The sequence below is a fragment of the Bidens hawaiensis genome, unplaced genomic scaffold (assembly GCF_021521415.1).
Source record: "Bidens hawaiensis isolate Kalapana, Puna unplaced genomic scaffold, B.hawaiensis_p1.1 tig00029921_1, whole genome shotgun sequence".
Taxonomy (NCBI): Eukaryota; Viridiplantae; Streptophyta; class Magnoliopsida; order Asterales; family Asteraceae; genus Bidens; species Bidens hawaiensis.
In genome coordinates this window covers 70,085-142,173 of record NW_027494978.1, presented here as the reverse complement: position 1 = coordinate 142,173, position 72,089 = coordinate 70,085, and the positions used below count along the sequence as shown (strand labels likewise).

Here is a 72,089-nt window from a genome sequence, read left to right as displayed (position 1 = left end):
GGCCATATGGTTTCTGGTATTCTATTTTGACTCTGGCACAAGTCAAGCATTTGCTCACGTAGGTGGCAATGTCGGCTTTCATATTCGGCCACCAGTAAAGTGCCTTTAAGTCATGATACATTTTATCTGAGCCAGGGTGGATAGAATATCTGGACTTGTGTGCTTCGTCCATCACCAGAGTTCTCAACTCTCCGTATCGTGGAACCCAAATCCGATTCTCAAAATATCGGACCCCGTCCGATTTGGTTTCAAGTTGCTTGTTCATGCCCCGCATGAGTTCCGATGGAAGATTATCATCTTTCAAAGCTTCGAGTTGCGCCTCGCGAATCTAATCGGGTAAGTTGGTATGAATCGTGAGTTGCAATGCTCGCACTCGTCTGGGTTTATCTGTTTCTTTTCTGCTGAGGGCGTCGGCCACTACATTGGCCTTGCCAGGGTGGTACTTGATGTCACAATCATAATCCTTAAGCAGCTCGACCCAACGACGCTGTCGCATGTTCAGTTCCTTCTGATCGTAGATGTGCTGGAGACTCTTGTGGTCTGTGTAAATGGTAAACTTGGTACCGTACAAGTAATGCCTCCATATCTTAAGGGCAAACACCACAGCTCCGAGTTCCAAATCATGGGTCGTGTAGTTCTTCTCGTGAACCCGCAGTTGTCGAGAGGCATAAGCTATAACCTTCTCGAGTTGCATCAGCACACAACCGAGACCTTGTATCGATGCGTCACAGTGTACCTCAAAATTCTCCGTTCCCTCGGGTAGGGCTAGAATAGGGGCGCTACAGAGTTTGGTTTTCAACAGTTGAAAAGCGGATTCTTGCGCGTCACCCCAATTGTACTTAGTACCCTTGTGAGTCAAAGTGGTGAGGGGTTGGGCAATCTTTGAAAATCCTTCAATGAAACGCCGGTAGTAGCCGGCCAGTCCTATGAATGGCCGCACCTCAGTCGGGGTCTTAGGTGCTTCCCAGTTTTTGATGGCCTCTACTTTACCGGGATCGACATGGATACCATTCTCGTTGATCACATGTCCTAAAAAGTGAACCTCGCGAAGCCAAAGTTCGCATTTCGAGAGTTTTGCGTACAGTTGTTCATTCTTCAATAATTCCAGAATTACCCTTAAGTGTTCCTCATGGTCAGCCTTGTCCTTGGAGTAGACCAGGATATCGTCAATAAACACAATCACAAACTTGTCGAGGTACGCCTTGCATACTCGATTCATGAGATCCATAAATACGGCTGGTGCGTTGGTTAATCCAAAAGGCATAACCGAAAACTCGTAGTGACCATACCGTGTTCTGAAAGCCGTCTTTGAAATATCTTCCTCGCGCACTCTTAGTTGATGGTAACCAGATCGCAGATCGATCTTCGAGTAATAACTCGATCCTTGGAGCTGGTCAAACAGATCATCAATTCGAGGTAAAGGATAACGGTTCTTGACCGTCACCTTGTTCAACTCCCGGTAGTCGATGCACATGCGGAAAGTCCCGTCCTTCTTTCGGACAAATAAGACAGGGGCTCCCCGTGGTGATGAGCTAGGTCGGATAAAACCTTTATCCAATAGATCTTGCAACTGAGTGGACAGTTCCTGAAGCTCCGCCGGTGCGAGCCTATACGGAGCTCGTGCTATGGGTGCTGCACCGGGTGTCAACTCGATTTGGAATTCGACTTGACGAATAGGAGGGAGTCCAGGCAAATCCTCCGGGAAAACTTCCGGGAAATCCCGCACAATCGGTATATCTTCAATTCGTTTCTCCTCTGCGGGTTTCTCAACAATATGCGCCAAAATTGCCGGATGACCCTTTCGTAGATACTTCTGCGCCTTCATGAGGGTAATGACGCTGGTGGTCATGCCGCTTCTCTCACCTCGGATCGAAATGATCTCGCCGGAAGGGGTAGTGATGTGGACTATCTTGTCGTGACATATAATCTCCGCTCGGTTCTCGGATAACCAGTCCATGCCCACCACGACATCGAAACTACTAAGCGTAAAAGGAATAAGGTCGATATCAAAAACATGACCTGACAGTTTTAACTTACATCCCGCAAGTACATGAGTCGTTATTATAGTCTTATCGTAAGCTAATTCAACAGGAAACTTAGCATCTAACGGGGTTGGAGTTAGGTCTAAGAGTTGACTAAAGGCTTTCGACACAAAACTCCTATCAGCTCCAGTGTCAAACAATACAGAAGCAAAACAATCGTTCACAAGGAACTTACCAGTCACCACATACGGATCATTGCGGGCTTGACCCGATCCAATAACAAAAGCTCTTCCTTTACCATTGTTTCCACCACCACTGCCACTTCCATTACCTCCATTGTTGTCGTTCTGTTTCAGCTTAGAGCAGTCTTTCTTAAAATGGCCCTCTTGACCACACTCAAAACATCCCTTAGTCGTCATAGGTGGTTTAGGAGCACCCTTTGCCGCAAGGTCTCCTCTACATTCCTTTGCCTGGTGACCCATCTTTCCGCATCTCAGACACTTGACACGGTCACACGGGCCAGCATGATGATAGTTGCACCTGTTGCACTTCAGATATTTCCCAGCATATCCGCTCGAACCCTTCCCGCCACCGTTGTTATTGTTGTTGTGACCCTGATTGTTGAAACCCCGAGTGAGTTCGGGCTTACGGTAGTGTTGTTGCTGTGGGGGGTTCGAGGATGAGGATCTGGTGTTGTCAAACTTTCTCTTTCCATAGCTCAGGTTGTTGTTGCTGCTGTTGTCAGTGCTCGGTTTGTCACGGGCTTTAGTGGTTGAACCCCTAGGTGGTAGCGCACCTTGGGTCACTGCTTGATCCGTTAGTTTGTGAGCTAACCGAATCGCTTGTTGAATCGTGGCTGGTCTGGAAGACGTCACCATGCCCTGGATTTGCGGTGCTTACCCATCAATATACATTTCAATCCTCTTACTCGGCGGGTCTACCATCCGTGGACACATCACCGCCAACTCGTGAGAACGGGTGGTGTAGGCTTCGATTTCTGAACCCACCATCTTCAATGACCAAAACTCGGATTCCAACTTTGCAATCTCCTCCCTAGGACAGTACTCTTCTCGCATCATGTTTTTGAACTCCTCCCAGTTCATCGCGTTAGCCAGTTCCAATCCAAGGATCTGCACGTTTGAATTCCACCATGTGAGGGCAGAATCTTCAAGTGTTCCAGCAGCAAATTTGACCCTACTGGCAGGGGGACAATTACACATCTCAAACGCCGACTCGGCCTTCTCAGCCCAACGCAGGAGCCTATAGCTCCCTCGGTGCCCTTAAACGTACTGGGCTTGCAGTCAAGGTAATTCTTGAAGGTACACGTTCCAATTGGACCTTCAGCTTGGTTCTGTACATGTGCGGCTAGAGCGGCCACCGCGTGGTCATTCAGCAGAGTTTGGAGTTCTGCTGCAGTCAGGTTGATGTTACCACGTCCGTGTCCAGCGTTTCTTCTTGCCATTTCTTAGAATCACAGCATAAAATGTTAAACATGAATTTTTCTTTCATATGAAACACACCATACATGTAATAAAAGATAGGTAAGAAAGAAATAAAAGGAACAAACATCACATCAACCATATATTAATCCAAATAATAATTCATGATTAAAACCATTGTATTCGCTACAAAGTATTTAAAACCAATCCTTAAAATCATAGAAAAATAATAGTTTGGATGGAGACAACCCCTCCATCTAGGTGTTATCATCCTTAGATGTCATCGTCTGAGGACACCTCTGAGTGTGCCTCCTCCTCTGCCGGTTCTTCCTCCGGTTCTTCTTCAGGTTCCTCCTCGGGATCCTCCTCAGGCTCCTCTTCGGGATCTTCTTCGGGTTCCTCTTCAGGCTCTGCTTCAGGTTCTGCCTCAGGCTCTGCCTCAGATTCGGCTGCGTTCTGAGCAATTTGCATTTGTAAGACATCGCAGTGCTCTAAAGCTATCTCGGTTCGGGTCCTTGCTACTTGGAGTTGCTCTTGCAAGTCTATCATCTCGGCTTGCATCTTTCTCATAATCTTCATCTGTTGATCACTAGCCTCTTGCATTTCCTTCATTGCCGCTGTCAGGCGGGAAATTTCCTCTTTAGTTTCGGTTCCATCTTTTAACAGTCCGGATACGTTAGCTCTCGTATAGCGCATGTAACCCACGTCACGCTCCAAACAAGAAACAACAGCTGCGAGCACACGCTCTACAGGTTCAGTTATGGGTGGTAGGGTGTTGGGGTAAGCAGGATGGCTCGGGTGAGGTAGCGGGGGAACTTGTTCACGGTAGACCATACGTCTGATCATATTAGGGTACCAATCCCAGCTAACTTCGTTTTCGTACATGCCTCCGGATAAGCGATACCTCTTCGGTGCGGGAGCTTCGAGTTCCGGAACTACTCGGGGTGGCGATGCGGTAGGTATCTGCGGTTCTTTCCCGTGAGCATGAGTCATCGGATCGGATGATGATGATGGCGGCGTCGACATTCCTACAGGTAAGCCGTGTATGCGCGCGTATGAGTGAAAGGGGTAAAGAGATAAGATAACAAAGACTACACAAATCTATGCAGTGCGTATCATTATAACTAATGGGTCGTCGCGGTTATAGTCTAGTATGCATGCAATTTCTAGTTCGCTATAACCAATGGCTCTGATACCAATCTGTCACACCCTCAAATTCCACCAACGGAGTTTTACCGTCAGAGGGTGTGAACTAACAGGATCGGATTCATTAGTTATAATCAAACCATAAAACAAAGTTTCAAAACCATGAAAACATTTACGAGTATTTAAATGCGGAAGCGTAAAAACCATAAAACAAAATGTTGCGTCACGCGGGACGACTTAAACCCAATGATAACAGTTTTAAATTAGTTTGCATAACAAAAGCGTCTTAAAGCAATGCATGATCCTATACCGCGCGCCCGCCTCGGCTACCTGAGAATAACATACTAAAAGTGTCAACACAGGGTTGGTGAGTTAACAAGTTTATATAAAGTAAAGCGTTTAACGTTTGCGTTCAGCGTTTTGCGTTTAGCGTTTTGCGTTACCAGATAGTGTTATGTCAATTATATATCTATAGGTAGCTAGCCTATAAAACAAGTATTACTAAGTGTTCGACACCGAAGCTGACTGTTTATCATTTGCCTTGCCACCAGGTCTATCCCGACCATGGTATGTGTTTAGCCAAGATTACACCCACTCGACCTCCAGTCGAGTTTAGCGTTGGGTGGGGTTTGTCAAACCTAGTAGTACTACTCAACAATGACTCGCTATTATCCAATATTAAATGGTTCGATGTGAATGAAGGACTTTAGTTATTGCGTTTGCCACTTAGTCTTTACAAGTGATATATAATCTATATTAACAAAATCTTAAATGCGTTTTCGAAGTATGTTATCTCCCCAAGTGAAAAGCATTTGAAAACAGTTTAAAAGGGGTAAGTGAACTCACTGTTTGCGAAGAATTCCCAAAACAAATCACCAAAGGATGCGCGTCACGGAAAAACTCTCTCTAGCATTCTAAAACAACAAAGAGATTTTTCTAAGTGTCGGAACTATTATCGAGTCTCTAGACTCGGCACATAATACCTATGCACACAAGGTGTTTCGTGTTTCGTTTGTGAATCGTGTGTGACTTTAACCAGTACATTCGTGATACAATACATGTGTGAACAATTATTTACGTGTCATGTATGAATAATGTACATCACTAGCAATTACTCCCCGTAAGGGCAATTTGGTCACACATAACAATTAACTAGCAATTATTCCCCGCAAGGGCAATTTGGTCAAAACACGACAACTATTTAGCAAGTATTCCCCGCAGGGGCAAATTGGTCAAAACATAACAATTAACTAGCAATTATCATGTTTCATGCATTTTCACAAAATTCAGCAGCTAGTTTCACCGAGACAGAAATTCTACTTGAAAGATTGTACTATTCCACCGATCATAGCATCTCAATTAATTTACCAAAAATCATCACTAAAGCATGCATGTGTTAGGTTTCCAGAACATATTTTATTTTATTTTTATTCCACATAGATTTCTCATAATGATAAAAACAATACAGCAAGCTCATAACAGTCAAATTCATGCGCAACAGAATGTTATTTGAAATTCCCGTTAAATGAAAAATCCAAAAAATGCAAGACCACTTGGGTTAGGTTCCTAACTCAATAAGTCAACTTCCAGAAGTAGAACCAACCCAATTGGTCTCGTAGTTCATGAGATATAACATTTACAAAACAACCTAACAGAAGGTCTAACAACTCAGCTTTGCACAACGTTTTTGTAAAATCATAAAGGTTAACTTTTACACGTCCAAAAATTTCAAATCTATATTCTTAAGAAACTAGACTCAACCTAGTTTACGGTAGTATCAATAATCTCAATCAATTTTCACATTTACACCCCGATACAGTCAATTGAACATCAACAACACAATCTGTCCAGAAACTGTTTGCAACAAAACTCAACATATTAACCATCTATAGACTATAATCCGTTCATATAACACTCTAGACACTATAATCACTATCCATGCACATCAATTACACCATACATACATGGTTAGGGTTTTATTTGATCTCAAGATCAAGACACAACAATTAACATGTAACAATATCAATTCTAGTTATCAAATCATCATCAATACATCATCAAATCAAGATAAAACATATGAACACATATACATATGAAAATCGGACCTAGGGTTTGTAATTATACCTTCAAAAACACCAATACAAGCAAGAGGAAGGTAGAAGATGGCTAGAAACGGATGTAGGATGCTTCAATTGTGAAAGACCAAGATCAAAACCAAGTGATATGTGTGTGTGTGTGTGCCGATCGCAAGGAGAGCGGGGGGGGGGGGGGGGCTGGCCGTCGACTTATGTGAGGGAAAGAGGGAGGGGAGTTAGGGTTTTATAATATTATTAATAATAATCATGTTACATCTAGGTCCCTCCACTTTCAAATGTTATCTTTTCAGCTTAATTAACTAGTTCTAGCACATTGAGTTAACGTTTATAACAATGTGATAACATATAAGTCTAACACATAATTATCACATAATTATTGTTTTGACGTTTTTCGTTTATTCCTCAATTGTTTGCGTCAACTCGTTTGCGTTTCGGTGCAATTCCCGAAAGACTACACATGTAGTAAGTGTTAAGCGTCATTTAAACCCTAGTTTAAATGTAATGAGGTGTGCGTTATAGATTCAATGATCTTAAGTTTGAATTGACGGAGTTGAGTTAACGGAGTTAACCTGAAATTGACGATTGTCACAGTACCTTTGCGTATGGAATTCCTAGCATATAATGCATTATATTTTCTAGAAATTCTCTTATACAATAAAATCCTATCACCAAACTATTTTTTATTACGAATACACAATTGGGAAATTCCATTTTTGTCCTTGGTCAAACAAAGTCTCAAAAATCAAGTAGTTCTAATTATACATATGAGCAATCCATGGGTGACGAGGCTAGTGATGTTCAACGAAACCGGTTCCTGGAACCGAACCGGTGGACCCGAACCGGACCCGAACCGGTTCCTACCCGATTTTTGTAGGAACCGGACCTTATCTGATTCAACCCGATGATCCGTGACCGGTTCTTGCATTTCTGAGTGTGGGAGGGTAGGAACCGGAACCGAACCGGAACCGGTTCTGGAACCGAACCATCCTGTAACATCCTAAAATTTTAAGGTTGAATAAAGAAAGTTATGTTTAGTGATTTCGCGTTATTGATTATTTAATATCGAGTAAGGAGCGGATCATGGGCTTAGATTAATTGAGATGGGTTAAATGAGAATGGGCCTTAGGTCCATGGGCTTAAGGGATATAAATATCCCCTAAACCCTAAAACATCACTCATTCCATCTTATTCTCTAACACTCCAAAAGACACCCACACCACACACACCGCCGGCGGCCGAGGGAGAGGAACGAGCGTGATCCGAGAGAGAGTGAGCGATTAGTTGTGATTAAACAAGTTAAACGAGATCCAAACAAGCATAGAAAGGTATGATTCTTGATCTTTGAAGTTTAAAGATCCAAGCTTTATAGTGTTTATACGACCGAAAACGGTTGGGGAGCGTAGTGGGTGATGTCGAACCATAACAAGGGTGTTAAAATCGCCAAAAATGCTTGATAGAAACCAAACAGCGGCTGAACTGGGCAACTTCGCCTTCAAAGCGATAACTTCGCCTTCAAAGCGATAACTTCGCCTGAGGCCAAGTTCGCCTAATCGATAACTTCGCCTGAGGCCAAGTTCGCCTAATTGATAACTTCGCTTACGGCCAAGTTCGCCTAATTGATAACTTCGCTTACGGCCAAGTTCGCCTAACTGGTAACTTCGCCTGAGGCCAAGTTCGCCTAATTGATAACTTCGCTTACGGCCAAGTTCGCCTAACTGGTAACTTCGCCTGAGGCCAAGTTCGCCTAATTGATAACTTCGCTTACGGCCAAGTTCGCCTAACTGATAATTTCGCCTAAAGCTAAGTTCGCTTAAGGTTTAACTTCGCTTACGGCCAGCCAGGGGCTCTGCCCCTTGGACCCTGCTAGGGGCTGCCGCCCCTAGACCCCGCTGCCAGGGGCGATGCCCCCGGACCCCCGTTCGTTGTGGGTAGTAATTAAGACTAGAAAGATGATATGAGTAGTGATAGTTAATTGATATGTATACTTGTTATACAGTCAGCCGTGCACAACTGAAGAAAGAGATTACGATTAACGGTGAACGTAACCGTGTTCAGGTGAGTTCTAGCCCCATTTATGTGTCATGCTTTCGGGGCTGTGTGCATACTCGATATGTTTGTTAATACGCTTATCCTAAGAGATAAGTGTATGCCTTATGTGAATGATGTGATATGTATGAATGATTGCTTGATGGTACGTGAACGATCTTCGGATATTGCACGTACTGTCAGGTTGTAACGCTATGTATAAGGTAAGTATGATATGTATGCTTATGTGTATGAACGTAATAAAGTTAATAAAAGAAGGAAATGATGGTTGTATGGTTACGAAAAGGGTACCGAGCCCTAATAATACTCGAGGTATGATGTATGGTTGTATGGTAACGAAGAGGGAATCGAACCCTACTAATATTCGAGAACTAGGGAACCGAACCCTACTAATATTCGAGGAAAGAGGGACCAGACTCTTATAATATCTGTGATGTTAGGGACCAGACCCTTATAATATCTGTGATGTTAGGGACCAGACCCTTATAATATCTGTGATGTTAGGGACCAGACCCTTATAATATCTGTGAGGTTATAGGGCGAAAGGCTCTTTAAAACGTAGGATTATGTATGTAAAGAAAATATGAATGAAAGTATGAAAGTATGAAAGTATGAATGAAAGTATGAATGAAGGTATGAATGAAAGTATGAAAGTATGAATGAAAGTATGAATGAAAGAATATAAGTTTATGTGTATTGTATAGTGTATGATTAACTAGAACTCACTCAGCGTAGCTGACTTTTAGTATGCACGCAGGTGAGTAGGATGTGGCAGCTCGCTTGAGGAGACACGTGGTACTGAATAAGAGGCTGGCATCGAAAGACTCAAGACGTTTAAGTTTAATGTTTCGTTTATTTTGAAAGACAAAATGATGTTTTAAGACAAGACGTGTTTTGTTATGAATGTTTTATGAAAGTTTTTAAATTCCGCGAATGTTTTAATTAACTCTGATATTTAGAACTGCGTTTATGAGTAAATCCAACACGAAAGTAGGGTTACCGGTGACGGGGCTTTACACATCCGGAACCGGTTCCTAACCGGTTCTAGCCGTTGGATCGAATATAGCCGTTGGAAATCGTTTTTTTTGGCCGTTTTTTGACCGTTGGGGTCAAAAATAGCCGTTTTTGGCTCCCCCAAGCACCCCACTACTAGTATAAATAGGTATTTGGTGTCATGGGTTCATCACAACACTCAAAACGCAAACCCGAACGCAAAAAAATACAAAAAAACTCTATTACAACGTTTTGAGTTCTCTAATCTCTTGTTTTCTCTTCTTCTATATTCATATTTGTTGTTATGGCTACCTCACAATCATCGGTTGGTCAAGGTTCCAACGCCGAACCAAGTTTCGTTCGTATTGTACCTCATAATCGTAATCAAGAGATTTGGTGCAATTGGGATTTGGTTGAATTGAGTGACCATTCATTGAAGGCTCGGTGCAAGTTTTGTGGGATTTATTTAAACCCACTTTCGAATTCAAATTTGAAGAAACACATCGAAAAACCGTATTGCAAGGCGTTGAAAAAGAACGTCGATTCGCAACAAACGCAAATGGATAGTGAAGGCGGAATATTTACATACCAAATTGATCGAGTTCAAGATCGTATGGCGAAGTTTGTGATTCAAGAAGCTTTTCCGTTTAGCCACTTCGACAACCCTCGCTTAACCGCCATGATTCGAGATACGCTTCAACCACAATACACTCACGTAAGTCGTCATACTCTTAAACGTTATTGTTTAAAATTGTGGAAGAAGGCCAAAGAGGTACTAATTGCATATTTTGAAAATATAAATACGGGAATAAACTTAACTAGTGATGTTTAGTCGGCTCCACATGGTCTACCCGAATCTTATCTTTGTGTCACCGCTCATTGGGTAGACCCGTCATCGTGGGAAATGATGAAACGCACCATTGCTTTCGAACTCTTTGAGTATCTACATACGGGAGATAATTTGTTTGAAATTTTAGATTATGTTATAAAAACTTATAAACTAGAAAATAAAATATTTTCAATGGCATTTGATAACACGTCGAATAATACATCGGCGGTTGATAAATTAAAATTAAAATATACGCCGATTTGCAATGGTGTATTTTTTCACTCAAGGTGTGTTGCACATATCATTAATTTAATCGTGCAAGACGGACTTGCTTCGGATGAGGTTACATCGGTTATAAACGATTTTAGACTAATGATACATGAAGTTTTTAATAAAAGTAAAAAAAGACAAATGGAATATAGAAAATTTTGTAAAGATACGGGAAGAAAAGCTTTGGGAGCTAATTGGGATGTACCTCATCGATGGAATTCCACTTACATAATGTTTCAAAGTGCTTTGAAACAAAGAGAAACTTTACAAATGTTTCATTCTAGTCTTGCCGAGAATGATTTGGCAATCCCCTTTTCAAATGAGAAATGGGAAATTATCAATGACTTATCGACTTTTCTTGAAGTTTTTAAAACATCAACTACGAAACTATCGGGAACGTATTATTCGACAAGTCTCTTGGTTCTTTCGGAGTTATTTTTAATCGTTAACAATCTTAAAGAATTTGAAAATAAAAGTCCAATGTTTTCAAACGTCATATTACCAATGAAGTTTAAATTAAAAAAATACTTTCTTGAATTGCCACCGGTTTTTACTTGCGCCGCCGCTTTAAACCCAATGTTAAATGTTACGGGGGTTGAATGTGTGATAGACGAAATTTTTTCAGCCTTAGATATGCATGAAGTTGACCCAAACTTTTCAACAGAGGCAAAAAATGATTTTAACTTGAATTTTAAATTTATGTATGACTTTTATTTAAATAAATATGGGTCAAACATACACATGCCTATGCCGGGGGGGTCTTCATCAAGTTCAAGTGCTACTAGAGTACGAGATCCCATGATTAGCCTTATGAACACCGTTCGCAACGTAACGGCTAAAAAACAAAGGGGTAACACCCCTTCAAGCGAACTAGGAAGGTATAGTGCAAATGATTACTCTACCGGTTTATCCGAAGAGGAATATGGCACTTTTGATGTTTTGGCTTGGTGGAAGGTAAAGGAAACCGAGTTTCCGATTCTTGCCACCATGGCCCGTGATTTACTAACCGTCCAAGCTTCTACGGTAGCTTCGGAATCCGCTTTTTCTCTTAGTGGCAGGGTAATATCGGTGAGAAGAACAAGACTAAATTCGGAGTTGGTGGAGATGTGCATTTGCTTAAAGGATCACTTGGACTCAATCGATCGTATTCAACACGTAACCACTCTCGAAAATGAAACACCACTTGATGTTCGAGTGCACGACGAACAAGAAGGCATTTCTACAAGTAATTCCGAGGAAGAAGGCGCCGCTCAATAATTACGACGAACAAGAAGGCTTTTCTAGAAATAATATGTCACAACTTTATATTTATAAGTTTAATGTTTTGTTAGTTTGTTTTTGAAGATTTTAAAACATGTCACAACTTTATATTTATTTTTATGTTAATTGTTTTTTTTATTTTTCATGTTATACAAATACGAATCGTAGTTTAGAATCCAAATCGCAAACGAAAAACGAAAAAAAAAATTTTTTTACACTGTAACCGGTTGGAACCGGTTACGGTACAGGAACCGGTAAGAACCGGTTAGATAGGTTAGGGGTCCGAGGGTGGGAGAACCGGTTCGGTTCCCTAACCGGTTCGAGCCTGGAACCGGTTTAATTGAGGGTTTTGAATATAGGAACCGGTTAGGAACCGGTTCCGGTTCCTAGTCCCAAACCGTTTTGAACATGTCTAGACGAGTCTATTGACGACTTAAAAGTTATTAGCTGGTTTTAAAACTTGACCATAGTGTGGCTGCATATGCTATGCAAGTAATCAATTTCCTTCCGGACACCAGATTAGGGTTCCGCCATGACACAACCAGAGGTAATTTTGGTTGTTCTTTGGTAAATTCACTTAGAACGATGCCGGTAAACCATCCACTTGGCCATTTCTGGCAAAAGGATCAAAAACAAACATTAGTACCATCTCAAACATTGTCATATATAGAATGATAACTAAAGTTGGAGCATCAATTCATCGACACCGTTGAATGCCGAATGTGTTCCAGCCCAAATATCAAAACACTTGGTTGGCATGACTTACTTCCAAATACGGGCGACCAATTGCCCACGAGGATTGACATTAGAATCTTCTTTAAAGACTTTTTTGGTCACAGATAGATCACTAGGTGAAAGATCATCCGAGAATAGTAAATAGTTGCCAAATATGGTTGTGATATTCTCATTAAAGAGAAATATGTAAGCATAACTAATGTAGAAATGATGGGGAACTTGTGTTTATGTTTGACCAAATGAAAAAAAAAACTTTTGTCAAGAAAGTGATCAACAAGGAAGAACACAAACAAATGAGTGAGGATTTAATTTAAGCTGATATGCGGGTTTAAAATATAGGTTAATATCTTTAACTTTAACCAACGGCTATATGTGTTTGAAATTAAAACAAGAATACGTTACTTTATGAACGTTGTATATAAACACAAATAATTACAAGTTTTAAATAAGTTGGTATCTTTACCATTAAATCGGTATGCTTAACATTAACCAACGGCTATATAAGTTTGAAATTCAAACAACAATAAGTTACTTTATGATTAAATAGTTATTTTTTCAAAGAAAAACATTTCAAAGTATGATTGCCCGATGACTATATATTAGAAATATAAACAAAACGAAGTTATTGACCCGTGTACGACACGGTTATAAATATAAAAATCATCAAGTAACTGATATATAATTTCAAACGACAAGAAAATTTTCTAATATATTATTTGAGACGACAACATGATTTATAAGTGCAATTCATATTAATACTGAAAGAAAGTAGTAAAAGACAAAAAGGTTATAAAACATGATGTTACATAGTAGAATATATTACAAACAAAATTCAAAAGTTTTAAACATAATCTTTATAAGCTACTAAATATTTCCTTAGAAACCATATAAGCATTTTAACACCGTGTAACGTCTTCACTCTTAATAAAACTACACATAGTTGACCATGTGTAGAAACCCTACTCCCCTTCAGTGAAATTGTAACATTTCATGTTTTCTCAAGTTATTTGTATTATATGCCCGATCCAGGCTTGTACCCGAATCGTTATTAATAATCTTCGTATTTATTTAATTCGTGTTATTATTCGTTAATAATATTTATAACTATCATGATATGACATAATTTACTATTAAACTTAGTTTTTAACCTAATTCCTAATTCGAGACCACAACAAAAGATCAATGTTGTAAAAGTAGGTTTATAAGGCCGAGTACTCGCTACAAGGTATGGTGCCGATAAAAGTATCTTTAACTCCGCCTAGTTACTAAGAATCGATCGAATGTGGTCAACTTCAGCCAGAATCACATCTAGTAGGTCAACTTGAGCCGATTTTGATTTAAAATTAAACATAATTCATATTTTTATAATAATTTAGTATTTAAATATGCATTTATCTTACTTATATTGATATTCATTTATTTTGTTAACTATTAGCAAACTTATTATATTTAATATATATATATATAGGTTTAAGTTCAAGAGAAAATGATATTATTGCAAGAAATGTGAGAAATGAATATGTACCACTAGTTTTGTTTTAAGTTTTAAATGCTTAAAAATAAATAAAAAAAGATGTAAATACAACAATAAATGCACTCTCTCTCCAATTAATGCAACTAATATAACCATAATAAATATTTCTAATTAATATATCTAACTAATTTAAGTATAATAATTAAAAAGATAAAAACACTACTTTAGTTTTATTTTTTATTTACATATTCTTCATTTTATTCAACATAAATACAATTTATTCATATAATAATATTTCTTTATATTAAAAAAATAATTTTCACTCAATATATTAGCATATATCAACGTATTTAAGTTCAATAAATATACAAAATACACAAAGTTATATAACCTACACTTGTTTTGAGCAATAAAAACGTACAACATACAAAAAGCATATAACTTACATATGTAATTCGACATCAACAATTATATAAACAACACAAAGATACACATACCCTACACATGCGTATGTCATATGTTTTTCATATGTAAGCTATGTGTTTTCTTATTCTTAGAATAAGTGTATGTTATATGTTTTTGTGTAGGTTGTATATTTTTTATTGACATTTAATGCAAACATGTGTAAGATAGTTTTTTGTATTATTCATCACAAACATTCACAATGTAACTACGTGTTGATGGATATTGATATGTTGAGTTTGAAGAAATTGGTTTTGAAAAGAAATAAATGTATGAATAAATTGTATTTGTGTAAGATAAAATTTTCGTGTGTAGGTTATATGTTTTCGTGTGCGTGTGTATTTATTGATGATGAATTTTGTGTGTAGGTTAAATGTTTTTCGTGTGTACGTTATATGTTGTCTTATTCTTAGAACAAGTGTAGATTATACGTTTTTGTGTAGGTTGTATGTGTTTTGTTGATATCTAATGCAAACACATGTAAAATTATTTTTTGGTATTATTCATCGTAATGTAAGTATGTGTTGGTGGATATTAATATATTGAGTTGGAAGAAATTAGTTTTGCATAGAAAGAAATTTTAATGTATGATAAATTATACTTGTGTAGAATAAAAATTCAAGAAACAAAAAGTAAGTTATAAAAATAAATGAGTTCTTAATATTTTCTAATTATAATAATTTAATTAGTTATATTAATTAAATAAATAAGTATTATGGTTTATTAATTATATTAATTGAAGAAAGAAAATTATTAATATTTCTTTATTTAGCTTTAAGCATTTAAAACTTAAAACAAAACTAGTGGTCCATATTAATTTCTTATATTTCTTGCAACAATATCATTTCTCCCTTGAACCATCCCATATATATATATATATAGGGTAAGGATCCTAAGAGAACCCTTTACAAATTGAGAACTTTATGAACCATTTTGGACCACTAAAAACACTTTTAAAAAATATTTAAAAAAATCATAAAACAAAAAATAATAAAAATTTTAAAAAAGTAAAAAAACCAAAAGTGTTATATTTCATTTCGGTTTCATTAAAAAAATAAAAATAAATAAAATAAACGTCGTATTATACACATATGTATAATTTTATTTAATTTTTATTTACGTAATACACACATATGTAGAGTATCATTTATTTTAAATTATACACATGTGTACAAAAAAACATGTAAATGTACATATATGTATATATTATACATATGTGTATATAATTTATATAAACCGAGTTTTTTTTATGAAACCGGGATGATAAAATAAGAATTTTGGTTTTTATTTTTTTGATTTTTGTGTTTTTTTTTATTTTATGATTTTTTTTTTATTTTTTGGGTTTTTTGTGGTCCAAAATGGTTCTCATGGTTCTCAATTTCAAAAAGGTTCTCTTATGATCCTGATCATATATATATATATATATCTAAAAGTTAATTTTCTTTATATTTACCATTTCCGAGTACACCCAACTCCCCAGTCGACCGCCAAGGGTCCGCCTAGCGACTTTTGCAACCTTACAAAAGATTATGAACTAACTTGCGATTCTAGTTCAAATTGCCCTTATCCCCCGTCACTTACGGCCGGAACCCCCCCCCCCCCCCCCGGTTGTAATCACTAATTAACACAATCAAACCATAAAAAAATGATTATCTAGAATAGTTAGTCACATAATAATGCATGTAACTGACAAATTAATTGAATTATTTAGGCCGGAATCATGTAAAAATCATGTCCGTCAACACTGATATATATTAACCTCCTCTCGTTCACCTATAAATACACCATTAAAACACAATTAACCCTCGTTCACCTATAATATTCAAATATATGACACACACACTCTCCACACGATTCTGAAGCTTAACCCTCGTTCAATTGTGTTGCTAACTTCATTTAAGATAAAGTTCGACCCGTGTTCTAAGCCGTCAACCTTAACCCTCGATTTTCTTAAGTTAGGATTATTGCCAATGAAAAAACCAAAGTTACAATTATTAAAATCCAATATTCGAAACCAAATAGATTGAAACAAAATTTAAAAAGTGAGTAAACTGAAATGAAACCAACAACCAAAAATATTATAGCATAAACAAATGAAATACAATAAAAAGGACATAAAACACCGAAAAATAGACCGGCAATAAATCAAAAAATAAACCACTATTTGATATCATTTAAATATGTAAACATTATTTATAACAACAATTAATAAACGATCAAGTTTAAACCACTATTTGATATCATTTATATATAATTTTAGGTATAAGGCTCACTACCCAGCCTGTAGCTGAATAATCTGCCCCAAATCTTCCTTCCAGTATCACACCCGGGTCTTCGTCTGGCAGCGGTCTCACGTTTAGTTTCCCACCTCCGAATTGTCATCCAGCGAACCGCTTTCTAATTTCCTGGTACAACCGTCTAATGCGTGATTCGGCGTTGCGTAATTGTTCTTATGCTGACTTTGGGCGAGTGGAGACAATGATGCATGAGTTCCGAAGGTGTGCGACGTGTGGCGTGATGAACTACTGTTCTTGTGGATCTCAAGCTCGTGATTGGATGATCGGACACCGTATAAAAAAATTCTTTAAAGACTTTGTTGGCCATAGGTAGATCATTTAGAGGTGCAAGTGTATCTGAGACGAGGAAATAGTTGTCAAAAACTGTGAATATTCCCACTAAAGAGAAATATGTAAGCATGTTATGTAGAAATGAAGGAGAACTTGTGTTTATGTTTGACCAAATGATCAAGAAACTTTTGTCAAGAAAGTGAAATAGGGAATCACACAGACAACTGGACAACTGAGTGAGGATTTAAGCTAATTTGCATGTTTAAATAGGTTAATATCTTTAACGCTAACTAACGGCTATGTATGTTTGAAATTCAAACAAGAATACGTTACTTAATGAATGGTATCTTTAGCATTATGTTGTATATAAACATAATTAATTACAAGTTTTAAATAATTTGGTATCTTTAGCATTAAATCATCCAATGGCTATATATGTTTAAAATTCAAACAAGAATGCGTTACAAACAATTATGCGTTACTTTATGAACGTTGTATATAGACATAATTAATTACTTGTTTTAAAAAAGTTGGTATCTTTACCATTAAATCGGCCAACGGCTATATGTTATAAATCAAACAATAATACATAACTCTTTTGAAGACATGATATTCAAAATATGACTGTGTGTAAGTTAACAAACTTAAAGTTAACTAATTGCTATTTGTTTGAATTTCAAACTTGAAAAAGTTACTCTTTCAAAGAAAAATAGTTCAAAATACCTGTACATAAAGTAAAATATATTTCAAAAAGGTTGATATCATTATACCTTAATTGGCCTACGCCTATATGTTAGAACTTCATAATTCAAACAAGAATGTTTTGTTTCAAAGATAAAAAATATAAAATATAGCCGTTCTATATATATATATATACATGAATAGTTACTAGTTTAAGAAAAGAAAATGATACGAGGTAAATAATGAGCTATTACACATGGTCCACTAATACGCTATTAAATAGGGAAATAATCCTCACTTATCATAGTTTGTTTTATACAAGAGCTTATAAAAAAGTTACACACCATAATTGTTCAAGTTCATTCACGAATATCAATAAATTATGCATAAAAAGCAGCCCCGACCCATAGGAAGGACTAGGGAGGGTGACGACCAAAGGGCCAACATTTTTTTTTCCCATAAAAAGTTTATTCGTTCATAATTATGTTTATATGGTTTAGATCAAATCATATGAAGTGTACAAATAACCAAAGTAATTATGTTATCAATAGAGTAATTATTATTCAATAACTTTTAACAAAGAGTAATCATTATTACACTATTATATGATTTACAACATAATTACTCTACTTCAAAACTGTAATTACTTTAGTTATTTATATGTTTAGTAAGCTAATTTTATCTTTATCGAAACTCACCCCTATGCATATAATATTCAACCCCTATTAATTTAATAACATGAAGCTAAACCGTAGACATTCTTCCTTTAAATGAGTTGCCTAGGTTGAAATCCTACATCACTCATTAATTATTTTCTTTTGAACTTTTTTGGTCTTCATATGTTAAGATCCATTTCATGAGCCTAACGTTAATGAATGACTATATGTTTGAACTTCATTAATAAGATCCATTTTATAAAAAGTAAATTATACAAAATGATAAAAAAAAATCCAAATTTGATACCGCAAGGCTCAGATTGGTCCGCTAACGGCAATAATTAGCAAATTTGATATCGCAAGGCTCATATTGGTCTGCTAACGGCTATATGTTTGAAATCAAATTACATTGCATTAAATTTAAACTAATTTGGATAAAGAACCATTGTGTTAGGCTAAACGTTCCCTCCTCTATTTGTCATATCTCATCAATTTCCTTTAAGAATTTTATTTGACATAAAGAACTTAATACCTTTTGATTTAAAAAAGAAATGATAGGATAACTTCACGAGTTGTTTATTCAAATTACATGATTTTAAAGGTTCATTATTTGCTCGCCAAATTTATCAATTGACAAATCAAACTATCAAACTGTTTATCAAAACCCGGACCAACCAAAGAGACTTTTCTTTTAAAAACACACAATGCATAGTATTTTCTTGATCCTGTTTCAGATTTATAAATCTCGATTGAAACCACAAAACAAAGTTGCTCACATTTTTCGATTATTTGCTGTTGATTGTTCATAATATATCCTTTAATATCTATGCCAGCTGCACCAAAAAGCCAATATATAAGTAATAGGTTTGAAAGTTCGATCAAAACCAATAAATGAACCAAATCAACTCATGCTCACTTTCCTATTTGACTAGTGATATGTTTATAAAAAACACACATTTATAAATTAGTTTTTATACAAGTTAACAAAATGTATTTGAAACAACATAAAACTTCAAACCACAAACATACACCACAAGGATTTAAACATTTTCAAAGACCAACAGGCATCGGCTACATGAAAAAACAAGCCTAACCCACACAGATTGACTTTCCTATTAGTTGCCTTCGTATCTACAATCACTCGTTTGCAGTTAGCCCACACCACGATCGAGAACAACACCAATCTAGCTTTGTCTAACAGCATGGAATGCGCCACGTTCCAGCCAACCAAACAGCAGTACTCTTCTAAACGAATAATATGGATTTTTTCAAGTCTTTGCAGCAAGAAACAACAGAAAATATAGACGGTTTGTGCCATCAACTTTCTACTTTTACGGGCGGCAGTTTTGCCCCTTAGAACAACAAACTTCATTTCACGATTAGAATATGTTTCTGAATTATTATTATTCTTCTTCTTCTTCTTCTTCTAGAACCCGACATCGCAAATACCAAGTTGTCGTGTGCAACAGGTTTGTAGGGAACGTTTTTAGAATTTAAGAAAAAGTAATGGCATTTAAGGGATCTCTCTTCTCAAAGGAGACATATTAGAAATTTTCCCTATTATTAATCATCCAATCATATTAACCATCTAATAAATATTATAAATCATTCATAATAAACAATTATTATAATTATTATCCTTCATTTTGTTTTAATATTTTACGAGCATAACTTTAAAGTAGTTGATGGTATTTACCTATTTGAACACTTGTTAGAAAAGTTTTTAAGAAAAAAAAAAGTTTATTTATTTATCTAAAAATTCAAAAAAGAATAACCAACTAATAAATATCCATATTTAAACTTATAATATATATCTAAAAGTATATAATTTTATATCATTATTTAATATGAGAGAGGCGGAAAAAACACAAGTTGAAGAGACCTAAAATGATAACAAGCATCCTCTTTTATCCTCTTTACTTATCGATTATTAAGATTTTCTTTTAATAGGCGTAAAAGTACTCCTCATTTGACACCTTATTCAAACATGTTTTGTCAAAAAATTTGCTACATGGTATTTAATAAACAAATGTTTGTTTGATGAACCAACCATGATCATGAGATACAAAGAGTTGAGGATGATAATGAACAAATGTATGTAACACCAACTGTATCTATGCATTTTCATTCTATACACTCTACAAGTAGGCTTCTTGAGTAAAATCTATTCACGAGGATCTCGTCTCAAGTGATAACCCGTCACCGTTCGATGCTGCAGGCTGTTCTTCTGATGCATTTGTTTCTTCAAGAGATAACATCAAACTTTGAAGCTGCATAACACATGTAAAGGTTGGTTGCATATTAGTAGCAATTTAATAAACATGTGTTCGGGTTGGCCAGTTTAATTAACCAACATAATACAACCCTTAACGGTTTTACAACTTAAAGACTAACGTATTTACAATCCTTCAACCGTTAGACACGTTTTAAAAACTAGGTTAAACAAGCCGTGTTCCAACCCGTCAAAATGACACAGTTGACACCCTTGTTTTTATAATTCTTATTTAATTCATTAATTGTTTATAAAATAAAAATATTATAAAAAAAGTGTTTTGACAACAAGCCCAACCCGGCCCGTTTGGCTGCGCAATAAAAGTACCCTTTCAATTTCAATCCATTAACCCATTATTACCTGAGCTTCAAGTTCTTGTATCTTTTGATCTTTAATCCTTAAAGCCTCTTTCTCCCTACAAAATACCGAAAGTAAATTTAAAGAATGGTGCTTTTCATTATTAACATTTATCTTATTAAAAAATTTAAGCTTTAGTCACTAGGAATGAGCTCAGTACCGGCACCGAAAATCGCTAAGAATGGGTACTAGTACCGAAAATGCTCTGTATGATACAATACCGGTTCGGTATCAGTACCGAAGGCAAAATATCAGCTATATACCGATACTGGACCACACCAAAGTACCAGACCGATCCTGAACCTCAAAAAGTGGGTACCGAAATGGTTTCCCGAAAGTACCCAGTTCGATACCGGTGCCATTTGCTCATCCCTATCAGTTACAGTGAAAATAAAAGTTATTAGTTACCTTTCTTGAGTTTTCACAATGATGCCTTCCCATATCTCCTTGTTTCTCAAAAGATTTTCATTAATCTGAAAGTTTAAAAACCAAAAAAAGAATTATAGTTATAAGAAAACGTACTTTCATCGGGATTGAATTTCATAAACTAAAAAAATTGGGAGATTTAACGCTTACTTCATCAAGAAACTTCTTCTCTTTAAGACCTTTATCCAGCTTGGCTTGCATCTTTTGCAATTTTGTATTCTTCTTTAAAGAATCGTTTACAGCGTCTGAAATATCCCTCTCGTTTTGTTCTTCAAACTCATGGAGTATAGATTCATAATACTGCCAAAAAAAAAATCGTTAGGAGTTGCTAAACAATAAAAATGAAATAATTAATTACGAGGGATAGCAATCATGCCAGGTCAGCGAGTTGGCAGATTGAAACTTTGAACCCTAACATGACTCTTATAATTATTCAAGTCATAAACCTAACCCGGAAATACTTAAAACCGTGTAACCCGACCCATTTAACCCATTTATCTAAATGATTCAAAGTTTCAAACGGGTCGGTGAGTTGTAAGCTGGTTGACGGGTTGTACATGAGGGTAGCCTGGTAGGCAGTTTGTTAAAAAGGGGTTAAGTGGGTTGATTGTGATCTGTTTAACTAAACAGGTTGACGGGTCAACCTATTTAATCAAACAAGTCTAACTGAACACAACCAGTTTATTAAACGGCTTAAATGTGACAACACAAAGAAAATGATAAAACTATAACAGAAAGTGCCAACCACTAACAATATGAAATAATAAAACTGTAACAGAAAGTGCCAAACTTTAGTAAAACGAAATGCTACTTTGTTCCTTGAAAATTAAACAGCGAACTTACTATCTTTTGATTTTCAAGTTGAGTTGTGAGGAGCTCATTATACTCACTGACAATCTGCAAGAGAAACAAGGTTCATGATTTTTACCACTAAATTGTTAATTTTACCCGTAAGTGAATGATCAAAAGTACTAGAATAAAGAAAAAGCAGTACAGATTCAACTCGGCTGTTCAAAAGGGCCTCACTAAATCCAGGATCAGTGTCACATCCACAATCATGAGAATGCTCAGTATGGTGATTCAGCTCAACCAGCTTTCCATCTGTTTTAGATTGAATTAAGCGATGAACATAATTATCTCCAACATAATCCCAAACACGTTGTGTTTCCAGTTCAAGTGAGTAGCAATGTTGTGTTTCTTTCCAGTGTTTAATAGCATGCCCTTCTTTATACCTACACCAAAATCACCCGTCAAACCATTTTCGGGTCATAACAGGTACATTTTAGTATGGGTCAAACTGGTCACCCAGGTTGACCATTATAATTGGTCACCTTCCACAGCCAACAAAGCCACAAAGAAGACATATCCAGACATTTTCAGAGGTTTGGCATATCAAACATTTTGACTTTTCAGGCTGCTGTTGACAATAACGACATACCTGAAATGATATTGAAAAATCCAGTTACAAGACAAACAATTTACGATAGCACCCTATTACAGTTGTACAAATTTGAACAATAATATTAACATGATTATTATGTTCTAATGATTTGGTGTCAAACGAAAAAAGTAATAAGGCTTGTTATGACAGAACAAACAATATAAGATAATAAGCACGTATAAATATACTTACAGGGCACGAGGAATCTGTCCACTTTGAAATACATGAGCAATGGAAAGAATGGTTGCACATAGTTGTCAAAATTCCACTAATATCTTGATCCAATCTCTCTGCACAAAAAAAAAGGTAAACCATGCAAATATTGTGTTTAGAAATATGTAAATGAAGCATACACACACACGCATATATTAATTGTGTGCAGAATCAGAATTAGTAAATACCAAGACAGACTGGACACGAGGGCTGCTCTGTGTTTGCAGAAGATGGTTGTGTGTGTTCAATTAGGCGCGTATATTGCACATCAACGGTGAAAAGCACACGGCATGACTCCGTCTGAATTCAAAGTACAAACACAACAATTAACAAAGATTGAAAATATAATAATCTTACGCCACATAATGTCCAGATAAACTATGATTAGTGAAAAAGAAAAACCTCAAGAGATGAGAAGCGTCTTCCATTAAAATGCTTATGAAACGCATCTGTCGAGCTTTGGTCATCAAATGTTACCAAAATACTATACCGATTCTCCATTCCATCATTCCTAAACCACGAAGCATAAAAGATTTAACAAAATTATCTCTTATAGAACCACTGTTAAATACTAATAACCATAAATAGCAAACCTGACAACACACATTTCCAAAATATGATGAATAAAGGATCCACAAAACTGACAAAAATCAGCATATGTCATGTGATTTGGCACCCCAAGCACACAGATAAGAGGCATTCTTCCAACCTAAATAGCATTAAAAAAAGTTAAAATCTCATCACTCATGATAATTAGAAAAAGAGAAAATATGTAGCCTCAACAAGTTAATGCTATCTAGGGATGTGCAAAGTCGGTTTGTTTCGGGTATGGGGCCATAACATAGCCATAACCATAAGTCATAACCATAACCAAGCTTTGATTATGGAAGATTTCTTAACCACAACCAAATGGTCAGTTAACCGTTGGTGATGGGTCGGTTTCTGTTAAGTTTGGTTAATTGTCCAATATATTTCTTTTTCCTTTGGTCCAGTCAGTGGTTCGCTTATGATATTCCAAGCTCAATTAGGAAATTTCGAAGCTGAAAGATGCCATCCAAGCTTGGTTATGGTGTTTCAAGCTATGTTATAAACAACTGCAGCATAAATTTAAATGTTCGAAGCTGGAAATGAAGGTATAAATTTGGAAAACACAAACATACAAAATTCAGCTCGGTTTCGGTTAAAGTCGGTTAATGAAAACACGCTAACCATAACCATAACCATAACCATAACCATAACCATAACCATAACCATAACCATAACCATAACCATAACCGAATGGTTGGTTAATCAGATTCACTTAACCATAACCGTATGTTTTGTTAAATTATGGTAAATATTTTCGGTTCGGTTTTATCTAGTATTATGTCTCTTTGTTCTGTCCTAAACCTTAAATTTATTTATGGTTAAATGTATTTTTTACCTTTGTTCCAAGCTCAATTATGAAACTTCAAAGCTGAAATATGCCAGTTCCGAGCTTGGTTATGGTGTTTCAAGCTATGTTATAAACAGCTGCAGCATAAACTTAAATGTTCGAAGCTGGACATGGAAATTCGGTTTGATTTCGGTCAAAGTCAGTTAACAACCGTAACCATAAACGAAAGGTCAATTAATCAGCTTCACTTAACCATAACCGTCAGTTTTGTTCAATCATAGTTAACTTTTTCGGTTTGGTTTTATCTACAATGTCCGTATTCTGTCCTAAAGCTTTAACTATTTGTGATTCTGTATGTATTCTCAATCGTTTTGATTCAAATTAACCCTAATATTGCTAATCTTCATCTCTAGGTTATAAATTTCATTACTTGTTAGGCCTACAGACCTTTCTATTTCGGCGCGACCGCTATGCAGTCGATATCACCGTTATATTGATGATATATCGGTTTAACGGTCCCTTGTTAAAATATCGGTACCGATAATATCCGCGATATTGACCGACATCTGACAGATATATCACTCACAATATCAGTGTTTTAAGTCTTATTTATCAGTGTTTTAGTGTTCAATGTTACTGTTTTAAGTCTTAATCAGTTCCTACTTGTTAGGATTGTTAGTGTTTCCCAAGTTGCAAAAAGTTAATTAGTTAATAGTAGGAGAGTATACTCAATTATTAGCGTTAAATTGCTACATATACATATGAATTTTACATGATACCAAAATTACCGATATCTCATATATCGGTCCTTGACCTACATCCAATATTTTTCCACATTAACTGCTTAAAGCTCAGTTTGTGAGTCGTTTTTCCAAGCTCGAGGTCGGCTCATTTATTACTTATATTAATTAATCTATATACGTTTTAAATTACTTTTATATATTTTGAGAAAACCATAAACGATCCTAGTCTCGGCTCGAGGTCGCCTGTGGAGTGTGAAACTTATACATTTAATAATAATACCAGTTATAAACTAATCAATCTATCAATTAATACAAGCATCACTAGTATATCAATCAATATACACAAATAAAACCCTAACTAACAAAATTAAACGATCCAGTACCAATAATAATAATATTATTTTAACTTACAGGTAAATTAGAAGACGAAGAAGCAGCATCATCTAGAAACAGATGCATGACGCCTCTGGTTTCTTCGATCCTAGGGTTTCCGGACGAGAACGGAAACGCTTGAGTGACGTAAGCGGTTGATGATGACGTGGATGAGTCTCCGACATCGGTGATTGGAAGCTTGCTGATGGACGACGGCCGGAAGTAGCCGTCGGCCACGGCGGAGGCGTGGATTGTTCCGGCGGTTGTTGTTGAAGAAGAAGTGGTGGTTGTTTCGGACATTTTTGGGTGACTGATTTGTTTGGACGGACGGACTGCATAAGGTCCACTATAATAAGCTTAAGTTTGAATTTATTATTTACGGTGCAAAATGACTATCTTACCCTTTAAAAGTCAGAAGTCGGGACTATTAACGAATTGTCTGTTTGAACAATAAATCTACCGAATATGTTGAACCACATTATCAATAACCTAGTCGTTCGAATCGTAAGAGCAGAATTCAACCTGGGGTAAGGAAAGATACGAGCATAAGTAGAGTAGGATACAAAATATGTACCCGGCCGTGCTTCGAATCGGGTAGAAATCAAGCGATGATAATGGTGGTGTTGTTCGTGGATAACGAGTATGACATAGGAGAATGTAGTGAGTGGTAATGAGGTTGCGAGAGAGCAAAGGGTAATTAGAGTAATTTTTCATTTAACGAGGTTTTTAAGTGAATGTGTAACTCATTCATCGTTTAACTGTTAAGATGTGAGCTTTTGATGAAATAAACACCATTAAGTCTGATCTATGTAGACCTGAACTCTTAGGTTACATTCAAACTCAAACAAACAGCTCCTTATTGTAAGTAAATTATATAACCGGTAATACGGTATTTTCACATTTCATGTTTGATACTCAGTATGGAAAAATGAACAATAAGTTCAAAATTGTTCTTAAATGTAACATTTATGTTACTTGATATTAATTAATATTAACTTTTTTTTAATTAATAAAAACACACCAAAAAATTTATATTAAAAACAAAAAATAAAAGACCTTAAATTAAGGAAAATATTAAAGTTTACCCAACTCCCATCTTCTCTCTCTCTCTCTCCACTGAAACCCAACATCGCCTCAGTTGAATCGGCCCCCACAATCGAGTTATTTTGGATGATTTAGTATGACAATGATAGTGGCTTAGTGAACACTCTAATGAAAATCTAATAAACTAAAATTTAAAATGGTATATACATGTTAATTTTGTTGTCTCATTTGTGAAGATGCAAAATTTATAAATCTGGCAAGTGGTATTGAATTCAAATATAAAACATTTAAATAAAGAAATTAGGATTCAGAAAATGAGTTAATCGTAACAAATAGTTGTTTCAAAAGCTACGAAACATGTCATCGTATTGACTTGACAACCCACTTATTTCGATCTTATAAAAAATGATCCCTAGTCAAGCTTTATTGAATTTTCTAGTCTTAGCTCATAAGCGAATTTCACTCCGATTCATATGAATATGTTGTATCTTTTAGTGAACTCTAAAATTTATTTCTTGGCATAACAAAGTCACCGAATTCACTTGTTTCAATAGCAAACTCAAGATCTCTTTTTCAATAGGTGTCAGGTTGAAACAAAAATGCTTCGGTGAGCTCGTTGATAGAAACAATGAACCACCTAATTTTACATTTTATATTTAAAAAGGAAAACAACTGCAATTCTACACATTTTTCTAATGTTATCGAGATAATATACTTATATGTGATTTTTATTTATTATATACTAGGTTAGTTACCGTGTATAACACAAGTTTAACAAATTTAATTTTATAAGTTCCAGTTATTCAAAATATCAATAATAAAAATTCATGATAAGAAAATTTGGGTATTAAATATAAAAAGTAGAAACATACAATACTGTTACATAATATAATTTTTTTCTAATACACTGATCATAAGACAGGAAAAATATTATATTATCGAACATATATAATATATAATACAAATTATTCATGTCATGAGTTAAAATAAAGAAACAATATGTAAACTTATAATTCAATTTGTCTAGTTGAACACAATGGGTATGTTTGGCATTAAGCTTTTAGGGGCTACAAGCTTCAAGCTTTTAAGAAAAAGCTTCTACTCAAAGTCTTGTTTGGTTCAAGGAGCTTAAAGCTTTTAGATCAAAAGAAAAGCTTAAAACTTAAAACTTTTACTAGTAGCGTTTAGAAAAAACTACAAGTTTTTAGTATGTTAATTTACTTAAATAACCTAGAAATAAATACATTCACTATTTTTGTTTACAGTTATGCCCATTTTAGTAATTTTATACATTTTATTAAAAGCTCCAGTTACTCTACCAAACATCTAAATATATCTAAAAAGCTACAGCTACCAGCTACAACTTCCAGCCAACAGCTTCCAGCCAGCAGCTAGCAGCTTCCAGCTAGTTTTGCCAAACATACCCAATATGTATAGTATTTAGGTGATCTTAAAATTGAATTTGTAATTAATAATATGTAAATCGTTCTTAATTATAAATATCCTGTGTTCATGGATCTCAGTTGGAATATATAATCCATCACATGTGGCCTACTGATAAGAAGGTTTGGGTTCTTCAGTGGAGACTCAATTTCGATTCTTACTTGTGTTACTTTGGGTGGATATTGGCAATGAAAGATTTGAGGTGGGCCTTGTGAGGATGTCTGTTTGGATCCCAAGCCCACTCGGGTTTTCGTCTCATCATGGGTTACGTTAGAGAGTTCTGCTCTTATGACAGCACAACGACTGTCAAGTGGCCATCTGGTGGTATGGTTTCCCGGGGAACGCCCAAACTAAACTCTGAAGTCATCGTAGACCCGGTTAAGACAACATAATTTGGGAGAAATGGGGGCAAAGAGGCTCTTTAAATTAGAGAGTGTAATGACTTAAACACAAAAATGAAAGTCACCGTTGTTGTTATTAATAGAAAAGGTTGTTTTATGAAACAGTCAACATTACATATATATTGTTTTAGGTCTTAAAATTATTAGATTTCCTTCATACCCATCCATATGTGCCCACGTATTTAAGCCAAATTTTGTTTGCAAGTCTCATAGTCATAGGTTTATCCAATGGTTTGTCAAACGTATGATGATCAAACCAATTTATATAAACTAGGAACATAAAACGCCATAACGTGGAATATTATTATAGTTGTAATTTTATTATAACAAGTAATGCATAAAATTAAATTCTGTTTTTGTGCTAGTTAGTATTATTCAGGCAAGAATACACCTTCGTTTTTTTTAATTATTGTCTTTGCTGTTTACTAACAAATGAAAATATATATAAAGTTAAACACCGTTTTAATAATTACTATATTTCTACGGTTTATAACAGTATATGATATATGAGGCGTGTTTAATAGAAAATTACGTAAATCTTATAAAGATTTATGTATTAAATGCGAACAAGAAAAAGAAAAGGTTTAAAAATTCTCTTATATATTATATATTATATGTGTATAGATTAAAGATTTAATACAAATTGTTTGCAAGTGATGTTGGCCTTTGATCTTAGGTTTGGATAGAAAACAAGCAAAGCTGCTCGTGAACTATTTGAGATTGACTCGCTAAAAGCTATAGCTGAGGTGAGCTGAAACGACTCGAGCCTATAAACAAGCTTGAGCTGGCTCGTGAGCCTAATCAAGCCTACTGTTTATATAATATTTAATATATATTTTTATAATAAATATTTATATATGAAACAATAAAATATGATAAAAGTAAGTAAATATTTATATTATGTTATACAAAAATAATAATATAATATATAAAAAAATATAAATATAAGTAAAGAAAACTAATAAATAACAAGAAGTCAAATTGAGCTTGAGCTTTAAAACTACTCACAAGCCTAGACGAACTCAGGCTCGACTCTTCTAGTTTACATCCCTAGTCAAAACCTAAACAATATTAAGCTATATAACTTCTATTTAAAAAAAATGACTTAAACAAAACTATCTAAAAACAACATTTATAAGTATTTGATAAACCAAATGGTATATATATAAGTGTGTAACATATAATACAAATCAAACCAAAAGGTGGCCATTTAACTAACAATAACACACCCGTTTAATAATATGAATCGATCATCTCAATTCATAACTCACAACACATAATAATAATAATAATCTTCCATTTCCTTTAGAAGAATACTAATAATAATAATCATCATCTTAAACAAACAATGTTTTCACTCAAACCACTCTTGTTTCTGCTGCTAGCAGTAGTTTGTCATGAAGTTTGTTATGGTGACAATGGTGTTAATTTCGCGGTAAGTAACGGTGAGAATTCGTCGTCTATGGTGTTGGCTGAAAACCGGACGAGGAGGATAGACCCGTCGAATGGTTTCGAGTACTATACCGGTGGATGGAATCTTAGTGATGATCATTAGATATCTGTATGTTTTCTTGTTTATGTTTATTATTATACAATGTTTGTCAACCGAGTCGTGCTGATGATTTCATGTCATAAATGTGTTAAACGGGTTGACGGGTCCACCTGGTTGGTTAAGTTGGTTAGTGGGCTAACGTGTTTCATTAAATGGTTTGACAGGCTGACGTGTTTAGTTAAATGGGTTGACGCCTTGACGGGTCAACGTGTTTGATCTAACGTGTTGACAGGTTGACATGCTTAGTTAAACGGGTTGATGGGTCGACTTGCTTAATTGAACGGGTTGGCAGGTTCACGTGTTTAATTAAACGCGTTAATCAAGTCAGTTTGAACACAACTCATTTAGACATGACAACCTAAAACGTGATTAATTTCGGGTTGTGTCAAATTTTGCGAAGACAAAAAAAAAAGATTTTAAATTCGCAATTTTGAAATATAAAAAATGTAACGTTATTATAAGTCCATATGTTGAATTAAAGTAATTATTATAGTACACATCTAAATATAAAAGAAACCCTTCATTATGTTTTGTTGTAAACTTGTTTAATTATCTTGTGTCTACTTAATTCATTAATTTATTTTTTTTTTACATTTAATGTAGTCGGTATTATATACGGGTGTCCCCTTGTTTGGCATTGCTACAATCTGGTTTATGGGATTTGGCTTAACCTTGTTCTTAATATGTTGCTATTATTGTTGTTGTTGCTGCTCTTGTTTTCGAAGAACACCATTCGGCTATTCTAGAACCGCTTATGCATGCTCTCTTGCCTTCCTCACCCTCTTCACCGTCGCTGCCATGTAAGCCGTTTTGGCCCCTTTTTTTTATGAACAAGTTGATAAGGCTCTTGATTTATTTTTTTGACGGGTCAAACATGTAAAATTGTAATAAATTGGTGAGAAAAAAATAACACGCCAGATGGCTGGAAAATCAACCTAAAGTGTATTTTGAATAAGTAAAGGATAAAAGTATCATATTATTGTTTAAAGAAAAAATTACACAGATAGTCCTTATGGTTTGTTCTTATTTGATCATTTGCACCAGCTAACATTTTAAACTTTATTTTTATTTTTTTTTTGGTAAAATTACTACTTTACCTTTCTTGTTAAAAAATATATATATATAACCTAAGACTTTATTGGGCCCACCCCATTACCAAAAATATAAAAAAAAATAAATAAAACAAAAATTTTAAAATGGACATACTGTAGCTACTATCTGTGTAATTCTTTCTTTTTTAAATGATTCATATAAAATTGTTTTGACTCATTATCTAACGGCCCGCCCATTTTGCCACCTCGGGGAGGCGACTCACATTGTTGGTGCATTTTGTGTTTCAATGTCGGATGCGTGGTATTATACACGGGCCAAGGGAAGTTGCATACTAGCACTACAAACACATTAGACTTTGTCGTGACACAATCGAAAGATACGGTTAATAAACTCTACAACGTGTTGGATATTCTTGCGACGTCAAAGAATATTGGAGTAGAGAAAGTCTCTTTACCGCCGAGTATGAAGGACAACATCGATCGGGTTGATGCAATGATATCTAAAGCCGCTACATCTCTTGATTTTCACACCAAGAAGAACGAAAAAGATATACAGGATACTCTAAATTCCGTGTAAGTAAATGCTTTATGTTTCAACACGTTTACATATAAACGGGTTGGTTTGGGTGTGTTTTGTTTTTAACTAGTCAAACGGGTTGACAACAGTTTTTTTGTTTTTTTAAAGGAAATGATTCTCAAGCTGACCCGCGAGCCTATTATTCATGTAACTTTTATTTAATAATTAATATATTGAATATATGTATTTATATAATAATTTTAATTATATATAAAGTTATGATAAAAATAACTAAATATTATGTATTATGTTATATATAAAATATATGAAAATTATAATAAAAAACATACTAAAATAATTAATAAAAAATAAACTAGTCAAACTCGAGCTCGAGATCCTAAATGAGCCGAGATCGGGCTTGGCTTGTTAACACTTTTAGCTACAGCGGTTTCTTTCGACATATTATTCAAGTTATATTAGATTCTTGCTAATGTTATTAATTTGACTGCAGGAGGCTTGCTCTTATAATTGTCGCAGGCGTTATGCTTCTCGTATCTCTTCTCGGATTTTGTAAGATTTGTTTATAAATGTACAAAATTTTAAAGATTTAAACATAAATGTAATTATGTTGAACTCATGTTCTTGAATGTTGGTTGCAGTACTCTCCATATTTGGCTTGCAGCCGCTTGTTTCCATGTGAGTTCTATCACAAAAACTGATAGAGTGGCAACTTTGACCCGCTTGCTTTAAACGGGCCAATATTGGTTGTATATTATTTTTAACGGGTCTAGAGGGTAGAGTTTTATAACTTGAAAAAAAAAGGAAAACGGGCCAAATGGGCTGACCTCGTTAAACGGGCCTAGAGGGTTGATTTTTTAAATCGTGACTAAAATGAAAACGGGCCGATCTTGTAAAAAGGGTCAAGACTCAAGAGGGTTGATTTTTATAACTTGACAAAAATGAAAACGCGCCAACCTCATAAACAGGCCAAATGGCCTGGCCTAGTAAAACGGGCCTAGAGGGTTGATTTTTTAAACCTTGACTAAAATGAAAACGGGCCGATCTTGTAAAAAGGGTCAAGACTCAAGAAGGTTGATTTTTATAACTTGACAAAAATGAAAACGCGTCAACCTCATAAACGGGCCAAATGGCTTGCCGCTCGGCCTCGTAAAACGGGCCTAGAGGGTTGATTTTCTAAACCTTGACTAAAATGAAAACGGGCCGGTCTTGTAAAACGGGTCAAGGGGGTTGATTTTTATAACTTGACAAAAATGAAAACGGGCTAACCACATAAATTAATCATTCTGACCCGAACCCATTATGACTTACATGTTATTTTGCCACCTCTAATTTAACTGCATTTTCACTTGTTTAATAACATCATTGGCCCGTTTCTTGACCCGCTACTTCGATGCTTGCAGATTGGTGGTTTTGGGTTGGATTCTCGTGACTGCAACGTTTATCCTATGTGGCATATTTCTCACACTACACAAGTAAGTTCCAAAAAGCCCGGTTTTTTATATGTACATTAAACAAACTATAATCTTTCTGTTTATGTGCATAGTGTTATGGGTGACACGTGTGTCGCAATGGACGAATGGGTTCAAAACCCTACGGCCCACACCGCGTTGGACGATATTCTGCCATGTGTCGACAATGCAACCGCTCAAGAAACGTCGTATCAAACCAAAGATGTCACTTTCCAGTTGGTAGATATGGTTAACAAGATCATAATAAATGTTGCAAATATAAATGCAACGCCGTATCCCAGCTATATCAGTTACAATCAGTCTGGACCGTTAGTTCCCGTTCTTTGTAACCCGTTAAATGCTGATAGAACCGATCGAAAATGTCAAGCGGGTGAACTAGATCTAGGGAGTGCAGCTGAGGTAGCTTTTCTTGAGTTTCTTGGTTCAACTTTACAGTTTTAGTCGGTGACGGACCCAGGAAAAAAATTTACAGGGGTCGGAAGAGGGTCAGTGTCAAAATTTTATAGGGGTCGATTGGGATTTTAACATGCATATACCTTGCTCATTTATTATTTATTTTTTGGTTTATTAAAATATATTTAATATAATAATAATTTCTACTATACATAGTATAAATTACTTAGTTTTATCATCATTTTATACTAATAAATATTATGTAAATATATATCTAATATATTAAATAATTTATATAAACAATGTTTAGGCTTGATAAGTGAAGCTTGGGTCGGCGCTCATTTATTAAACAACTTTTTTTAGGCTCTGGCTCGTTTAAGTTCATCTTAGAAGTCAAACTTCACCATTTTAACGATTTTATTTACAGGTATGGAAGAAATACGTATGCGAGGTTAATAAAAACGACACATGCACGACCGTGGGACGGTTGACCCCAACAATGTACGACCATATGACGGGTGCAGCCAACGTGAGCGCAGGTTTGACATACTATGGCCCGTTTCTAGCTGGCTTAATGGACTGCTCATTCGTTAGGTACGCGTTCACCATGGTCCACAAGGACCACTGCCCTGACATAATTTTTTAGTCGTTTTTAGAAAAGTTTGGTGAATTGATGTTACTAGAGTGCCAAATACGTAAACAACAAATAAAAAGAAAGGATAAGATAAGTAAACATTTCAATAAATGTTTAATGTGGCCTATAAAAAATATAATACATCTAAAGTAATGTTATTAGGCCTATAAAAAACTAATAAATAATAAACTTTTGATAAACAAATAAATTAAAAATAACAACATGTCGTAAACCTCTCGACATTATTAAGTTTTAATAGATTAGTAAACAAAAATGATAGAATGGTTAGGACAATAGTACTTAAAAAGAGTTATTTGTAAGAAATTCATAATTTAAAAATATTAAACATTGATTTATGTTAAAGTTAGTGAACTACAATTTTATAAAGTAAATGCATGTACACTTCCATTTTATTACTCCTTCCGTCCCTCTACAATTGTCATGGTTTGAAAAACACAAAATTTAAAAAAATTTAAGTGATTATATTTTTTTCTTAACAAGTGACTATAATGCCCTTAACATATATAAAAAGAAAAAATTTAGAAAACTTGGAATGATTGTATTTTAAGGGTAAACTTGTAAATTAATTAATAAAGTTTGAAAGTGGACATTTGTAATGGACAAGCTAAAAAAGAATTATTGACACTTTCAAAGGGACGGATGAAGTAATTATTATATGAAGTGTGACCCAATAAAAAATAAAAAATTGGGCCGCGACTTAATTAAAACAAGGCCCAACTCTTACTAAATAGATATTAGATTATCTTCTTCATCTCTTCCACTATAAAAGCTTTTAGAAAACAGTTGACGTCAATGGAGAAATATGGCTCTTAGTTTCACGTTTTTTTTCTCTTTTTCATCTCAAATACTCTCAACTTCTATCAATAATAATTCAACATGGGTCGGTGTCAAAATTTCATAGGAGTAAATTGAAAATTTAATGCTTATATACTACTAAAAACAAAAATTTTACAGGGGTCGGTTGACCCATGCACCACACTACTGGATCCGCCACTAATTAAAGTATTATTTATCTATCTTACACGTAAAAGACACACATATGTCATCTGACACCAATATTGTTCGTGTGTTATAAGTGGAAATCATAAATATTGTTTTATAATTATTGTCTTCTAAAAATGACACGACTCCACATCAATATTACATTTATAGAAACATATTAATTACAATAATTCAGGATATTAGTAATTTAGTTATAATTATAATACAATAAAAAATAACGACAAAAGCAAATCGACTATGAAATGACATGGGAATGACAAGGAACAACGTACGTGCATGTGTGGGTCGGGCCCCAACAACTTTCGGTTACCTTATTTTATCTTTTACCATTTGTCTAGTACTAGTATCTAACTAACATTTAAGTTAATTATAATATTTAAAGTTCATGTAATGTTGGTATTTTATATATATATATATATATATATATATATATATAAATAGCAAGTAATTAATAAGTTAAACCATGTTTTCGATCTGACCGGATGGAGAATGTGTATGTATTTTGTTGGAAATCAGACTCAAGAACACAAATACAATTTTATCTAAATCAAGATTGATTCTTTCTGTTCATTATAATTTTTAACACACTTACAATGACCACGGACCCGTTTATTTATGATAAAATAAACCATACTAATCTTGCTTCTTAAATACAAACTTAACATACTCAAACTCAAACTCCTAATTTATATATATATATATATATATATATATCATCATCATCATCATCGTACTCAGTATATCCCACCAATAGCAAAGCTATAGTAGGGTCTGAGGAGGGTAAGATGTAGACAGCCTTACCTCTACCCCATAAGGATAGAGAGGCTGCTTCCGGTGAGACCCCCGGCTCGATAGTAGTTTTGCATCAAGCCTTGGACATAAGGCACATAGCACTCAATCATCGGGACACCGGCTGATCGGTGCATGTACCCTTGTCTTTCGGCTATCAACGCCACTACATGATGCCTGATTAACCGTCCGTCACTTTTAACGTTATTTTCACGAGATTAGTAAAATAACGTCAAAATTAGTGCAATTTCACTTTTGCCCACCCGAGGGTTCACACATATATACATCATATGTGTGCACCGCAAGCAGGGCTACATATATATATATATATATTAAAAAAAAACTATATAAGCTTGCAAAACATTAAAAACGAAAAAAGAAAAAACAACCTTAATAGATAATTATAGACTTTCAAACTATTAATTAAGATCTAATTAATAAAAATCTTTCGAAATATCCCTTCAACTTTCATTTTCTTTCAAAGTCGACCTGTTTAACACTTTTTGATGATCCTTTTCAAGATATTTTAAAAGAGATCACCTGATCAAACATCTAAGCACTTTAATTTAATTGGTAATTAGTCTTTTATCGTTAAGGTGATAAATCCAACGCGTTTTTTTATAAAATATAAATCAATAATCTATTAAATTACTTTTATTATTGAAAAAAAAAACAAAACAAAACAAAGTCTCACATGAACAAGTAAATTATTTGCTAGTTCAAATATGAGTATGAATAATAAATAGACGTTTTAAGAAGGCACCTTTTTAACTTTCTAAGTTGTGTGATGTTCGCCCATTTTATTTTACTTCTTGCTTCTATTATTTGGTAAATTGATTGGTAGCTAAATATGAAAGTTAACATTCTTTTAGTAGTAGTTAATTTAACATTTTATTTGTTTGAAAAAGAATCATTTTTAATTAATAATACAAATAAAAATAAATAGATATCTTAACTCTTAAGTTTACCCAAAATTCCCTTTAATTATAACAGCTTATTACCTAATATTAGTAAAAATAAATTGTTTTAACAAGGGTGTGTAAATGAGATAGGCGAGCTATTCGAAATAGACCCTTTAACAATTTAAGTTAAGCTGAGCTTAAGTTTGTTTAATAAAAAAATCCGAGTTTCATCTACAGTTATCAAGCTCAAACAGGCTTGTAAATCCAATGAGCCTACTATTTATCTAATTTTCATTTAAAATATTAAACATATATTTTTATACCATATCAAATACATAGAAATATGATAAAAATAACTAATTTGTCGAATGTGATATGTAAAAACTATAATTAAAATATAAAATATACATATTAATAAATAACTAATAAATAATAAACGAGTCGAACACTCGAACGTAAGCTAAGCTCACACTTTAATAATAGACTTTGAAACGAGCCGAGCTCAAGTTTAATTAATAAACAATCAATTACCCTTTAATTGAAAACTTCCAAACCCATAAAAAAAAGTTTCTGTCTACGCCTAAAGGTGCGCAAACCGGTTTAAAACTCAAAACCGGTTTGGGTTGAAACTGGTTCGGTTTAGTCAACAAAAGTCAAAACATATTTATGATCGGTTTTGGTTCGGGTTAAAACCGGTTTCTTCAGTTCGGATTTTTGTCCGGTTTCGGTTCGGTTAACCGGTTTGGAACCGATTTTCGGGGGGAATATTACAAACCAGTTTCTACATAATCGGTTTCAAACCTGTTAAGTTTCGGTTCAGTTTTCGAATCGGTTCAACTAACCGGTTTATTTGCCCACCTCTAGCTACGCCACTACCTAGATTAAAATTTTAGCTAACAAAGCATAATAATAATAATAATAATAATAATAATAATAATAATAAAAGGGCTTTTCAACGTCAATCACTAAAATCAAAGGGTCCACCCTGAACAAACCACAATAGTTGAAGGACTAAACCTGTAACTTAAGATCCTCATATTTCGCATTGAATGCCAAGTGACCGTCTCTAAAATTAATCAAAACATCACCGCATGCACCCCCACCCAACCCGATGGATTATTATTCTCCCCGCAAATATGCGTCACCGTCGTCGTTGTCGTCCACAAGACGAACATGTCTATGTTCTCCAACAAACCATCCCGGCTCATTCCGATGCGCCCGACACCGCTCTCCAGCCCCTAAACTAGCCCGAAAATCGCTCTCGGACACCAAGAAAACAAATCTTATCAAAGAGTTCTTGTTGAAAATCATCAAACCGACGAGTCATGAACATCTCCAAAGGCGTAAGGAGTTCGAACCGAAGCCGTCCAGGTTCTTCGTGCTTAATCATGCTGCGGGTAATGAATTGAGTGTTGTTAGTTGATGTTATTATTATTTATTATTAACTACTATGGTCTAGATACATATATATATACAAGATGTTGTGTGTCTAGACATGTAAATGATATATGAATTGATCCATGGACTAATGAATATTATTATTAGGTTTTTTGGATCAATTTCTTAATCAAAATATTATATATATTTATCTATGATGGTGATAATAATATGATATTATGATTATTGATTAATGACCTCTTTTGATTGTAGATGTATTTTTTTTAACGACTATTTGGTTTGTTGACGGGTTACTGGGTTATCTGATTATCTCCCTTCTTCGTAGGGATGGCAATGGGTTCGGTTTGGGTCGGGTTTAGGTATTCCCAAACTCATACCCGGTTATTAAAGTCCATCCCAAACCCGTCCCAGACCTGTTGGGTTTTAATCGGGTAATTACCTGTCGGGTTTCGGGTTTTCCCATCGAGTTTCGGGATTCCTATCGGGTTTTGATAAAATATCCATCGGGTATACCCGGATCAAAACCCGCCGGGTTTTGACAAAATATAACTAATCAATAACAAGAAAGATGATTACCATAAAGATAAAATATCTCAAATAATTAACATAAACAAGTTTCGACAAATAATATATTTGAAATATAGTGTGTGTGTGTGTGTGTATAATAAGCTATATCGTACATCGGGTATATAATCGGGTAAATGGGTTTATGTTATCGGGTAAATGGGTCGGGTAATCGGGTATATTAGAAATCCCAAACCCGTCCCAAACTCGCGAAAAATTTTGCAACTAATCCCAAACCCGTCCCAAACCCTAATGGGTCGGGTATTACCCGTCCCATTTATGTCGGGTTTCGGGTTTTCCCATCAGGTTCGGGTTTCATTGTCATCCCTACTTCTTCGATTATGGAACCTTGGGGTAGATGTAAACAGGGGCGTAGGCAGCTTTAGGGAACGGGTTCGGCCGAACCCGTGTACATTTTTGATTTAATGTTATATATTAGTGTATTTTGACATCGAACTCGTAAAATTTCGACATCGAACTCGTAGCCAAATCTAAATGATAAACAATTGATCTTTCGTCCCTCGAAATTTTCCAAACCCGTAGAAAAAATTTCTGGCTACTCCACGTAAAAGTGATGATTAATTAGCATTGATCATGATTTATGAATTCATTTTAGTTTATGGTTTGTTTGTTTGGTTTTTTTTATATATTTTGTTTTCTAGAGGTGTACATGGTTCGGTTTCTGGATTAAATAAAACCCAGTAACCAAAATTTTGGTTTTTGAATATTTAAAAGCCATTTGTTTTTCGAATTAGGTTAGGGTTCACAGTTTTGCAATTTGAGTTTGAAAAATTCGGGTTGAAAACAAAAATTTTGGTTCACAATAGTGAACTTGGACGTAGTTAATAACTAATTAATTATTATACAATTTTTTAAAATGTTTTGATTTATGTAAATTCCTATAAATTACTTGAAATAAAAAGTTAAAACTATAAATTCAGTTCGATCATGTTTTTTCGGTTTTTATTTCATGTAAAAAACTGAAATCAAAATTCGTTTGGATCCTCCCACATGTTCAATCTTTTTCTTTTTTTGCGGTTTCCCGAGAGATCTTTCTCATCTTCCTTCATTTTTGCTCGTTCATGGAGTTGTCTTTAGTACGTCTAAAGAAATTTGAGTATACACCAATAGTCAGTAATGTGAATTGGCTTGGATTACTTAGTGTTGCTCGTCTGCTTTCTGTTTTTTTTTAAATAGTTTCAAATCATTATTATGGTTTCATGTACACTCTTACTTTTTACTGTAATTAGAAAACTGGTTACAAAACTTACTTTTTACTGTAATTAGGAAACTGGTTACAAAACTTGACTGTTTGGTCTGTTATCTTTGTTGTGATTAAATATTTATTGGAGTGCAATAATAATAAAATTATAAAATAAAACTTTTAATAACTATAAACTGAAATTTACAATTGAAATAACAATATTACAAGCAAACTTTACATCATGCATCGAATAGCTATCAAGACTCATAAAGGGATAGATAGCCACCACGTGTCACTGAATTATGCTGAGTCATCACTTAGAAAGACCACCACCTGCCTCCTTGTTGTGACACGTGTCTGGTGTACCGACCATGGTGTGATGCATCACACTCAATAGTTATCTTCAATGAATTTTTTTAAACGACCAATAAATGCTTCAAATGAGCTACCCGTTATTTTATCATGACAGGATGTACTCGTCTTCTAACCTGGAAGAACCTTATTTAAGACTAACGTTCGTGAAAACTCATCCAAATACACGACAATACGATGAGCCATACTCGTCTGATCTTTCATCACCAGCTGTGCCGCTGAACAAAATGCTATGTTCTATTTAACATATGAGTTGTTTTCTTTTCCATTTTATAAAATAAATATTGATTTATTATTGCCTTTTTCTTTAATAAAACTAGATCTTTCTAATATGATATAATAATATATTAAAAAAGGTGGTACTTTATTGATAAAGTGATCTTAATACATATTATTAGTGTTGCTTTTTATATTTTTTAATTAATTTGGTTACAGTCTTGCGTGTTGAAAACGAATCTAATTCGTTTTCTTTTGCTTTAGTAACAATTTTATATATAACCCAAAAGATTTGTGTGTTGCTTTCCAACATATATGACACGTTATCTACCATGCAGAACATAAATATGTTGGTCATCTTCTATAGTGATGTAAAAGTTCGTTAGGTGTTAAAGTTGGTGGGTATCAGTTAGCGATTAATCAGATTAAAATTTATATGTAATTTTTCAAATATACGTGTATACATCAAATTCCATATTAAAAATAATTCTTTTGTACACGTCACGCGAGTTGATCACAAGAGTGGAAGTTAGGATGTGTTTGATTCGCATGATTTTTTCGATTTGTCAAAATTAATTGTAATTTAAATGAATTAGAATCTATAAAAAGATTTTGAATTGAAATAAATTTGAGAGAAAACAGTCAGGATCTGAAATCTAACATTACATCTGATGCCGTCATGCCACCAATCACTTAACTCATCTTGGAACACCTGCTAAAATGGGTTAGTTTACGCGGTTTGTTTATAATAAAAACCGTTAAATCACTAGAAAGAAATAGTTTCGTACTTTTAAATAATCATTTATTATAATGCAACAAGGATTAAATGCAACTATGTAATTAAATTTAGGTATATTGGTTTTGTTTAATCCGAACTATTATTTTTTGGTCGTTGTCAGTCTTAACTAACAAACTGGCTCCTGACGGTCCTAAATTTTAACGTATCTGTTCCCAACGGATTGCGACTAACAAAATCCTAACGCCGTTAGTTGCAGATCGCCGGAAAAAACGATTTTTTTTGCCGGAAAACTCACATTGTTTCCTGAAAACTTAACATTTTCGTCCCAACCATCTTTGTAACTTTGTATCGGATCTTTAGAAACATTTTTCTAGTAAAAGCCCCAATTTTTTAGGTTGCTGGAACCCTAAAACCATTGTCGGAATCGGTTGGTGGTGCTCAAGTGGTTGTGGTTGGTTGGTAATGAGATAATTGGTGATGGTGGCGGTGTTCAGGTGGTGTTTTTCGGGAAAAAAAATATGACTTTTTCAGCCAAAAACATTTTTCGAGCGACCTGCAACTAACGACGTTAGGATCCTGTTAGTCGCATACCGTTAGGAACAATTACGTTAAAAGTTGAGACCGTCAGCAGTTAATTCATTAGTTGAGACAGAATGATAATAGTTAGGATTAATAAACAATATAATTTAAATTTATTGCCTATATATCCGAATGACAATTAACAGTCCCATAGGAAGTGATACAAAGTTATGTAACATGACCTCACATTTTTTGTTGCCATTTTATGTTACATCCGTACAAAATTATTATTGAAATTTTACAAGTTATACACACCGAATATTTAATAAAACCTATAAACAACTAATTTAACAACCAGTTATTGTTGCGTAGAACAAGTTGCAAAAATGCTTCATATGCTCAACTTCCAATCCAACGATGATCGATATGCTCCCATCGTTTATCGGGCTTGGTAACATATAACACCTACCCGCTGATGGGACTCGTGCTACCCCCACGAAGATGGGCGAGCCCCATCCAAAGTCAGCATCATGAATTGAAAACCTAGCCCAATTATTTATTCGAAAATTTGTATACTTATAACTATCACGTTTTTTATCAAGATGTTGTTCCAGATGATCGACTACTGATTTTAGATAATCGTTATTCATCATTACCAACGCATCATGTATTTTACTTGTAGCGTACAACGAAGGTTTCGATTTAATGTTGCCAGCTGTCGCTATAACAGTGGACGTGAATAACAGTGGACGTGAAGATGACATTCCCAAAATAGCCCGCTGGAAGGGGTGGTTGTAAGCGGGCCCGCCCATAAACAGGAATGTCGAGCCTGGTGATTACATCGTCTGGTAGCTCGCGGGCTTTACACATGCACTTCCATACATGACCCGAAAATTTTTCGAAAGTGCTATATCTAGTTGTGTTACCATCAGTTGTGTTTAATTTTGCTTTAAACGCATTGAGTTGGTTTCGTGTTAACTTGAAAACTGAGCAGACGGTTTTGGATTCATCTGGTTTGTTCATTGTTGGGTCATGGTGGTATTCAATATGCTCAAAAATAGGTTGTGGTGGGTCCTTTGCACGGAGGAGGGTGCGAGAGTGATGTCAAGGCCACGAGCCATCTCAGACCATGTGTTTATTAAGTGCATCGCAGACAACCCGTCCGCGACACGATGGTGCAAACCAACTCCTAGCGAAACACCACCACATTTGAAGTAAGTCACCTGTTCAAATAAAAAAAATTACATCGACCAAATAACATGCTTTTGGTTTATATCAAGACAACAATATGTGTTTTTAGATTTTTGAATAGGGATGATGATGAAACCCAAACTCAATGAAAAAACCCAAAATACAAAGCATTCGAGGATATGGTGATATACCCGTTTACCTGACCTGGTTGCCCGATATAATATAATAACATATATCATATTTATTTTAAATATATATACCCGACAATATTTCTTTCTTTTTTATTTTAATTATTTTTTCTATACATACCCAATGAATTTTAGATCGGTATAAGGTATACCCAATGAGTATTTTTAACAAACTAAGGCTATGCATAGTGGATGAGCTACAAAATGGGACGTTTTGCCTCATGTGGTGCCCAGTCAGTAAAGGGTGGTTTTTGTTTTTGGGGTGTAATGGTGGAGGGGCTACAAATTTGCCATGTCACCACATATATATATATATATATATCACACAACATATATACATATACATATATATACACACACACAACATGTAATATAATAATAATATTATTATTTTCCTCTCCCCGGCGACAAACTTTCCTCACCACCGCCCCATTTCGCCCGGATATCGCCCAGGGGGACGTTCATCCTCTTTCTCGCCCCAAATCACCCCATTTCTCGTCCCATTACACTTGGCCCAACATGTATACTCAAAGCATGTAGGTAGGTATACCCAATACCCGACATGTAATACCTAATAGAAACTTAATGTGTTTTGGACCAATATTTAATAATTGGGTATGAAGTAATTGGGATTACCTAGACCATTTAGGCATGTAAACCAACCGAATGAACACGAACAAGGGCATGTGCATGTTAATTCTTTTAATTTTAAACAAGCACGAACACTTAATCAGACAAATATTTTTGTTCATGTTTGTTCGTTTAAAAAATGAACATGCATGTGCTCGCTAATGTTCGTTTAAAATCTAAACGAATATTTAAGTAATTAACATAAATAAACAAAGATAAATGAACATATATTAGTTCACTAAACATAACATTTGGTTCATTTATACCTGCGAGACAAACAAAGGATAAGAGTCACCACCACCTTTGTAGTAATCAACCATAGGAACGAGTTTCATAAACTCAACTCTCGGTGCAAAGTCACCGAAATCATCAAGCACACGGTCACACTCGGTTTCCACAAACAACGCACCTTGTACTTGACAATCGATCTCAACGCGCCCATCGTGGCATTGCTTAAACCGCCATACGACCGGGTAGAATGCAACCAACACCCTGCTCAAAGAGTACTTCATCAAGTTACTATCAAATAAAATACAACGCCGGTGGCGAAATATTCGGGGCCGTGAGATCGAGGCTAGAGTTCCATAGGTTTATTGTTGGTGTCACCTTTGAAGGTGTCACCATTGTTGATTCTTTGATCACAATACCTTCATTTTGAATTTTTGATGTCACTGTTGAAGTGTTAACTTTTAATATTGAACCATATATAATTATATAGTGATGAATGATTTTAGGGTAATAATAATGAGTCGATCCAAAAGACAAAACTACCCTCCAGCCTTGACAAGCCCACATCGTGTTCGGGCTGTGTATGATTCGGTTCGGTTTGGTTATTAGCCGAAGCTTACTGAAGTTATCGGTTAATCTATTTTATTAACCAATCGTTTTCGGTTCAGCATGTTTGGTTTTTTCTGTCAGTTTTTCGGTTTGGTTATATTCAGTTTACAGCCAAAATCAAACTTGGGTTAAATTTTTTACTTATAGATAAATGTAATGAAGGTATGAATACATGAAGTGGATACGTAAATACATGAAGCGAGATATAAATACATGAAATGAAAGTATTTTTTTATTGAACGGCAACCCACCGAAAGTGTTTACCCAAGTGGGGTTCGAACCCGAGTCTCCACCGGATAACCCAAGAATCCAAGCTCTATGCCACATGAAATGAAGGTATAAAACATGAAATACATTAGATGGATACATAAAAGCAATTAATATATGAAAATATGAATGGTTTGGTTTGGTTATTTTAGGATACGAAAAGAACCGATAATCAGTTTTCGGTTAATTTGTTTTTTGGTTCGGTTTGTTTGGTTTGATTTGGTTTCGGTTTATGGTTCGGTAATTACTAAGCCTATATGCCATCCTATGTTCAAGCCTATTGCTTCAATTTCAAAGACTGCTGCAGCAAAGGCCCATGTAAGCCTTCTGGGCCTTGGCCCATTCTAGTTTGCCTTCTTTCTAGTTTCTCTCTTTTTGGCAGTGGTGGTATTAACCTTTTAACTAATTTAAAGCTTTATTTTTAAACTTGAGCCCGGATCATAATAATGCTACAAACTTGAGCTTGACTCAGATTTGACTCTATATTATTTAACATAGTAATTATTTTATAAAATTGAATCTAGAAATTTTTTTATATCTCAATCTTATTACAATTATATAATAATATTATTTTATAAGTACGATCATCTCTTCGTTTTGTCACACGAGGCTAATAAAACTCGATTAATTAAGCTCGAATTGAGTTTTTAACAAAGCAATTTCAAGTAAAGGTGCACAAACCAGTTCGGTTTGATCAACAAAAGTCAAAACCGGTTTATGATCATTTCGCTTTGGGTTGACACCGGTTTCGTAACCAGGTTATGATTGGTTCTTGACCAGCTTTGGCTGGTTTCGGTTCGATTAACCGGTTTCGATTGAAACAAAAGAGAAATTACAAACCGGTTCGATTTTTAGTTTGATTCAGTTAACCCCGTTTTTTTACCCACCTCTAATTTTAATTTTCAAATACTTGCACCTATATTTTTGGTAACATTCTAGTATAATTTAGAATTTTTTATATACTGCAAAATTAAATTAAACTAAATAATACACACACACAAAATAGTTATATTTTCATGATTGCTCAAAACAAGATTATTGAAAGTTTGAAAACTCAAGTTTCGTATCAATCATAATATATCTTCATCAGTGGTAACCAACCATCTGTATACACATGGCCCACTCTATCTCATCAATCAGTGAACCTAATAATAATAATATGAATATATGATGGTCACACATTCGATACACCTGTTCGGTTGTGAAAAAATGACCAGATTCCACAAAAACGGTGGCGAAAGATTCATCGGATTCCACAAAACTTTCTTCAAAATTATGCATTTCATCAACGAAATTTATCAATGTGGTTGGAAAAATAAATTTAGGTTGGTAATATTTTTAAAAACATTTGGAAGGGATGAAGGGGGAGAAAGAAGTGAGTAAATATATACACACTTCATTGTTAGATGTATATCGTTCAAAGAAGTAAGTGGGTAAAAAACCCTATGAGATCACGCAATTTATATGGTTAAGAGATTCCCTTTATTCCTAATATTCGTCTTACAGTCTTACAATATGGTCAAAGAATCAATGAAGCCTAAATATATGTGAGAGATTTATGGATTAAATACGTTTCACGCTTCTTGCAAAAGTAATTGTACAATTTTAAAGATTCTTCGTCGTACGTTTCGTATTATTTCCTATACAGTTCGTATAGATTACTTCTCATGAGTTTTCAAACACCTACATGCATACGATTTGTATTCTTTCATATACGTTCATATGTTTATGTTAGATTACATGCTTCGTATGAAATCTTATACGTCTCGTCTTCCATATAATACGAACTGTATACAAAAGCATATGACTCGTATAGTTTCTGAAGCATATGACTCGTATGATTTTCCATATGACTCGTATGGCTTCCTTGATTTGACTAACTTAAGTTATTATTCTATACGTTGCGTATGGCAGCATACGTTGCGTATGAGGCCTATGATTAGATGGGGGAATGGTGTGTAAATAAGCTAAGTGGTGTATCTCTAGCAAACCCCTTTGAGATCTGGTGAGGTAAACTCACTGATTGAGTGATTGACTAATATATATTTTAATCTAGAATTGGTTGAATTTAATGAAATTGTTTTTGCCCTAAAATGAAACAAATACTTCATTAAAGTTATTTATTTAAATTAAATAGTTTATAATAAATAACTTTAAATTATCTATTTAAACAATCTACTAATGTAGTGTTATTTTGTGAAAAAGTACAAAAGTACTTATGTAGCAAAGGACAGTAAACACCACCTGGTGGGGGGTGGGGGTGCCCGGTTAAGGGTAAAGGCGTGAGCGTTACAATGGACATTGGTCTGCCATGCGTATAGAACTTACGCAACAATTAATCCAAAATTTTCATTTGGCATGAGCCGTTAAACCTCTACACTATTGAAAGTTAATCTTGAAAAGTGGTTACCGAGAAACATGAAGGAGCTAACTGGAAGAGTTTTAGTTTTATGATTATCGAGTTAATAGTTTGAACATATAGAGTTATCAGTTAGTATTGTTGTTTATCTTATTAGTTTGAAAGTATAAAAGCAAGAGTTCGACTTTAAGTACGATTATGTTTTGTACGTTCAATCTCTTGTTCTTCGTTTATTATTTGCGTGTTTTGTCTAAACTTTAAATTAAACAAAACATACTGAAAACGATTATTCAATCACACGATTCACGGTTTTTAGTAAGATATCCCGACGCCGATTTTTAAAGATATGCTAAAAGTGGGAAGAAATATGATTATTCAACTCTTTGTTAAATAAAATAATATATTATTCTTGTCACATATTATTATTTTGTTATTTACTTTTTTTATTATTAAAAATATGTTGTGTTGGACTAGACGACACCTTAAAACATGGAATGCCGACCTTTCGTGTTCACATAGGGCCGTATTTAATCGGATCTTAAAATTATGCGGTAGCATATTTCATTTTCATATATTTTCACTTACAAGAAAAATATATATGTTTGAGAAAATGACTGAAAATGTACATATTGATATTGTCTGAGTAAGCAAAATGTTCATTTAAATTTTGACCCACTTTTTTATATAATGTCTGCTCTCAATTTTGTTGATTTCTACACCTTTTAATTATTAGATGTTTAACACTTCAACCAGCAAGATTGTACCACGTCATAAAAAATCTCGTTAAAAGCCACAAGAAATCTCATCGGAAATATGAAAAGATTTCATCGTAAGTCCATAAGAATCTCATAAAAAAAATTGTTGGAAAACAAAACGAATCTTGTCGGACGCCAAAATAAATAGATGCCTAGAAACTCCCGTTAGCTCTGACGATTAATAAAAAAAATACTGATACAACAATTTTATGACGCGTGGCATTATCTTGTTGGTTGATAATCTCATCGGCAAGGTTAAGGATGAATATTATGAGAAAAAATTGGTCAAATCAACATTTTATTACTTTTACGGTTTTACCTATCAAATGGTCAATTCCCTACACACACACTCGCGTTGCCTATATAATATATAATCATTTTTTTTATATTCATATCTTTTCACTCAACTGTGAAAACCGCATAAAAAACTTATACATTATGCATTAATTATTGACTTATTAAGACACTGTCGCAAGTGTTTATGTAACCATCGTCAATATAACATATAAAACAAGAGGTACAAGTGTATCTTTTTGTTCTAATACAACGATACAAAAAACTCTTAACATACAAAACGTACAAAGTCCTTGCATGTCATAATCACGCATGAATTAAATAATTACATATAAAATAATTAAATATAAAGCAAAACAATTAACCACCTGTATTTAAGACTTTGTACACTTTACAAACTACACGTGATTTGTACGATAACTTTCCCCTATCACTATTATGTATGTATATATATATTCAACAAAAATGTATATATTATTATGCACTCACCTTCAAGGCTTCAACCCAACACTCTCTCATTCACCATGCAAACCATAAAAACTGGAACCCGGCCGCCATGGGTGGGGTTTGCAGCCGCGGTATGGGTAGGAGTTGCCGCGGGCAACTCCTACTGCTTCCCACTATACTCCCATGCATTAAAATCAGCCCTTGGGTTCTCACAACAAGAGCTGACAGTTCTTGGTGTTGCTAATGACTTGGGAGAGAACACAGGCATACTTCCAGGCATTGCTTGTAACTATTTTCCGCCTTGGGTCGTTCTTCTTGTCGGTGTTGTGTCTTCGTTTTTCGGTTATGGTGTTATATGGCTTGCTATTACTAAGACTGTCCAAAATTTGCCTTACTGGTTTGTAAGTATTTTGTTCATAATATGTTTTGAGTTTGGATTGCTCATAATTGAATCGAATCTTGTTTGTGAATCGATTCGAGATTGGCTCACTAAAAAAAACTCGAATCAAGCCAAGTTTAAACTAGCTTTAAGTGTAAAGTAAGCTTGTTTAATAAACAAGCAGTGCCAAGCATTATTTATTAGGCTCGAGTTGGTTTGTGATTATTTATATAATTTTTAATTATATTATATAAATATATTTGAGTAGTAGTACCCCCTCCGTCCCTCTACAAGTGTCATGGTTTAAAAAAAAGTTTAAGAAAGTTTGAATGATTGCATTTTTTGCTTAACAAATGACTATAATACCCTTGACATATATAAAAAGACAAATTTAAAAAAGTTTGAATGATTGTATTTGTGTAAGGGTAAACTTGGAAATTAGTTAATAAATTTTGAAAGTGAACATTTGTAATGAGACAAACTAAAAAGAAAATGTGGACAATTTCAAAGGGACGGAAGGAGTAATTAGTTTTATATAGAGACATAGAGTTAGGGATGAGCAAACAAGTATCAGTACCGAATCGATACCAAGTTTTGAGTTTTCGGTATTAAAATTTCTCAAATTTTACCTTCAATACTGGTATTAAGAATTAAAGAAAACCGGTACCTGTACCAGCTCATCCCTACATAGAGTATTAGAGTTATGAAAAATAAAAAAAAGAAAGAGCTAAATAATATAATATGTTGTTGTCACGGTGTCAATCATGTCTGGTTGGCACGCTAACAGGTTGCGAGTGGGCGGGTTGAAATGCTAAACCCAAACACAATCCATATTTTAATTCGGGTTACTAACATTAACCCTAACCCACACACACTTGAAATCGTGTAACCTGGACACGGCCCAATTAATCCATATATTTAAGTGTGTCAAATGGGTTTGCGGGTGGTCGGTATTTGGTAATAATCAAGTTGTAAAAGTGTTAATTGGGTTGGTGGGATGGGTTAAATGGGTCATAAACTGGTTAGCAGGTTGACCTATTTAACTAAATGGTTGGTTGGTCAACCGAACCCAACCCGTTTTTTAAACAAGTTTGATATGTCAACCCAAAACCTGATCATATTTGTGTCGTGTTCCAGTCAGGTCATGTATTGTTACCCATAATGTTAAATATGAAATTTATAATTAAAAAATCTATAAATAATATTTAAAACTTATATATAATAAATGAGTCGAGCCCGAGTCCAACTCAAGCTTGAAAAACTATTCATCATAAAAATAGAGCTCAAAACGAGCTGAACATGATCTAACTATAATTATAACATAATAATTATAACTGTAATAACTCAATGCCAAACACTCTGTTTGCAGTTATGGGTTGCACTCGTGCTCGCGGCTAACAGCAGCGCATGGTTAGGGACCGCAGTAATCGTTACAAACTTACGAAACTTCCCCTTAAGTCGGGGCACAGTCGCGGGCCTGCTAAAAGGCTACATTGCCTTAAGCGCAGCAGTCTTCACCGAAGTATCCATCATGTTATTTAACGGGTCGGCTTCAGCAATCCTGCTCGTGTTCACACTCGGCATACCCGTTATATGCCTCGCATTAATGTACTATGTTCGCCCGTGCATACCCGCTTTTGAGCCCGACCCGTCAGAAAACGCACATTTCATGTTCACACAAGCAACGAGTCTTTTGCTCGCAATTTTTCTTTTAACCACCACGATACTAAAAAACACGTTAAATTTAAACGACACGGTTTCCTATACGTTTATCGCGGTTATGGTTGTTTTCTTATTGTCACCGCTTGCGATCCCTATTAAAATGACTTTGTTTCCGGCCCGCAAGAAGGGTATCGGGCCCGTTGAGTGTTCGGAGGGTTTGGACTCGAAAACGGGCCCGTTGTTAACGCCATCTAGTTCAAACACGACGTTAGCGAGTTCTAATGATGATGAGGATGTTTCAAATGTGAACATGCTTTTGGCAGTTGGCGAAGGGGCGGTTAAAGGTAAGAAAAGAGGGCCGAGCCGAGGGGAAGATTTTAGTTTTCGTGAAGCGGCTGTGAAAGCGGATTTTTGGTTATTGTGGGCTACTTATTTTCTTGGAATCGGGTCGGGGGTCACGGTGTTGAATAACTTGGCCCAGATCGCGAGTTCGGTCGGGTTTACGGATACGTCTACATTGATGAGTTTGTTTAGTTTCTGTAATTTTCTTGGCAGATTAGGAGGTGGTGCTGTTTCTGAATACTTTGTGAGGTAATTTATGTTATATCCATTGTGTATCATGTTTTGGGCCTGAGGCTGGTTCTCGGTTAACGGGCTTTGCTGGAAAAGCCCGGTCTTTTAGGCCGAGTCTGTACGTGTCATATCTAGAGGTGCGCAAATTGGGTTTTGGGCCCAAGTCGGTTCGGGCCTGGTCAAATGCAGTCAACAATGGTTTTGGCCCAAACTTGTTTGGGCTGAAACCGGTTTTGTAAGTGAAAAAGGATCGGTCCCGGTTCTCAACTCAGATTTTATGTTCACTTCTAGCCATATCGTCTAATAACTAAAAACCCGATTTCAAACCTGAACCGCTTTGGAACCGAACCGATCCTTTTCTTCATATTTCAAAACAAACCGGTTTGGGCCAAAAAAGTATGTTGACCGCATTTGACTAACCCGGTTTGATCCGGTTTTGGGCAAAGCTTGATCATATTGTTGACTTAATCTTTAATATCCATCATTCTTGTCCTGGGCCCAAGGCTGGTCCTGGTTAGTGGGCTTGGCTGGAAAAGCCCAGTTTTGGTAGGCCCATTTACATCCGGTCCTGGGCAAGGCTTTGTTAATTGAGCCCAAAAAGTAAAAAAAAAATATATTTCTAGTAATTTTTTAATTTTCTTTCAGTAAGTCTTTATAATATTGAAATGTTAGATGTTGTATTTTATATTGTTATAATATGTTTATGTCAAAAAAGTAGTTATAACTATATGTAGAACATGATAAATGTTTAAACAAAAATTTAACAAAAAAAATTTAATGTTTTTTATATATATTTTTTTTGTTTTATGCAGGTTAAACGCGACGCCAAGAACATTTTGGACGATGATAACACAAATTATCATGGTGTTAACATATCTTTTATATGCATCAGCTCTAGACGGAACACTCTACGCTGCAACCGCTTTACTTGGAACATGTTACGGTCTTCAAATCGCGATAATGATATCAACATCTTCCGAGCTTTTTGGGTTGAAAAACTTTGGAATATTTTTCAACTTTATGCAACTAGGAAACCCTCTTGGCGCGCTTTTGTTTTCTGGTATGCTAGCGGGCTACATTTATGACACGGAAGCAGCTAACCAAGGCACGTCTACATGTATGGGCCCCGCTTGTTTTAGGCTCACCTTTCTTGTACTTGCTTGTGTGTGTGGCTTAGGGACCATTTTGAGCTTGATTTTGACCATTAGAATTCGGCCCGTTTATCAAATGCTTTATGCTGGTGGTTCGTTTCGGTTGCCTCAAAGCTCGGTTCATTGACTTGACGACGAGTGAACATCCGACTTTAATACGATGATGATGATGATGATGATAATGTAGCCGTCGATCCGTTTGTTGTACATGTGTATAATACATGTTCATTGTGTATGTATTTTGAGAGCTTATTTAGTATTTACATTAGTTATGTAAAAATCAATCTTTTTGTCGTGATTTTCGTATGAAAAGCATTCCCGAATCGATATGATTACACTTTTGAAAATTTTATGTTACAATTAATATTATCTGTTTCGTCCATGTTAAGCTTATAGATTTCTTTTTGGTTACCGGATTTCGCATACTAGACTGGTATTTTGTGCTCGGTATATTTGGACGGTTTGCTAGAACATCAAGCCGGCGGTTTTTTCTAAAATACCAGTTTAAACCGGTAAACCTGTTTTAAGTCCAAGAGATTTTTGACATTTTGCGGTCATATTTTCTAAAAATTTATTTTAACATAGCGATTAACATTGAAATGAATAAACTTTTGGCTTTTTTTTTTTAAATCAAGTGTTTTTGTATTATTTTTTATTATGGAATAACTTTTAGATTATATTTTTTAATGGAATCATATACTTCTGGGTTATTTTTTGAGTGAAAGTTGCATTTATATGAAAATACAAGGTAAACTATTTAACCCGGTTAAACCTTCTGGTATAAACCGGTTCAACCGATTGTACAATTTTTTAGTCCAATCTAGTACGAGTAAAAAACCGGTTTTTAAAACATTGCTCATGTGTCATATTTTGACAAAAAAACCTGCCAAAAAATCTTTAGGCAAAACCACCAACCACGTGGCATAAAATGTTCTGTCAGACCGTCGCCTACCGTAATTTTTTTCCGGCGAGACGTTGATGGCAGCTTTTTTTTTTTTAACTAATGTTTGAACTTTTAATTAATAAATTAACTAATGACTAATTAAAAAATAGTGGCTAGTTTATACTTTATATAATACCTGTTACTCCTCTTCACTAAGGCCTCTTTCCATCTAGAACTATAACCCCTTCTCTTAACCACAACCATAGCCGAATCATTACGGTGCACCAGTGTATGAACGTATCGAGCCAACGTGCTCTTGGTTTTCTTGACCGTCGCGATTAACCTAGTCATCGGGTGTGACCGGGACGACTTTCTAGCGAGTTTGAGAATCTCAAGCCTATGTTTGGCTATAGAGATGCCCATGCTTTGTAGGAATTCATGGTTAAAATACGAAATGTCGTCGTCTTCGAGTTGATTGTGAGAGAAGGCTAATGCATATTCATGGATGATTGTTGGGTCAAGGTTAGTTTTTGATAGCCATGAGAACCAGTCCATGGTACTTGTTTGTGTGTTTTTGTGTTGCTTTGTGTTGAAGGTAACGTATTTATGTTAAGTCTAAAGTGATCCAAAATGAATACATGTTAAAGAAATGTGGAAAACACTGAAAAGGAGGATAGATAAATTTATTGGTCTTAACTTTTAATTAAAACATATGTAAGTTTTTAATGAATAAATAACAAGTTGACCTCTTTATGCATAGAATAGTTTTTCAAGACTAGTGTAAAATCTAGACGCTCATGCCTAATAATATAGTCTTGAGCTCATACACAATTTAATTTAGGCTCAACGTAGTTGGCGAAATTGAGGGCTAAAACGGGGCGATTTTGGGGGAAACACCGCCTTTAAGGACAATATTGGGGCGATAAGAGGTGGGGGCGAGAGGCTCTCGTCGCCTGAAGGTGGAAAAAATATTATTATTTTAATAATAATACCGTTGGCAACGGTCAAAATAAAAAAAAAATACACCTTCATGTCCATTTCATACACAATTCATACTCAAATTCTTCAAAAAGTCTAACAAAATGAATCCTAAAAACAACCCGAACCAACCGAACCACCCATTCCCTCCTTTCGAAACCCATGCCCTGGAACTCACCGCTACCATGAGAGAAATCATCAAAAAACACGAAAAGATTGCTGCAGAACTCAACGCTACCATGAGAGAAACCAACAAACAACACGAAAAGATTGATGCTATGTTGAAATTGCAGGAAATGAGTAAAGAATACGAATCCCTCAAAGCGGCCGGGTTATACGAAGATGCCGCATTATTGGAACGATGAAGAATTGAAAAAATGCGTGAATATTATGGATATTAGTTTTTTTAGTTATGTATTTTTTTTTGTTTTGTTTTTTTTATTTCTTTTTAATTTTAATACATTTTTATTTAATTATATGTTTAGTTTAATTATAAAAAGAAAATAATAAAAAAAGATATTGTGAGCCCAGTTTGTAGCCCTAAATCATTACATCCCAAAAACAAATTCTCACCCCTTGCTGATTGGGCATCACGTATCGTAATTCGCCCTAATTTGTAGCCCCTTCACTACGCATAATCTTATTGGTTAAAACACGCTATTAGTATTTGAGGCGAAACAACAATTGGTTTAATGGTATAAGGTTGATGGTTATGGTTCAAAACCTGATTTAAAGGAATTTTCTATAGTAATGGGTTTCTTAATTGATGGTGTTTTAAGTGAGAGCCTTAAAATCAGTATGGACGGTTGACATCTTTTCTCACTCGAGTACTGGTGTACTTTCAAACGCTACTAAAGAAAAGTATTTAAGGCAAAAAAAAAATTAACAGATTCAATATCTTTACTACTCATGGTTGATGTGGATTTGGTTGAGCGAATAAAATGATCAAAGTATTCATTTTTCTAGTCAAAATAACAATATATCAATTTTAACGAGATATTTTAAAAGTTTCATACTCGTTGAGTTTTATTATTAACTCGAGTGGATTTTTAGCAACCCGTCGTCCTCCAAGAATCTGGTTGAGCTAATTATCTGGCATAGTCTGGTTAGCTAAAAACTATTGTTGAGCTAATTATTTAAAGGATCCGAGTCACTGGAATTGGCATGAACATTTTGGAGGAAAGTTGGTCAAGTATACATTTTGTTGACATTAACCCGTAAAATGGACATTTGGTCATGTTCCATTTAGTTAAATGTGTTACAAAATTTATTTTACTAAGAAAATAAAATAAAAATTGTAATGACTTAATAATTCTTAATTGATTACTATAATAATAAAATTTAATGTTTACAAAACTATTTATGTTAACAGCCCACAAGAAGGTATGGTCAGTGTGGATATGACTTTCCATATGGTGGTTGAAATATAAGAAGAAAATGGAGTTTGTGTTGTGGGGACAAAGCATGAATTGGGTTGGGATAGTTTAAGTGGAGACTCCTCAAATCTTTCCTTGTAAATTCAGGCGCCAATCAAGGAATATATATATATATATAAAAAAACTAGTCTCTTTCCTAAAAAATATGTGTTGTCTAGAAGATCTAAATCCATTTTTTAAGATCCAGTGTCGTGTCACAAACTGAAGAAACACGAATCCATCCCCTAAGGTCTAACTAGTTAGTCCGAGGGTAATGGTTAAGTATTCCTCACGATGGATCATAATCCTTCTTGGCGCAGATGAGTATATCTTGCAAAACATAACACCGTGAACTCGTTACGAGGAATAGGGGGGGTTCTCAGAATCAGTACTTGGTAGTACAGTTAAAATATATTGAGAGAGAGTTATTATATTGGATAATCGATATCCTTTATCGTTTGGAGGTGTGTTGGTATTTATAGCTGGAGGAGAAAGAGTATGGCTAACTGCCTTGTCAGCCTCTCCACCAATAATATTCTCCATTCGTGCGGTTATGGGAGTTGGTGGAGGTTGGTGGACATCGTGGCTTTTTCCCCTGGACGTGTTGCACTATTTTGTACCGTCCTTTATGTGTTGTCTGATCCCCATTGGTTGGGTGATATTCCCAATGTAAATTCTTCCTTTTTGTCCCATGCTGGTACAAATCTTTGCGCTGCAATTCTCGAGGTGTCAGGGAATGTTTATTATATTAGGCTTTGGTCTTGGCCCCATACAGGCCGGTCAGCGCATAGTCTGCCCGCTTTTATTAGGCTATGGTTATGGCGTCAAGCCATCCGCCTGGAGCATCATTTGTCCTCTCATTAGGTATAACTAGTTAGGTTATACAATTTGACGGTGGGTTTAGTACCCTACCTCTACACAAGCCCTATTTGACAGGCGGGGAAGGGGCGGGTTGGGGTGCCTTCGGGCCTGCACACCATCGGGGGGGTGGGGGGGCTCATAAAGATCGGCGCCATAGTGGGAATTTTGTGGTGCCCTCTCTCTCTCCTTCTCATACACACACACATATATATATGTATATATATATATAAAGGGGCGTTAAAGGGGTTTTAAATCACAACAGGACGTTATGAAGGAGTGCTTCGAAGCCCCGTTTTCTACATGACGATGACGTGAAATAGCCTTTTATAAATTAAAAAAAACTAAGAGTTTGTATTTTATTTGCCGGATCCAAACCCAAAAGTACAAGTACAAACCGGAGAAATGATACGTGTTTGGGCCCACGGCCACGGGCCACCCAAAAAAATAAACAGGTAAACAATGTGTTTGGACCGATACAATAACTAAATTGTTTAAAAAACCAAATTATTATACCGGACGCCTTCTTTATCGATTATCGATTGCTTGAATCTGTTTAAATAACCAAACTGAAATAAAATATGAAACTAAATTAGTTTTTCCAATGTGCCTGATCATTTTTAACAAAATATAAAGTAAACAAGTATGATCACTAGTACAACCGGTTCAAATGACATAGTAACAAAATGAAGAATATAAATGCACATAACATTATAAAAATAAGGTTAATATGTATGATGTATCCCATGAGTTGCATTTGGACATGTAGTGTAGTGAAAGATAAATACAACACAGACCAAGGAACATGACATTTGTGTTCCTTCATAAAGTTGTTTCTTTCTATTCTAGAAACAAACACATATACTTCTCTAACTGCATGGATAATTTTGTAATTGACTAGATAAATATAATACTTCAACTTAACTCAACTTAACATCCAAATATTAAGTTAGGTTGATTGTGTGTTCACTTTAGGGCATTTGTTGGCTTCATATGTTTGTATATTTCATAAATGTCTTAGTATAATCGACTTAACACGCAAGAATCTTTTTACGCAGTTAGAGTTTGGGATGTTGTTAAGTACGAATATGTCGTTACAAACTAATAATCAGAACTTAAACATTGAAATGTTCATAGACGAACCAACTCCCATAAATTGTCGAACATGTGTTTTAAGAACATCTGTTAATTAGTATTAAGTATATATAACATATTGTGTATGTGCTTAAATGAATTATAAATTATGATATTAGTTGTTTAAACTTCATTATTTAAATAACTGAAGAAACACTAATGGACCCCGGGCAGATTACGGATAATCTGGGGGTTAAATAGATGTTTCCCACGAGGGGTTAGATCCGGCAAAGATGGTTCTTCTGATAACCTGCAAAACAGACACCGTGAGCTCGTCACTGAGAAGGGGGGGTTCCTCCTTGTGACCACCCTCCAGCGTGAGAATCAGACTAGATTGCTCTTGAATATAAGTATATATTAAGAGATTGCTAGAGCAGATATCAGGTATAAGATGTAAGATACAAGATAAGATTAGATGATCATACCATTTGGGGTATTTATAGCCGAAGGTAGGTTTCCAAGAAGGTATAGCCGGCTGAATAGTATTCCTGTTCTACCAACTGTGGCCTACGCACGTGCCATGCTGGTAGTTGGTGGGTAGGCAGCGGCTGACAGTGACCAGGCCTGCTGTGTACTATTCCTTTTCCACCAACTGTCGGCTATGCACGTGGTATGACAGGAGTTGGTGAGTAGGCAGCGGCTAATAGTGACATACAGTACAAGAGCATGCTGCTCGCCATACTGTTGTCAATGAGCTGTCGTATCTCTGGTCAGATCTTTTGCCCATACCTCGTCAGGTACAGTACAAAAGATCCTCCAGTATCATACGGACTGGCTTATTTGGGCGGGAGTATTCCCCCTCCCGCCTTTGTGCGGGATTGTTCCCGGCTTTGCTCATTCCTTCAGGTGACTACTGAATTATTGAGAGCTAAGTGCCTTGTGCGTGTAGCCTTGCTGCGCGGGTGGCCTTCCCTGATGGCTTGTATCCGCAGCTGCGGGAACAGGCGGAGTACTTCACCATTGGGAGGCATTTCCTGCGGGAACAGCTTGCGTACTGCGCGTAAGGACGTCACGTCTCTGAGCATGGTGGGTCCTGCGGATCCAGTTGGTTTCTGCGCAGACGTCTCTCTTCAAGGTGAGTCCTGCGGGTCCAACTGGGCTCTGCTGGGACCTACCTCTTCAATAACCAACTCAAGTATCGTGTTGTCATTTCTGTCTTAGATACATAAACCGATACTATGTGATCCCATGTCGTGTATGTATTAAATTTTGTTAACTGAAAGTACGGTTGCTGATGACACACAGGATAAAAGTTAATACATGAATGGTGTTTCACATATGACATATTTTTAGCCTAAAAGTGTATATCACACATATGTGAGTTTTTAATGGTCTATTAGAATCATGTATTTGTTCCTATTAAAATGATAAGAGTCAGTGGCGAAGCTTGGACTGAGGCACCGGAGGGTCCGAGCTCAAAATGTATACAAAATTTCACAAACGAGGGGGGTCGGGCTCAAATTTTCGCCGAAAAAGGCTAAACTTACACTACGTATAAAAATTTTCAACTGAAAAGGGGTAAATTTACACTACTGCGCAAAAAAATGGGGGGAGCGGGGCTACCCGGGCCTCAATGAAGCTTCACCCTTGATAAGAGTTCAAGTCTCAAGTATTAGGTGGATTTTAGGCGTAGATTTTACAAGATTTGTTCATAGTAAAAAATGTATGTGAGTTTTCGAAAGTTTGAATGGTTTATGATAAATAGAATTTGGTTTTGTAGAAATAAATAATTTCATATAAATAATAATCATAAAATGATTTACAAAAAACCCAACCTAAAACATAGCAAACACAAAGAATACTAAAACAAAATTTATTCACTTGATCCATCTTGCATACCATAAATATTGCCAAACACTCCAACAAGGCTAACAATGATGGCTAGAACCAACATCAACCATGCCAACTTCCGCTCTCGGCTAGTAAGACCAAGCGGTCCTTCGCGGCCTAACCGTAGCGCAATAAGCGCTGGGAACGTGAACCCTAACGACACGGCCGTGGTTGCACCCGTAAACTTAAAAGCAGTCCATATACTCGGTATCATGATCGACGCCATATAAATAATCCCCAAAATCGCGCACGTTAACCCTAAACACCGATTCTTACTCTCAGGTAGTGGCGCGGCACCACTAAAAGCCAATGCGTCGATAGTTTGCCTTAACGAAAAATGAATAACCGGAAACACAAGAATCAAATGAAAAATGTAACCTACACGAACGATGAAGTTTAACGTCGTACTAAACCGAATCCCGAGAGGTTTATCGAAATTCGTTAGCACGTCGCTTTCGGTATTCTTCCCGAATAAAAGATAACCCGATACCGCGGTTAATCAATATATCATAATGCAAATAACCGTCATTATCCTACCGACTTTATTCATCTTCCTAGGCGAACGCCCTTCGAGCTCATTATAAATCGGTTGAATATTAAAATGACAAACGTACGCGTTCGACATTATTGGTATTATAACCAAAAGCTCGATAATTTCCTTTTTCGAGCTTACATCGGGAATTAACCTAGGAGGCGCGGTTTTCCCCTCTATTAACATGATAGACGCGACAACACAAGTAATTGTGACAAAAAGAACTGCGAGAACCACAGAAGCAGCAGAACTAATACTCAAAGATTCAATCTTATCCAACACACAAAGTGGCGCTAGAAACACGACTAGCACGATAAATATCACAAGTTTTCGATTATCCCAAAACCCGTGACCGAACCATTGTTCCAAAACCCCCACGTGTCGACCCGAACCCGACATGACATCACCCATAATAATCAAATAAACCACCAAAATACCCGTATTGTTCACAACAATACAAAGTTCGGACAATATTCTCGCGGGTGAACCTAATGCGTGTTGCACAACCTCCCCATACGACGTCGCTTTGCATTGAACCGTAAAGCGAATTAGCAACTCGACACTTATTTCCGCTAATATGCCCATTAAGCAAATTAATATTATTCCAACAATTAATCCTAGAACTTTCATAATGGCGGGTAATGCCATTATACCCGCCCCTATGATCGTTGTGGTTAGGTTAAACACGGCCCCGTAGATTCCAGACATTGATCCTTTTGAATAATCCATGTCGTCGTCGTCCTCATTTTTGTTTATTGATGCTTCTTCTTCTTTGTTACCCATTATTTTTTGATATGGGTATGAATGTATGATTATGAATGTTTATTTCATAATAATAATAATAATAATAATAATAATAATAATAATAATATGGATTGTGAAACATGAACAAGAATGCAAAATTTGGATATGTAATAAATTCTTGAAAATTTAACAAAATTTAGGAAAACTGTGAAGCAAAATTTGGATTCGATAAATAGAATTGATGAATATGTTAAGAGGAAATCGAGGGGGATTACGATCTTTTAAGGTAACATTTTTTTTTTGTTTTCTATTTGAGGTGTTGTATATAGAGGTGAAAATAAAATCCTAACTCGGAACTGGACCTAAAAAAAGAAACTCAGAACTGGATTTTTTATACCCGGGTTTTTAATACCGAACCCGTTCTGGAACTGAACCCGATTTGTACTCGGTTATACCCAAAGCCCAAACTGGTACCATACCCGAACCCGGTTTTTTCCAATACCCGAAAAATGCCCCTAAAAAGTGCAACCTTTTAAAAAATCTAATCTATACAAGAAAAAACCCAGAAAAAAGCCCGAAAAAACCGTCAATGGGGTTTTTTACAATACCCGAAAATAGGGTATTCAAATACCCGTTTTTAGATATCTGGTTTTATACTCGGTCCGAACCCGATGCATAGGGTATGGTTTTTAAAGGCAATACTCGGACTCGAACCCAACCGGATTTTCCAATGCCCGGTCATACCCGAACCCGGTTTCATACTTGGAACCGGGTATTTGTAAAACCCGATTTGTGCACATCTAGTTGTATAGCTGACTTTTGATAGCTGCTAACGGGCTATAAATTTATGACACATGACCCGGCCCATTTTTCTGGTTAAATGGGCCCATATGTATATGTAGCCCAATTGCTTTATTTAAGTTTCAAATTCATAGTTTAAATTTGGGTTTTGGATTTTTTGGGTCAACTTTTAAGCAAATAAAGTTAGTCATAGAAACCAACTATTTTTATAACAAAAACACACATTTTTTTAGCAAATAAAGTTCCTTCTTATCATGCACTTACAAGGATTTTGATTTTAACATGTGTGTGACAAACATCATACCACTATACCAGTAAATTATGGGTAACAGAAAAAACAATTAATAAAAATTTACATAAACTCTGCTGTTAATCAACAAAAAATGATATAATTATTTATGTATTAGTTGTGTATGTTTAATAATCAACTTTAAATTTTTTATTTTTTTTTTGAATTAATTTTTTTTTTTGAAATCATAACGAAGTTTTATATAATTTACTATAAAACGATTACAATAAAGTGGCAAGCAAACGGGCAACAAGCTGCGCCGTAACCCCCTTTTGAATAGCAAAGCCAATCCTGCTAAAAACGAAGCTTTGGGACCTAGAATTAACTAATGGTTTGGATCGGGTTATAACGAGCTTGGGTTAGGACTTGAGTCATTAACAAAGATTATATAATTGATTAATAACCGAAAATGCAATGACAAATATAGATTCGATATACTTATAATGATGATTTATGAAGTAGACCAAATGTAACATTAACATATGAATATCATCTGTACACAAAATATTCAAACCAAGAACTAAAGTACATAGAAGTTTTTATCAACTCTTTAAACATCCAATATCACATTATTCAAATCCAGTTAAAGATAATATCATGATATTAGTCTTTGATGTTAAGGGTCTTTGAGACTATTAACACCATGTTTTTACATCAACCTCTTTATATCCATAAAGTTTACCGATAAAGTTTTCAAGTGAGAATGTGGCCAAATCTTTGGATTCCTTGATTGCTACGACCACGTATTCAAACTTCCTCGATAAACTTCTCAAGATTATTGAGGGATTGAGGAAGTTTTAATACGTGGTCGTAGCAATCGAGGAATCCAAAGATTTGGCCACATTCTCACTTGAAAACTTAATCGGTAAACTTCATGAATATAAAGAGGTTGATGTAAAAACATGATAACATCAAAGACTAATATTATGATATTATCTAAAAAAAAGTTATAAGTTCATAAGAGGATTTTCTTAGCTAAGTAATTTTAATAAAATAATTATAATACGACTTTTTCGCCATAAATAATTGATAATCTTTTTTGTTTGTGTTAAGTGAGTTTTCACATCGAGGTTAACAGTCGCATACTTATTATGGAGAATAAATAGGTGGACCGCTAGGGGCTTCATCCGTCCGGACTAGTGACCGGCTCGGGTTACCTTTAACCAATGGGGGACGCGTACGGAGTACCCGACGTTACTTAGTTGGTTGTTAAAAAAAAATTATGGAGAATAAATAGATAGCTTATGGAGTTATGATGTGACCTCTTTAGTGATTAATGTTGGTGCAATTTAAATGTTAATCCTTTTTGTCCTTGATTATGTTTCTATAAATTTAATTTTGTGATTTTTGCAAGAATACCAATAATCGTTAACATGTTGAAGATTTGAAGTCCTTAGGTTGTCCGTAGTTGACCGTTGTGGAAGGGAAATGCCCTAAAACGCCCCGGGAACACCGTCCTCCGGGGCGTTTTGGGCACCCACCGTATTACAATCAAGGTGGTCAGGCGAGAGGTGGTCAAAATAATGATTGCAGGTAGCGGTATTCAAAGTTGGATATTCAAACTTCGGATATTCGGACCTTTCGGATAGTGGATTTCACTATGCGAAACCGAATCCGAAATTTCGGATATCTGAAGTTCATATATCTGATTGGATAGTGAACCTGACATCCGAATTATCCGGAAAAATAATATTATAAAAAAACTACTTTTAAAAATATTTTGAATATCCGAAACCGAAAAATCCAAAAAATTATCCGAAGTATATGAAATATCTGAATATTATCCTAAATATCCGAAAAATTACCGAAATATCCGAAAAGTATCCAAATATTATAATTAATATTTAAATAGAATATTTCGGATAGTTCTCCGAGCTATCAGAAATTTTTCGAAATTTGCGGGTACATATTCATATTTTTTTAAACACCCCTAATTGTAGGGGTAATTTACCACTACGGTCATAAAACACTTATAAATAAAACATTATGATTACACCTGATCTTACAATGTTATGGACTGTATTCAAATATATCGAAAGATGTGTGTAACAAACCTTTTTTTCTTTCTTTTCAAATTGACACATACTAAGCATCTTCAGTTCCATTAGTTACATGTATGATTATTGGAAAAACAAGTTAGCCATAACAAAGACACGTTACTACATATATTTTATGCGCATATATTGTGGAAGACGTAAATACCTTTGTTGTAAATTATTAAAGGACAAGTGTTGCTCCTTTGGTCCTACAAATATTTTGATAAAAATAAATAATATTCTTTTTATTTGATCATATAAATAAAAATCACATCATCATTGTACACAAAAAATAAAGTTACATCCACCGTTCATATAACCTTATCGGTATGGCTGAGAATCAGCTAAATAACCGGTCATATCGGATATTAATATATTACTAAACCGTTTTTATTTAAACTGATTGATAATACGTTGAACTGTCAGACATGATGGGAAGATAAGGCTGAGGGGTGTGGAGCGCGAGAAAGGGCGCAAGAGGCCAGCCGGGCGCGAGCACCACACCACCGAGGCGCGAGAGGGGCGCGAGCGCGGAAAAAGAGGCAGGCGCCAGGGGTCTCGCGGGAGCTGTTGCGCGTAAAGGGACTTGGGGAATTGTGAAAGAGACGTTGGAGTGGTAAAATGAGCCGTTGGCTCTTTATTTAATAAAAAAAAAAAAAATTTACGAAGAAGGGTCTCGCGGGAGCTGTTGCGCGTAAAGGGACGGAAGTATTTTACGAAGAAGCAAGAGTCTGCTAGAAAAGATATTGAAAGAGCTTTTGGAGCTATAAAAAAACAATATTATGTTCTGGCGAACCCGATACGTTATTGGACTCGGTAGAGGATAATGGACGTCGTCTACACGTGTCTTATCCTACACAACATGACGTTAGAAGACGAGGGCAAAGCTATATGCCAAAACTACCAAGGTGACATTCCGCCACAACCGTCCACAATCAGTGATCAACAAAAACTTCATAACATAGCAAATATCAAGAGCCGTGAGATACACGGGGAGCTTCGACATGAGTTGGTTGAACATTTGTGGGCGAGGCGACCAGATGATCTTGTATTAGATTAGTTTTATTATTAAATATTATTGTTTGTTTAATTTTTAGTATGTTTTTTTTAAAAAATTTCTTGTTTTTTTAATAATACGTTTTTTTAATACATTTATAAAAAAATAAAAAAATTAACCGCTCGCGCCCCCTCTCGCGCCCCTCCACACCAGGGCCCGGGGCGCGAGCACCACTACCAACACCCATCTTATCAAGTTTCTCTCTCTGCCACACGTCACAATATTATTGGCTGGAGCCCCCACTCGCGCCCCCTCTCGCGCCCCCCACACCCCTCAGCCTAAGGTGTATCCCCTTTGTTCTAGAGGTGAAATGTTCAAATATTCAAATCCTTCCAGGTGTAGGCATAAGTGATTTATAGAAATATTTAGTAAGTTAATAAGTTAGTTTGCTATTACAAAAACAAAATCTAAAAAATAACAAATGTTACTTCATACTATAATTAACACCGATTATTTTAAACTATTTTATTGTTTAGAGTTGAGAACCTAGAACATTCATAATATCATTTAGTTTGTTATCTTCTACTCTTTTTTTTTTTAAATAATATTATATTTTAATACTTCAATTTTTGTCTTATTAACCAACGTTAAATCAAACTTAAAAAATGTACCATAACAGTCTCAGGATTCGAGGCCGCTAACGATGTTAGATTTCGTTAGTTTTAATAAATTGTATGATGATGTGACAAAAATAGTGATGCGGATTGCTTATGGGGTAAAAAAATATTTTAAATTAAGATTAACATTTTTTAACATAAATAAACGAAATGAACTGTTTTTTTTAACAAAAATAAATGAACAGGACTACTTTTCTAACCAACTAACCTAACAACTTTTTTTAACAAAAATAAACAAACCGAACCACTTTTTTAATAAAAATAAACGAACCAAACCACTTTTATTCGACGAAAATAAACGAATCAAACTACTTTTTAAAAAAAAATAAACAAATCAAACCACTATCACCACTTTCGACCCGAAACGCGTTCTAGCATCCTTTTAGGAAAAAAAAAACGTTCACAAATAAAAATGTTATCACAAACATTGGCTCATATATATACAGGCCCACCCAGGTTGTAACGTGTCGACAACAATCGTTGCTATCTATCTAAACACTAAAAAGTTACAATAATAATAACAATAATAATAATAATAAACCAAATAGTAATCTATCTATCTTGATGGCGACACGAGTTTTCTATTAGAGTGTCTTTTTCTAGAGAGTTTGCTCTTGTGTTCGGACAACTCCGGTCAAGTGGCAGGGTGCTCGAAATTTTCTCGTGAAACGCATATCCAAACTTGGATGTCAAGCGTGGCCCGATTAAGACAACATAATAATAATAATAATAATAGTCTTGGGCCGAATGAGACGGATGGGGCTCTCTCCGAGAGCAGTGGCTGAATATTTAACCACTATAAAAATCGCCGTTCAAAAAAATAATAATAGTATCTATCGAGTCAGCGCGTGGCTCAAGCGACGCGTCGGCAACATCAATGTCACATGTCAGAGAAACGTGAAAGCAAAACAAAGTTTTCACTTTCCTGGTTGTAGTGGGTCCCACCGCATTTATGTTAATCAGTCGTGGTCCCAACGAGCACGGTACATCTCGCGAGAAAATAAACGTTCAAGATATTTTAATTTTTATTTTTTAAAAAGCTATTATTATTTATTATTAAAAGTAAAAAGTGTAGGGTAGTGAGCCACACACTGACGTGACTGTCAACCCACCTTAAATTAATATTATTATTATTATTTTTCAAAGTGACCTTGCTTTTTAGCTTTATTACCATGATGCCACGTTGTTCATTTGTCGGTCAAACTCAATCCACTCATTCAAATTAATATTTGTATCTCCTCGTGATTTTTATAGATTGAATTTATACCATGTGATTGTGTTTTTTAATGGTAATAATAACTAATAACACAAACTAAGTTAAATACAATTCAAGTTTTAATTAATAGGGTCAAGTTATTCTATAAAAGGTAACAAAAATGAGAAGTGTGAGAAGCCATAAAAAATTGGCATGTGTCAAGTGTGGATCAAAGGGAAAATGGTATAAATGTAATTGTATATATTTTATCTCTCCACATGCATGGCACATGTTAATACCTCATCATTTTAGAATGTCTATAACTTTTTCGTATGATATTTTTTTTAAATAAATTCATCATAATAACAATCGTTTTTTATCTTTAATATGAGTATGATTTTGTTATATAAAATTTAAAACAAAAATTACGTCATTGTGTCTTTTCGCACACCATTGTGTCTTTTTTCGTCATTGTGTCTTTTCGCACACCATTGTGTTTTTCGCACACCGTTGTGTCTTTTCGCTTATCATTGTGTCTTTTTTCGTCATTGTGTCTTTTCGCACACCATTGTGTCTTTTCGTACACTATTGTGTCTTTTCGCTTATCATTGTGTCTTTTTTCGTCATTGTGTCTTTTCGCACACCATTGTGTCTTTTTATCTAATACATAAAACACAATGCTTAATACATGTTACACAATAACTTGAAACGTAAAACACAATGGTGAATACGTATATCACAATGCCTAAAACGTAAGATACCTGGTGAATACGTATAACACAATGACCTAAAACGTAAGACACAATGGTGAATACGTATAACACAATGACCTAAAACGTAAGACGCAATGGTGAATACATATAACACAATGACCTAAAACGTAACACACAATGGTGAATACGTATAACACAATGACTTGAAACGTAAAACACAATGGAAACAACATATTACACAATGACACAATGAACAACAAAAGGCACAATTAAAAAAACTCATTATTTTTTTTTATTTTTATATAACAATATGATACTCATATTAAAGATAAAAAAACGTTTATTATTATGGTGAAATTGTTTTTAAAAAATAATGTCGTATGAAAATGTTATAGACATTTTAAAATGACGGGGGAATTGACATGTGCCTTGCATGTTGAGAGAGAAAGTCAACAAAGATGGGTTATTACCTTCATGCCCTTTTCATCAATTTTTATTTATTAAATTAATCTCAGCCATTCAAATTTAAGATCAATGGATTAGATTTATTCTCACCCTTCACATTTTTGTTGTCCTTTGTATTTTAACTTTACCCTTAATTAATATTCCCAAAACCTAGTTATATTTCTTTTTGAAAGCAACTACTCGCACGACTATTTAAACTATGCGGTTAAAGTTAGACCATCCGTAGTGGTCAAGTTTTGCCCGCGTTGTGATGTATAACATCGGCGGCACACCGCCTCCCCCCGGCGTTTCGAGTTTTTTTTTACCTGCGTTTTCTATAAAACGCGAGAAATGGCTCAAAAATCAAGAATATACCCGTTTTATATGTTAGAACATGTTTGTTGGGTGGTGGTGACTGGAGTCCGGTGAGAGGTTGGATGTTTTCCGGCGAATCGATGTTGTTGACGGTGATGTTGTGGTTGGATGTTTTCCGGCGAGTTGATGCTTTCCGGCGAGCTTTCCATGGATGGTGATGGTGACCGGCGAGTTGGGTGGTGGTGATAAATGGGTAGGTGTTTTTTTTGAAGATAGGTTTACTTCATATATGTGTTTACTTTATGTAATATTTAGATAAATATTATTATTTTATTTACTTTAGATAAAAAAAATTTTAAAAAATAAAAAGTGTAAATGTGACTGGGCGCCACGTGTCGCATAATGCCTAGGGGTGGAAAGTTATGACTACACCCTGTTTTGGTAAAAAACCATAACTCTGACTGGACGCCACGTGACGCATAATGCCTGGGGTGGAGAGTTATGACTACTCATGGTCTTACAGCTACAGTGTTACGCCACTGTCTCGTAATGGGGTGTAGGTCGATTTTTAACAAAATAAAAGTTGGTTGTGTCATGTTGGTTAACATGTCTACACGGGTCGTGGACTCGGGTCACTCGAATATTAGAATGCAAATACGAAAACATATTAATCAAAGTTATTCTAAAACCAACTATGTTCTACACAAGAAAATAAAAAAAAAAAACACAAAATCGAACAACACATCAGCCACAATTATTTGATATTCTACTATAACCAAAAGCAACGGATAATCACCGAAGGAAAACCTGATGGTTGAAGAGAGTAAAAAGCGATGAAGAAAGCACAAAGTGATAAACGCTAATAAAGGAACAAATAATGTATTCTCAAAATCTTGAGACAAAAGATTCAAGTGTATACTATATTGTAGCAAAAGCTTTTCATTTTATATATAGTATATATAAAGTATAATACAAGTAATGTAGCTTAAATAAAATAGAGTAAACTATAACATTATATGAAAAATAAATATTTATTTTAGGCTTAAAGTGTTGGATAATAAAAAACATGAATAATATGGTAAACATATAATTATATGTGCATCTGTTTCAGTAGGGAGAGTAGTAGCCGCATCAGAGTATGTGTAATCGACATGTTTATCATCTTGATCGAGTTCCCCTTTAGTATATATGTATAATTAAGAATGGTATTAGGGTTTTTGAGAGGAGCCCGATTTAGAAGATAGGAGGGACATAAAATTGTATGAGAAATTAGGTTGTTATGTTAATTTATTCTCACTATATATACACCTAAATGGAAACCCTTTAGTAGCTATTAAGGGTAATATAGTTCATCAACAATTACCAGACTAATATATAATAAAGTATAATTAATATTTTAATCTTACATAAAATATAATAAAGTTAGGACGCCTTTTTTTTATTAAATTTAAATAATAAAATTTTATTTTACTTTTAATTCTATGATTCCTTTGTGTGTATACATGACTATTGACCATATACTTCAATATGAACAATTCTAATCCCCAAATTATCTACATGTTATTTTCTTTTTAATACTTTAGAGCTCTAAGGATGTGGGGCTCAAAGCCTTTTATTTTAAGCCAATGGTACCAGATATTGGTACTAAACATACATGGAAACGAGCAATTCAATGTTTTTAAGAAAATTGATGTTGGTACCGTTATTTATTGAATGGGTCGACAAGAAATACAACATAAATATAAATGGGTTCACCGTGACACGACCCCAACAAATATATGGGCCGGTTACAGTTGAATATTTTAACCTGCTAACCCAAAACCCGTCAACCGACCTAATGCATAAAACTGAGAGGGTACAATAAAATATGTGTAGAAAGATAACTACTGACTAAACAAAATAAGTTCTTTGCCTACTGAGATAGCATTAAGAATTTTTAAGGAAAGCAAGCTAATGGAGAGCAAAATTGATCAAACTATAGACTATACATGTCAAACTTTGATGGAGGAACTTTAATTGAATTACATGTCGATTCCATAAAAACGAAAGTATGACGACGCAACTTATTTTCCAGTTGCCTTTCAATTTATTATGTAAACACTCATATTTAAAAAACTATGTAAACGGAACCCATTAAAAATTTAACAGACTTTATAGTAATTAAACAAACATTTATTCTAAATATATTAAATCGTAGTTTTATCTTTATTCTATTTTTAAAATCGATTGTCATTATCAAAGGAGTAGTGCCCTAGCGATATTATGGTGACTTTTTATAAGGAAGACTGCCGATTCAGGTCTTGTTCGTGACAACATGTCGTTGGTGAGCAAGGACTTTACCACAACGACCCTTCACACGGTGGGTTTCCCTGAAATTAATGACGGACCGAGTCATCAACGTGTTTTCAGTTGACCGGGCTTTGTTATTTGTTAAAAAAATGGAAAAGGAAAAGGTTGATGGTCATTATTAGGCATGGCCGGCATCAACCTCATTTGTTCTACTGTTACCATAGAATTTTATGCCAATATAATATCTATATATATAAATATAAATATATCACGGAGTCACAAACAGAGCAATGTCACGTGATCTCTTACATTTCACCTTCTCGTTTTTTTTCTTTCTCTTTATAACTTATCGCGATATAAGTCACATGACGAATAGGAAAGCAATTATCGAGAAGAAAAAAAAGGCATAATAAAATACAAATGGCTGGAAGAAGAAAAAGGCCTTTTTTATTCCTATTTTATCCCTTTAAAATTACTAAAAAAATATTCAAAAATAACATGCTTTTTGTTATTTTAAAATGATTACACTGCGGTTTTCGGTTTTATGGTTTGTTTAAATCTGCGGTTTTAGTCTAATAGTTTAAAATTTGCGATTTTTGTTCATGTGGTTTCATTTCACTTGCAATTAAACCCCGAATTCACTAACTCTATCAAGTTTGGTCGTTAAACTCATCAGCGTGCACCTCACGTGAGGGGCAGTTTTGTCAATTTTCTCCCCAAATAAACGTCAGTCCTAATTCCCAAGCCCCTCATGTGAAGGGTTGTGGTGTATTTGGGAAAAAAAAAGACAAAATTGTCCCTCACGTGAAGGGCACGATGATAGGTTTAATGATCAGATCTAACAGAATTAGTGAATTCAGATTTAATTATAAGTGAAATGAACCCACAGGACGAAAATCACAAATTTGAAACTATTGGACTAAAACGCAAATTTGGACAAACTACATGAACGAAAACCGCAGTTCACTCTTTTAAAATACACGTAGTGTTTAAGAAATGTTGCATATTAAAGTATAACAATATGTTTAGATATTCTTTCATCTTACTTTATTTTTAATCTAGTTGTATTTGTAATACATCTAGTATTAAGTAGATTAAGAACCGTTTATTGTATATGTATTGTTGCTTTTTAAAATCCT

At 35.1% G+C, this 72,089-nt stretch overlaps 4 protein-coding genes and 2 pseudogenes across 4 annotated transcripts; 2 read left to right on the top strand and 4 right to left on the bottom strand.

Moving 5' to 3' along the window:
• Nucleotides 1-20,646: 20,646 nt before the first annotated feature.
• LOC143579731 (BRAP2 RING ZnF UBP domain-containing protein 2-like) lies at nucleotides 20,647-26,179 on the bottom strand. Its single transcript, XM_077062955.1, has 12 exons — nucleotides 25,875-26,179; nucleotides 23,939-24,054; nucleotides 23,748-23,856; nucleotides 23,534-23,645; nucleotides 23,325-23,422; nucleotides 23,023-23,129; nucleotides 22,686-22,923; nucleotides 22,535-22,588; nucleotides 21,842-21,991; nucleotides 21,674-21,738; nucleotides 21,269-21,323; nucleotides 20,647-20,906 (listed from the first exon to the last, which is right to left on the bottom strand). The coding sequence occupies exons 1-12, from the start codon at nucleotides 26,133-26,135 to the stop codon at nucleotides 20,805-20,807; spliced, it is 1,467 nt and encodes a 488-aa protein (XP_076919070.1). The 5' UTR covers nucleotides 26,136-26,179; the 3' UTR covers nucleotides 20,647-20,804.
• Nucleotides 26,180-32,276: 6,097 nt separating this feature from the next.
• Nucleotides 32,277-34,373, top strand: LOC143579725 (uncharacterized). Its single transcript, XM_077062948.1, has 4 exons — nucleotides 32,277-32,540; nucleotides 33,266-33,337; nucleotides 33,409-33,733; nucleotides 34,155-34,373. Exons 1-4 carry the CDS (start codon nucleotides 32,491-32,493, stop codon nucleotides 34,371-34,373), a joined length of 666 nt encoding a protein of 221 aa, XP_076919063.1. The 5' UTR covers nucleotides 32,277-32,490.
• Nucleotides 34,374-42,331: 7,958 nt separating this feature from the next.
• Nucleotides 42,332-44,720, bottom strand: LOC143579724 (shikimate O-hydroxycinnamoyltransferase-like; annotated as a pseudogene).
• A 4,391-nt stretch (nucleotides 44,721-49,111) lies between these two features.
• On the top strand, nucleotides 49,112-52,952 carry LOC143579728 (protein NUCLEAR FUSION DEFECTIVE 4-like). The gene is made up of 3 exons (XM_077062953.1): nucleotides 49,112-49,456; nucleotides 50,804-51,687; nucleotides 52,482-52,952. Exons 1-3 carry the CDS (start codon nucleotides 49,133-49,135, stop codon nucleotides 52,945-52,947), a joined length of 1,674 nt encoding a protein of 557 aa, XP_076919068.1. The 5' UTR covers nucleotides 49,112-49,132; the 3' UTR covers nucleotides 52,948-52,952.
• Nucleotides 52,953-53,862: 910 nt separating this feature from the next.
• On the bottom strand, nucleotides 53,863-54,258 carry LOC143579729 (uncharacterized). The gene has a single exon (XM_077062954.1). The coding sequence runs from the start codon at nucleotides 54,256-54,258 to the stop codon at nucleotides 53,863-53,865; it is 396 nt and encodes a 131-aa protein (XP_076919069.1).
• Nucleotides 54,259-59,887: 5,629 nt separating this feature from the next.
• LOC143579730 (amino acid transporter AVT6E-like) lies at nucleotides 59,888-61,231 on the bottom strand (annotated as a pseudogene).
• Between the last annotated feature and the right edge of the window lie 10,858 nt (nucleotides 61,232-72,089).

Bases quoted from the DNA above. Each gene is read 5' to 3' on its own strand.
- LOC143579731 (XM_077062955.1), bottom strand. From the start codon at position 26,135: ATGTCCGAAACAACCACCACTTCTTCTTCAACAACAACCGCCGGAACA. The intron at 24,055-25,874 runs GTAAGTTAAAAT...AATGCTATTTAG, and splicing joins CTTCGTCTTCTAATTTACCT to GTTGGAAGAATGCCTCTTAT. The intron at 21,992-22,534 runs GTAAGTTCGCTG...TTTTTTTGGCAG, and splicing joins AACTTGAAAATCAAAAGATA to TATTATGAATCTATACTCCA.
- LOC143579729 (XM_077062954.1), bottom strand. From the start codon at position 54,258: ATGGACTGGTTCTCATGGCTATCAAAAACTAACCTTGACCCAACAATC.
- LOC143579725 (XM_077062948.1), top strand. From the start codon at position 32,491: ATGTTGGTTGCAGTACTCTCCATATTTGGCTTGCAGCCGCTTGTTTCC. The intron at 33,338-33,408 runs GTAAGTTCCAAA...TTATGTGCATAG, and splicing joins ATATTTCTCACACTACACAA to TGTTATGGGTGACACGTGTG. The intron at 33,734-34,154 runs GTAGCTTTTCTT...TTTTATTTACAG, and splicing joins ATCTAGGGAGTGCAGCTGAG to GTATGGAAGAAATACGTATG.
- LOC143579728 (XM_077062953.1), top strand. From the start codon at position 49,133: ATGCAAACCATAAAAACTGGAACCCGGCCGCCATGGGTGGGGTTTGCA. The intron at 49,457-50,803 runs GTAAGTATTTTG...CTCTGTTTGCAG, and splicing joins AAAATTTGCCTTACTGGTTT to TTATGGGTTGCACTCGTGCT. The intron at 51,688-52,481 runs GTAATTTATGTT...TGTTTTATGCAG, and splicing joins GTTTCTGAATACTTTGTGAG to GTTAAACGCGACGCCAAGAA.